The 72,089-nt window shown below is 46.2% G+C and overlaps 1 long non-coding RNA gene across 1 annotated transcript; it reads right to left on the minus strand.

Moving 5' to 3' along the window:
- Nucleotides 1-13,543: 13,543 nt before the first annotated feature.
- LOC145792461 (uncharacterized) lies at nt 13,544-49,454 on the minus strand. Its single transcript, XR_014331860.1, has 3 exons — nt 49,178-49,454; nt 48,997-49,080; nt 13,544-13,695 (listed from the first exon to the last, which is right to left on the minus strand). It is a non-coding gene; the product is annotated as an uncharacterized LOC145792461 (long non-coding RNA).
- Nucleotides 49,455-72,089: the final 22,635 nt, after the last annotated feature.

Here is a 72,089-nt window from a genome sequence, read left to right on the forward strand (position 1 = left end):
GTCGGCCATCCGTAGCTTCCGAGGACACCTGCAATGCTCTTTCACATCTTCGAGAAGTTGAGAGTAAGTGAATTCCCATGATATTTCTGCTTCGCTTCCCAGCTGGTTTACACTTTCCAAGATGACTTCGTTGTTGCCCAACTGGTTGTCAATTATTCCACTGCAGCGAAAATTTATAAGACATTGCATGAATTTTTCGTAATCATTAATACGTCTAGGAACATGAACAGGAAATTGCTTCTCGTATGCCATTAGGTTTCGAAGCAGATGCAGTTTTTGTCTGAAAGCCGAAGACGCGGGATTTGTAATACACCCTTTTGAAACTTTATCTCAAAGTTCTTTTCTCCCTCAATGTTGTTGAACTTAACCCCAACTTCTTGAAGTTCTGATGCGTAATCTATGAACTCCAATTCTGTTACCTTTGTCACATTTGGAGAACACCATGACTTAGGGTCGAAGAAAGTTTGGTACACCAGTTCAAGCAGATGCTGGATGTTATCACATGATGTAATTCCCCCATATGGACCAACCATATTACGGAAAAAATTCTGAGTCAAATCACCAAAGTTTCTCGCCTCGATACTTACCTTGATTCCGAGCCGTATTGAAAAATTTATCAAGGACATGGAATGGAAATTGATTTCCAATTCCAATTAAATCGTGCTGCAAGCTATTTTTGATGTTTCGATTATTATAGGTTGTAAGGCCATTCATGCGCATTTTATTATGGTTGTGAAATAACTCGATGAAGCATAATTTCCACAAAATATCCGAGCTCCGCATATGTTGGGTGTTCATAACATGTTAGTACATCTTCTACTATTTCTTCCATGGCCCTTACATAGACTTCTAAACTCGTCTCTCCATTTGTTCCTACGGCAAGTGAATTTAGGTAACTACATTTGTGCTCATACATGGTGTCATACCAAAGCATACCGTGATTAAGACCAATTCTGACTCTTTCTGGTACGTAATCTTAAGAACGTGCACGGTCTATACCAATTACTATAACATCGCCATCTGCACCCTCTTCATCTGCTGCATGCTGCTCAGACTCCGATGATATTTTAGAAAATATGTCATAAATCTTTTGTTGAATCATTTGATCTGAGGCTTCAGACTTTTTTTTATCTTTATCTTCTCGACCGACGACCTAGTACAATGCCCTCTAACAACACAAATTTTGCCCAAAAAAAAAAAAAAAAAAGAAAAAGAAAGAAAAGGTGATCACTGTGTTTGGTTTGAGTTTTTTGGATTAAGTTTTTTGAAAATTGATTTTTTTGATTTTTGTGTTTTTTTGTTTTTAGTGAATATTTTTTAAATTTTAAACATTTTTTTTTACTTTTTTAGATGCACCTTGCTTAGATGTATCTAAAAAATAAAAAATTTGTGAAAAATGTATTTTTTCACAAAAAATGTACTGAATTCTTATATTTTTTTATATTTTTGATATTTAGTGAATTTTTAAAAGATTTTTTTTTACAATTTTTTTACTTTTTAGGTGTATTTATATTAGGTGTGTCTAAAAAGTAAAAAAATTGCTTAAAATATTAAAAAAAAAATCAGTAAAAACAAAAAAACACGAAAAATAAGAAAGTAGAATTTTCTGAAAAGTGTTTTGGGAAACTGGAAACCAAGCAAGGTGAATGAATTTGGGAAGATAGGTTTGGGTTTTTTTTTTTTTTTTTTTTTTGGCTAAAATAGCTCAAAAAAAAAAAAAGGCTTTGTAGCTTAATAAGTCAAAACATCACATCTAATTCATAATTATTATATTATTTCTCTCACAAAAATAAAAAAAAAAAACTAAACAATTCATCCCAAACGAGACTTTTTAGCCCCAAGATAAAATATCAAAATGGTCAAAAAGCCAACCCACTTTCCAAACAAACCCTTAGAACGAAAAAGTAGATACAAATGATGATCATGCCCCGAGCACGGTATGATGAAGATTCTTAGACTTCGTTTGGCAACATCACTTTTTAGTTAAAAAGTCAAAAAATCAATAACTTCTACCAAAAAGTCAAAAATTTTACTTTCTCTTTATTTTTTACACATTTTTTCGTAAAAAATTAAAAAGTCATTACAAGCATACTAATTTTTTTTACACCATATTTTAGCCAAAAAATTAAAAATTACTAAAAAAATCTACTCTCAAACAAGACCTTGTATTGTAATATGGCACGGAAGCTCACTACAAAAGAAAAGAAAAATAAAATGAGTAATACTAGAGACCCCAAATATTCTACCAAAAGGTTTACCAAATGTCTCACATGGGTATGGGACCCACACATGTGGGTCCCATGTGGGTCCCACACCCATGTGAGACATTTGATAAAACTTTTGGTAGAATTTTTGGAGCCTCTAGCATTTTTGAAATAAAAAAGTAATGCTAGAGACCCCAAATATTCTACCAAAAGGTTTACCAAATGTCTCACATGGGTGTGGGACCCACACAATGTGGGTCCCATGTGGGTCCCACATCCATGTGAGACATTTGGTAAAACTTTTGGTATACTACTATAGTATATTGTGTCTCTTTTGGAAAGATGAAAACAAATCAATTTATTGACTTATTTAAATCACACCACCTCTTTATTTTTTCCGCGTCTTTTGTAAAAGTCAAAATTAGCTGATTTAGCACTTCACAAAACAAGCCAAAGGTGCAATTTGGGCAGCTGAACTGGAGGGAAGTCAGATTTTTTTTTTTTTTTTTTTTTTTTTGGGAGCTTAGACGGCACATTTTCAAATTCGGTACAAATTGAGCAGAAATTTAAAAACTCAAATTAATTTTAGATTGGGCTTTGACAAAAACATCAAATAACTCAAAAAATCTAAACTCCAAATTGAATATATACAAATATAAAAATATTAAATAAACAAATATATTATTCATTGTTAGATAATGTTAAAATAATATGGAATTGAATCAACTAGGCTTAGGCAAAAATACCGAATAACTCGAGTAACTTGAAATCTAAATTAAATATATACAAATTTAAAAATATTAAAGTACACAAATATATTATTCATTGTTGAATGATATTAAAATAATGTGGAATTGAATCAACTAGGTGAAAGTGCACACTCTCCTTCTTCTTTCTTTTTTTGTCAAGAATGTAAATTCATAAAAACTTGTCTTTTTTATAAAATTTAAGACAGATTAGTGTAATTTTTGTAATGTTGTGTTTGGTTAGGAGATTTGTGCAGGAATTTAGAAAAGGAAAGGAAAAAAGTGTGTGAAACTTGGTGAAATGTATGAATATTTTATTTACATTTTACCTACATTTTATATTTTTCTTTTTAAATCTCTTCTCAAATCCCCCAATCAAACACAACCTAACTAAATTACCCAAGTGAATATGGCAGCAAATTTATTATTTATTTGCCGTAATATCAATCTTCCTCGCCAAATTCTAAAATTTCCAAAAGAATTATGGTCGTGGGACGTTAAGCTCGTTTCATATTGTTTTTTGTTTTCAAAAATATTAAAACAGAAGTTGATATAAAAAATTGGTCTGGCAAATAATTTTCTAAAGTTTTCTAAAAACACTCAATTTTAGGAAATATTTTTCAAAATTTCGAAACTGTTTTCACACACACACACAAAAAGGTAAATTGTAAATACACTTCTTAAAGTTTGTTTAAAATACATATTGCCTCTTGTGGTTTAAAAAATTACAAATATCCAATTATTAGAATTTTTTATTTAATAGAATTAACTAAAAAATAAAATTCATAATTACTCTCCTATACAATAATAATATTACCTAAATTATTAATTGAAACATATTTCTAATATCATTAAAAACTTTTAATTGACTTGATGATTTATTAATAAAATGGACAATTTGTTATGAAATTAAAAACTTCTAGGGGTGTAATGTAATTTTTAGAACTATAGGGAGCTATTCGTATTTTAATCAAATTTCAGGAGTGTATTTGTAATTTATCCCAAAAAAAAAAAAAAAAGAGAAAGAAAAGAAAGAACATGACAAGTGCTTCAAAACTTTTCATTCTTGTTGTTCCTAGAGACAAAATACGAAGCAAAAATTTTGAAAACATTATCAAACAGGGTTAAATTAGAATAATTTTATGTAGGGTGAATTACAAATACACCCCCTGAGTTTTAATTAAAATACGAATCACCCTTTATAGTTTTGAAAATTACATTCCATCTCCTGAGATTTCTAATTTCATAACAAATCGCTCCTTTTATTAATAAATCATCAAGTCAATTAACAGTTTTTAATGATGTTAGAAATATGTTTCAATTAATAATTTGGGTAATTTTATTATTATATAAGAGACTAATTATGAATTTTATTTTTTTAGTTAATTCTGTTAAATAAAAAATTCTAACAAGGAGTTTTTGTAATTTTTCAAACCACAGCGAACAATCTGTATTTCAAACAAACCTCAAGGGGGTGTATTTGTAATTTATCCTTTTATGTATGTATACTAATAACATTGTTGTATATATGTATAAATTTCACACTTGTATGTAAACTTTTGAATTTTTCGTTTCTTTCATTTAATTAAAGGCAAATTATACCGGTAGTCTCTATATTTTACTCATGATGTCATTTTAATTCTTGTTATTTCAATTAATTCTATTTTGACCTCAATTTTATTTTGGAAACATGATTAAAAGCAGTTTTTTGACTTTTTTGAGTCACATCTCCTTTTTACTTTTTTGCACGTTAAAAAAAAAAAAAACTTTTAACCTACTTCTCAAAATAAGCCTTGCGTTAATTTGATTAAATTGATAACGCCGATTAGTAGTTTTTAGGTTTATAATTTTCACTATAAAACATGACATATGTAACTCGTGCACATTTGTTATCAAAAAATACTAACAATTGTAATTAATTGAAATAATAAATTTAAAGTTAAAATTGTGTTAATTAAAATTACAGAAATTAAAATAACATAAAAACCAAAGAATATAGACTACTAGTACAATTTGCCCTTTAATTAAATTAGAATCAAATTAATTTCGTTATGCAATTATTATCGTTCTTATTGGAGTAAAAAACACTTTTACCCCCTAAACTATCACCAATTTATTTATGTAGTCCTTAAACTATTAATTTTGCCTTGTTGGTCCCTAAACTATCACATTTTGATTTTGTTTTGTCCAATTGGTAGATGGCATCCAAATTGTTCACGACAAAGGTAAAAACGTGGTCAACACGTGAGATTCAAAACTGGTAAAAAGGTAAAACAAACTTTTCACCTATATATTAACATTAAAAAAAAATCCAATACATAAAAGTTCCCGCCAATTTCATAGTTAGATATATACATGTAGAGTAGCTTGTCTTCAGAGAAATTCTAATATACATTCTTTTAAAAAGGGTGTATCATATGCATCATTAATTATATATATATATATATATATAGTTATATCTCATGTTGTATTTAGTTATGTACGGGGAGGAAATATTCGTCGTTGTCCGTACTCCTTGCGTCCAAGCTCTGTTTCTATCCGATTGACCTGCAAATACAACGGTGGTGAGCTACCCAGCGGTGTGTTGCCGGAAAACCCCTCCGACGATCAAGTTAGCACACACTCAAAGAGAGAGGGGGAGAGAGGAGCAGGTTGAGCGCTAGAATTTCTCTCACCAATTGATTTTCCATGCCCAGCATGGAGGGCGCAGTCATGCTTATATACTTTCTGTGCTCACCTCTGGATCCATTCGCTTATTGACACGTGGAGCTGCTCTCCTATCTATCAGCACAAATTCAGCTAAACACCACCTAATCAAACCGCCACTCGGCATTGGCTGGAATGGGCTGCCCAGCGGAATCATCCCGGCCTCCTTCGACGCCAAGGAGGGCACAATGCGGACTTACAGGGATCTTGCACTTCCCCTTGTTCGCCTCTTCAATACCTTCCACATCAAGCATATTCCTCGGGCGGAGAACTCTAAGGCAGATGAGATGGTCCAGTTGGCTTCCGCAGACCAGTCCGCCCTCAGCAGTGGTGTCCGCCTCGAATACCTATCCCACTCCGCCATTTCCCCCGACCAGCATGAAGTACAATTCCTCCAAAATGAGCCCATCCCTTGGGCGTCGGACATCTTTCGATTTCTGACAGCGGGGGAACTTCCAGATGACCACAAGCAAGCCGCCAAAGTCAGGGCACGATCGTCCAATTACATCCTTGTCGACGGCATCTTGTACAAACATGGTTTCTCACGCCCCTATCTGCGGTGCCTCAATCCGACTCAAGCAACTTATGTGATGCAATAAATTCATGAGGGGATCTCCGGCAATCACTCGGGCGACAAGTCCCTGGCCCACAAGATACTCTGTACTGGTCATTTCTAGCCCACTCTTAATCGTGATGCGACCAATTTCGTGCTCAAATGTGATAAGTGTCAACGTTTTGCCAACATCCGCCATGCACCCCCCACAGAGTTGATCACACTTTGCAGCCCTTATCCGTTCACCAAATGGGGGGATCGACTTGGTCGGTCCACTCCCTATTGGCTGAGGCCAGACCAAGTTCGCGATCGTCGCCATTGATTACTTCACCAAGTGGGTAGAGGCAGAACCCCTTGCCACCATCACCGAACGGAACACAACCAAGTTCATCTGGCAGTCGATCGTTTACAGGTTTGACATTCCTCAGGCCATCACCTCCGACAACGGTAAACAATTTGACAACGCCAAGTACAGGAAGTTCTATGCCGACCTCTAGATTCAACCTTGTTTCTCATCTCTTGGCCATCTCTAGGCCAATGGCCAAGTTGAGGTCACCAACCGCTCTCTCCTGAAGATCATCAAAACTAAGCTAGAAGCTGCTAAGGGACTTTGGGCTGAGGAGCTACCGAATGTACTCTGGGCTTATCGAACTACAGCTCGGACTCCCACTGCGGAAACCCCTTTCTGCTTAACATACGGCGCTGAGGCGGTTATCCCAGTAGAAGTCGGTTTGCCTACTCCCAGGGTTTCACATCCGAATCCAGCACTAACTGAAGAACTCCGTCGGGCTGACCTCGACCTAATTGAAGAACTCAGAGAGACCACCGCTGTCCGACTGGCCTCATACCAACAGAAAATGAGAACACATTACAACCGCAAGGTTCGACCGAGGGAGTTCGCTGTAGGGGATCTTGTCTTGAGAGAAGCAACTCTTGCTACCAAAAATCCAACTGAGGGTAAGGGACCTTACATTGTGAAAGCCTGACCCCGACTAGGTACTTACCGACTTCAGGACATGGAAGGTCGAGACCTCCCCCACCCATGGAACGCTGAACACCTTAAACGTTACTTTCAATAAGCTCCTATTTTTGTATTGCTCAGTTATTGTATTTTCTTTTCGGGAAATTCACACATTCTTGATACTCCCCCACGCAATGTAACTTCTTGATTATATATCTAAACTATCTATGTGTTGTCTCAATAACATTCTTATTTGCAGCATTAAAAGCCTCAGCCAGACTGAGCACTAAAAGCCTCAGCCAGACTGAGCACTACAAGCCTCAGCCAGACTGAGCACTAAAAGCCTCAGCCAGACTGAGCACTTAAAACCTCAGCCAGACTGAGCACTTAAAGACTCACCCAGACTAAGCGCTACAAGCCTTAGCCAGACTGAGCACTAAAAGCCTCAGCCAGACTGAGCACTGCAAGCCTCAGCTAGACTGAGCACTAAAAGCCTCAGCCAGACTGAGCACTGCAAGCCTCAGCCAGACTGAGCATGAGCCGCCTCAGGCAGTCCAACCGTTAACACCCTCAGCCAGACCGAGCGCTGAAAGCCCCATCCGGACTGAGCGTGAAGCACTCGGCCAGACCTAACATGTAGGGCTCGGTCAAAACCACCCATGCAAAACTTCATACTTGTGGAATTAATAGACACACTCACAATTCCAGGTCCAAGTCTTCACACCACTCTTTGCTTAGTCAAATTCCAAAGACGTTCTTTTCATTTTATTACATTTTAAATTTCACAAGCTTATCATTTTATTACATTTTAAATTTCACAGGCTTATCATTTTATTACATTCTAAATTTCACAGCCTTATCATTTTAAATCTCACTTTGCATTGTGGAGTTCTTAACTTTACTCTGCATTGAGTCTTTATTACAAGCTTAAATTTCACTCTTATTAACAAGGAGTTCTACACACACTTCGCCCACGCCTCATTCATCTCAGATCCACAAGCAGAAACAATCAAATGACAAATGACAAGCACAACTGAAATTTTATTCATTAGCAATTCATGTACAAAACGTTCATTACAGCAATTCAAAAAAAAAAAAAAAAACAACAACAACAACAACCGCAACAAAGTATCTCTTTCTCCTTCCTCCTCAGTTACACCTCCTCACTAGAGAGGAGGTCTTCTTCTTCAATGTCCTTATCCAAGGGGGTTTGGGCCACATCGTCTTCGCCAATCGTTACACTACTAAGGTCTAAGTCTGGGAACAGCTCTTCAGCTCTACGTTTGAACATTTTCCATCCACTGTCCCAGTACTCAGCCATTTCGTGCTTATAAAAGTCTGACTGCTGGAAGCTCTCAATAACTTCTACGTCAGTTCTGCCTCTAGCGGTCGTCCTCGATAGGCCTGCCCCCCCCAGATTCTTGCCCAGCCAGGCTACTTGCGACCGCGGCATCAATCGCCGTCTAAAATTCGGCAGACCCTTTGAATTGCTCCACTGCTGCGACGCATAGATCGGGATAAGCCGCCTTTTCAGAGGCTTCCTTCGCCCTCTCTTCGTCCAGCTCTTTCTGCAAGGCCGCCCTTTCTAACGCAGCCTTTGCCCTTTCCGCCTCCAATTCCTTCTTCAGGCTCTCCTTCTCCGCCGTCACCTGCACTCTCTCTGCTTCCAACTCCCTCTGAAGCCTCCCTTTCTCCTCCACCGTCTTGGCGCGCTCGCCCTCCAGTTCCCTCTAGAGATCGCCCATTTTGCCATCCGCCTCATCATTTTGCCTAACCAGCTCTTCATTACTGCTCATAGCCTCTTCATGTTGCTCGACCGCGACGGCGCAGGCTCTTTGGGCCTCCTCCAACTTCTTCTGCTTGCTAGAAAGTTGGAACTCGAGCGACACAACCTGGCGGCGTGTGTCCTCCAGCTCTGCCTTAACCGATTGCAGCTCAGTGTGGGCACTCTCCCAACCTACACTCTTCTTCTTTAACTTTGCAAGCTGAGCCTTGGCCTTATCTGCCTTGAGTTTGGCAGCCCCCGCCTTCCTCAGTAGGGCCCCTGCTAAGGTGGTTACCTCTATTTGAGCAGAGTATAACCCCCTTAGCAGTTCAGCCTTGTTGAATCTGGAGGCCGAGCGCAAGGCTGCCTCTTCTACAATCCCTACCAGGTGGTCTGCCCCTACCCTGGCTGGGCCTTCTTCTCCCTCCAGCCGCCCCGCCACCGCACGAGCATGGTAGATCGCCGTGGTCAGACTGACTCCCCCTTCTTGAGGTACAAGACCCCTTGGGGCTGTTCCTCCCTCCAGGGCCAGCTGCGTCATCCTCCACTTGCCTTTCGGTGGCGACCTTTGTGACCCCTACGGTGATCGCCGCCACCACTGGCACCACCTCCATGCCCTCTGAGGCAGCATCCACCACTTCTGGGACACCTACCCTTCCTGGAGCCCCCTCCACTTCTCCCCTCTCAGCCCCCTTGGCAGCACTGGTTTCCTTCACACTCGTCTCCCTCATCCTCTTCTGGGCAGGCACTTCCTCACTCTGACTCACTCTCTTCTTCTTCTTCTCCACGCCCAACGCCTCCATCTCCTTCAAGGACCTTTCCTTCAAAGGGTCTGTTGGGGGCGGCTGTGGCACAAAATCGCCCAAGTTTTTCTCTTCCAAGGGCTTGGGGCGAGGTTGAATCCTCTCCCTCGCAACCGGTTTTGGTGGTCGGTCGGCCTGAGACTCTTTGAATTGTTGGGCTTTAGCAAGAATGGCCTAATCCTCCGCCTCCTGAGCCCTTCTCCTCGCCTCCAACTCCACTCGGTCGAGGTCCCCACTACTTGGCTTTGGCCCCAACCCCGCCTCAAACAATGCCGATGGCTAAACGAGCTCGTCCCATTTGGCCTTTTCTCTCTCCCTCCACTCCTTCACCCTCTTCACCCTTCCCTCCGCAGCTGTCCCCAGTTTCGGCTCCACCGACCTGATGGGTACTTTCCAAACGGTGCGCACTCCAAGCCCCCTATTGGCAGACACGTAGAACCATCGTGGTCGCCACCCCTTGATCGACGACGGTAGCCCCACCACCAACCCTCTCCCCACTGCTGCCTGCAGAGTGACCCACGTCTCCTGCTGCCTCGAGGCCTTATAATATGCAAAGAATTCGTCTACTGTCATGGCCTCCCATCCATTCGCTTTCGGCCACGCACTTGCGCAGGCCTGCAGGATCTTCCATGCGTTGGGCATTAGTTGCCCCGGTGCTACCTCCAGACGGTTGAGCACATCCACCACCACTTGCAGCAGTGGTAACCTCAGTCCACCCTTAAGAGCTTCTTCATAGAGAGAAAACTCTCCTGGCCTGGCGTCAGACGGCCTTTCCGTTGATGTCGGCAACAATAGCTCCACTTCCCCAGGGATCTGGTATTTTTTGCGGATAGCCTCCAACTCCGCCCCAGTAATCGTGGATTTGTCAGCCTTCGTATGCAAATGATCTAGTTCCGCCTGGCTGATTGGCCTTGGAGCTGCTATCATAGTGGAACCGTGGGGTCGTACCACCGACTCCCCCACCCTCTCTGTCCTATACTGCGCCGCTAGCTCCACAGCATCGTCATCTCCAAGCGGGTCCACCCTAACAATCGCACTCCCTTCTTCGGCCATTTCTGTTGTATGTTTGCGAATTGCTTCGGCGGCAGGAACAAGGAAATTGAAAAAGTGTTGCAGAGGTGTATTGTGAGCAACAAAGGAATTCACACTTGGAATGTTTTGATTTTTCGTAAACAGGTAGGTAAATCGAATAATGCCAAAAGCCCACGGTTTGCCCGTATTCCAAGGATCCCAATTAATTTCCGCCAGTTTGAAAACTTTTCAAAATCATCCGCCAAAACTGTCTCTTCAACACCTACAATGACCTACCGTTTCATTTCTGATCCAACGCCTAATCTCTCCCCCCTACGGGATGTTGCCACGTGTACGTCCACGATCCACTATCCCCTCTCCTTACCTTGTCTTTTCCACTTCAACTCACCACGTAACCCGCCGCGTCTCGAGCCCCACGCCCCTCCACCTCACCCTTCACGGTCGGCCCTCCTCGCGGTCGACCCTCCCGCTCCATCAAACGCCGCGGTCGGCCCTCCCCGCGGTCAGCCCTCCCAATCGGCCAAACGCCGCGGTCGGCCCTCCCAGTCGGCCCACATCGCGATCGGCCCTCCTCGTGGTCAGCCCTCCCACTCGGCCAACACCGCGGTCGGCCCTCCCACTCGGCCAACACCGCGGTCGGCCTTCCTCGTGATCAGCCCTCCCGCTCGGCCAAACGCCGCGGTCGCCCCTCCTCGTGGTCAGCCCTCCCACTCGGCCAACACCGCGGTCGGCCCTCCTTGCGGTCGGCCCTCCCGTTCAGCCAACCACCGCGGTCGGCCCCCCCTCGATCACCCCTTCCGATCGACCTCCATCCTGCCAATCCCTAACACACTCATCTATGTCACTAATATTTCCTTCGTTGGACTAAAGCTGCACTCGGGAATGAGGGACTACTGCCATGTATAAGCCTATAAAGGCCATGAATCACCTATGGCCCATCACTTGAAGCCCAGTGCATAACCCAGCTGACGAGGTCCGGGACAGCTGGAGTCCAACATGGCATAAAGAACCAATGACATTCAGACACACGGCAAGAGAAGGACGAACCACATCAGCAGACAAAGATCTGCAAAGTTATTGCCACTGCACATCACCATTAATGCAGCCCATCACAGCATTTATTACGACAACACCTCTCCGCCGGAACAGGACCCCCTTACCCTGAGCAAGGTAAGCTACAGCATAGACTTTCGGCAAGGAGAGCAGGTCGGAAGGGACAGCGAAATGATTGCCAAAGGATATAAGCGAACGTTGTAGACAAGAAAAAGGTTAAACTTTCTCTCTCTAATCTTCTCCTATAAACTCTACTTCTTTTCCTAACTTGATCGTCGGAGGGTTCACTGGGGGACTACCCCGTTCCCCGTTGAACTTGTTTGCAGGGTATCCGGTGGGCTCGATCATTTGGGCTTGGGCTTGGGGAGCTTGGACAAGTTCGCTCCATTCACCGGGGATAAACTGTATCAACAAATTCAAAGTACTCAGACAACCATTAAAAATGCAAAAAAAAAAAAAAAATCATTGGGGATAAACTATATCAACAAATTCAAAGTACTCAGACAACCATTAAAAATGCAAAAAAAAAAAAAAAAAAAAAATCAGAAAAGTATATTTACATGATGGGATTTCTTCATCTGAAATCAAACCCAATAAACACCAACAATGGTGCATATCCATTAAATAATGAATTTACACCTACCTAGGTAAAAATTGCTTCAAAAAATAAATTTAAAGTACTCAGACAACCATTAAAAACACAAAAAGAAAAAAAAATATTCAGAAAAGTATATTTACAAGATGGAATTTTCACCTTGTGCGTGTTTGTCTTCTCGGTGTTGATTCATCTAAAATCAAACTCAATAAACACCAATAATAATGCAAAATCCTTCCAGTGTTGTTGATTATTTTATCCTTAACCAGTTTTGAATCTCATGTGCAGGGCATGTTTTTGCTTTTGCCATTAATAATTTGGATGCCAGCTATCATTTGAACCGAATAAAACCAAAATGTGATAGTTTAGGGACTACATAAACAAATTAGTGATAGTTTAGGGGGTAAAAGTATTTTTAACTACTCTTATTGCACTACAAAAAATTCACTTTTTTGCGACGGTAAAATACCGTCGCCAATACCAAAGAAGCCGTCTCAAAAGCTTTTTGGCGACGGTAAATAGCTTTTAGCGACGGTAAAAGGGGGGTCGCAAAAAAAGGGGTTGCTAAAGGTCTTCAGCGACGGTAAATGCCGTCGTAAAATATTGGCGACGGCAAAAATGCCTTTTAGCGACGGTAAAATACTGTCGCAATTAATGTGTAAAAATCTGCAGACTTTGAGACGGCACTAAAATACCGTCGCTAATATGGTTATTTGCGACGGGAAAATACCGTCGCAAAAGGGTTATGTGAGACGGTAAAATACCGTCGCCAAAAATAGTTATTTGCGACGGGTTTAATACCGTCGTTAATACTGTTATTTGCGACAGAGAAGTGTGCCGTCTTTAAAAATATTATTTGCGACGGTGAAAGTACCGTCGCTAAAGGCCTTTTGTTCATATTGCCAATATCATTGGCGACGGCTACGCTACCGTCGCAAAAACCTGGTTCTAACAAAAAATGCAGCAATAAAATTATTAAAAATATGCAAATTACCTGTATTAAATAAAAATAGCTAAAAAAAAATCGATAACTATATAATAATATAAAAATTCCTGTATATAAATAAAATTTCATCCATAATTAAAGTACTCTTCCATTCATAACAACACATCATCAAAATTATCCAACCACATAATTTTGCATAATACATACATAATGTTGTTCACAAATCTAAATAACGTAAATAAAAAATAAAGGTTTTCTTCATAAACAAAAGTTTGTCGCAATCTTCACACGGCTGCATTCCACAAGAAGCAAACTGCTACTCAGGAAATATCTGAAAATAAAAAATAAAAATAATTAATGACAATATAATTATGTATTAATATTTTAACTACAAAAAACCATAAAAAATTAATTACTATATAATTACAAAGATAGTTAAGTAAATAATTTTGGCTAGATAGAAATCCGACCCTAACTCCCAAACCGGAAACCCGATTCGAGTTTCGTCTTCTCCCACAGGTCTCTCGTGCCTAGGCGATCATGTGTGCCAAGTTTCGTGATAAACCGACCCCTTTTGGTGATTTTGGAGCGTCAACACCTCGAATTCAAGTTTCTTAAGGAACTAGTTCGCCTAGACCGAAATATGGCTCAAACTCCCAAACCGGGAAACCGATTAGAGTCCCGTCTTCTCCCACAAGTCTCTCGTGCCTAGGCGGTCGTGTGTGCCCAAGTTTCGTGCCAATCCGACCCCATTTGGTGATTTTGGGGTGTGAACACCTCGAATTTAAGTTTCTTAAGGAACTAGTTTGCCTAAACCGAAATATGGCTCTAACTCCCAAACCGGGAAACCGATTGGAGTCCCGTCTTCTCCCACAAGTCTCTCGTGCCAAGGCGGTCGTGTGTGCCAAGTTTCGTGCCAATCCGACCCCATTTGGTGATTTTGGGGTGTCAACACCTCGAATTTAAGTTTCTTAAGGAACTAGTTTGCCTAAACCGAAATAAGGCTCTAACTCCCAAACCGGGAAACCGATTGGAGTCCCGTCTTCTCCCACAAGTCTCTCGTGCCTAGGCGGTGGTGTGTGCCAAGTTTCGTGCCAATCCGACCCCATCTGGTGATTTTGGGGTGTTAACACCTCGAATTTAAGTTTCTTAAGGAACTAGTTTGCCTAAACCGAAATAAGGCTCTAACACCCAAACCGGGAAACCGATTGGAGTCCCGTCTTCTCCCAAAAGTCTCTCGTGCCTAGGTGGTCGTGTGTCCCAAGTTTCGTGCCAATCCGACCCCATTTGGTGATTTTGGGGGTCAACGAATTCAAGTTTTTTAAGGAACCAGTTTGCCTAAACCGAAATATGGCTCTAACTCCCAAACCAAGAAACCGATTGGATTCCCGTCTTCTCCCACAAGTCTCTCGTGCCTAGGCGGTCGTGTGTGCCAAGTTTCGTGCCAATCCGACCCCATTTGGTGATTTTGGGGTGTCAACACCTCGAATTTAAGTTTCTTAAGGAACAAGTTTGCCTAAACCGAAATATGGATCTAACTCCTAAACCGGGAAACCGATTGGAGTCCCGTCTTCTCCCACAAGTCTCTCGTCCCTAGGTGGTCGTGTGTGCCAAGTTTCGTGCCAATCCGACCCCATTTGGTGATTTTGTTTAGTGTTAACACCTCGAATTTAAGTTTCTTAAGGAACTAGTTTGCCTAAACCGAAATATGGCTCTAACGCCCAAACCGGGAAACCGATTGGAGTCCCGTCTTCTCTTACAAGTCTCTCGTGCCTAGGCGGTCGTGTGTGCCAAGTTTCGTGCCAATCAGACCCCATTTGGTGACTTTGGGGTGTCAACACCTCGAATTTAAGTTTCTTAAGGAACTACTTTGCCAAAACTGAAATATGACACTAACTCACAAACCGGGAAACCGATTGGAGTCCCGCCTTCTCCCACAAGTCTCTCGTGCCTAGGAGGTCGTGTGTGCCAAGTTTCGTGCCAATCCGACCCCGTTGGGTGATTTTGGGACGTCAACACCTCAAATTCAAGTTTTTTAAGGAACTAGTTTGCCTAAACCGAAATATAGCTCTAACTCCCAAACCGGGAAACCGATTGCAGTCCCGTCTTCTCCCACAAGTCTCTCGTGCCTAGGCGGTTGTGTGTGCCAAGTTTCGTGCCAATCCGACCCCATTTGGTGATTTTGGGGTGTCAACACCTCGAATTTAAGTTTCTTAAGGAACTAGTTTGCCAAAACCGAAATACGGCTCTAACTTCCAAACCGGGAAACCGATTGGAGTCCCGTACTCTCCCACAAGTCTCTCGTGCCTAGGCGGTCGTGTGTGCCAAGTTTCGTGCCAATCCGACCCCATCTGGTGATTTTGGGGTGTTAACACCTCGAATTTAAGTTTCTTAAGGAACTAGTTTGCCTAAACCGAAATATGGCTCTAACGCCCAAACCGGGAAACCGATTGGAGTCCCGTCTTCTCCCACAAGTCTCTCGTGCCTAGGTGGTCGTGTGTGCCAAGTTTCGTGCCAATAAGACCCCATTTGGGGATTTGGGTAGTCAACACCTCGAATTTAAGTTTCTTAAGGAACTAGTTTACCTAAACCGAAATATGGCTCTAACTCCCAAACTGGGAAACCGATTGGAGTCCCGTCTTCTCCCACAAGTCTCTCGTGCCTAGGCGGTCGTGTGTGCCAAGTTTCGTGCCAATCCGACCCCATTTGGTGATTTTGGGGTGTCAAAACCTCGAATTTAAGTTTCTTAAGGAACTAGTTTGCCTAAACCGAAATATGGCTCTAACTCCTAAACCGGGAAACCGATTGGAGTCCCGTCTTCTCCTACAAGTCTCTCGTGCCTAGGTGGTCGTGTGTGCCAAGTTTCGTGCCAATCAGACCCCATTTGGTGATTTGGGTAGTCAACACCTCAAATTTAAGTTTCTTAAGGAACTAGTTTGCCTAAACCGAAATATGGCTCTAACTCCCAAACCGGGAAACCGATTGGAGTCCCGTCTTCTCCCACAAGTCTCTCGTGCCAAGGTGGTCGTGAGTGACACGTTTCGTGCCAATCCGACCCTATTTGGTGATTTTGGGGTGTTAACACCTCGAATTTATGTTTCTTAAGGAACTAGTTTGCCTAAACCGAAATATGGCTCAAACTCACAAACTGGGAAACCGATTGGAGTCCCGTCTTCTCCCACAAGTCTCTCGTGCCTAGGCGGTCGTGTGTGCCAAGTTTCGTCTCAATCCGACCTCGTTGGGTAATTTTGGGGCGCCAACACCTCGCATTCAAGTTTTTTAAGGAACTAGTTTGCCTAAACCGAAATATGGCTCTAACTCCCAAACCGAGAAACCGATTGGAGTCCCGTCTTCTCCCACAAGTCTCTCGTGCCAAGGCGGTCGTGTGTACCAAGTTTCGTGCCAATCCGACCACATTTGGTGATTTTGGGGTGTCAACACCTCGAATTTAAGTTTCTTAAGGAACTAGTTTGCCTAAACCGAAATATGGCTCTAACTCCCAAACCGGGAAACCGATTGGAGTCCCGTCTTCCCCCACAAGTCTCTCGTGCTTAGGCGGTCGTGTGAGCCAAGTTTCGTGCCAATCAGACCCCATTTGGTGATTTTGGGGTGTCAACACCTCGAATTTAAGTTTCTTAAGGAACTAGTTTGCCTAAACCGAAATATGGCTCTAACTCCCAAACCGGGAAACCGATTGGAGTCCCGTCTTCTCCCACAAGTCTCTCGTGCCTAGGCGGTCGTGTGTGCCAAGTTTCGTGTCAATCCGACCCCGTTGAGTAATTTTGGGGCGCCAACACCTCGAATTTAAGTTTCTTAAGGAACTAGTTTGCCTGAACCGAAATATGGCTCTAACTCCCAAACCGGGAAGCCGATTGGAGTCCCGTCTTCTCCCACAAGTCTCTCGTGCCTAGGCGGTCGCGTGTGCCAAGTTTCGTGCCAATCCGACCCCATTTGGTGATTTTGGGGTGTCAACACCTCGACTTTAAGTTTCTTAAGGAACTAGTTTGCCTAAACCGAAATATGGCTCTAACTCCCAAACTGGGAAACCGATTGGAGTCCCGTCTTCTCCCACAAGTCTCTCGTGCCTAGGCGGTTGTGTGTGCCAAGTTTCGTGTCTATCCGACCCCGTTGGGTGATTTTGGGGTGCCAACACCTCGCACTCAAATTTTTTGAGGAACTAGTTTGCCTAAACCGAAATATGGCTCTAACTCCCAAACCGAGAAACCGATTGGAGTCCTGTCTTCTCCCACAAGTCTCACGTGCATAGACGGTCGTGTGTACCAAGTTTCATGCCAATCCGACCCCATTTGGTGATTTTGGGGTGTCAACACCTCGAATTTAAGTTTCTTAAGGAACTAGTTTGCCTAAACCGAAATATGGCTCTAACTCCCAAACCGGGAAACCGATTGGAGTCCCGTCTTCTCCCATAAGTCTCTCGTGCCTAGGCGGTCGTGTGTGCCAAGTTTTGTGCCAATCCAACCCCATTTGGTGATTTTGGGGTGTCAACACCTCGAATTTAAGTTTCTTAAGGAACTAGTTTGCCTAAACCAAAATATGGCTCTAACTTTCAAACCGGGAAACCGATTGGAGTCCCGTACTCTCCCACAACTCTCTCGTGCCTAGGCGGTCGTGTGTGCCATGTTTCGTGTCAATCCGACCCCGTTGGGTGATTTTGGCGTGCCAACACCTCGCATTGAAGTTTTTTAAGGAACTAGTTTGTCTAAACCGAAATATGGCTCTAACTCCCAAACCGGGTAACCGATTGGAGTCCCGTCTTCTCCCACAAGTCTCTCGTGCCTAGGCGGTCGTGTGTGCCAAGTTTCGTGTCCATCCGACCCTGTTGGGTAATTTTGGGGCGCCAACACCTCGCATTCAAGTTTTTTAAGGAACTAGTTTGCCTAAACCGAAATATAGCTCTAACTCCCAAACCGAGAAACCGATTGGAGTCCCGTCTTCTCCCACAAGTCTCTCGTGCCTAGGCGGTCGTGTGTGCCAAGTTTCGTGCCCATCCGACCCTGTTGGGTAATTTTGGGGCGCCAACACCTCGCATTCAAGTTTTTTAAGGAACTAGTTTGCCTAAACCGAAATATGGCTCTAACTCCCAAACCGGGAAACCGATTGGAGTCCCGTCTTCTCCCACATGTCTCTCGTGCCTAGGCGGTCGTGTGAGCCAAGTTTCGTGCCAATCCGACCCCATTTGGTGATTTTGGGGTGTCAACACCTCGAATTTAAGTTTCTTAAGGAACTAGTTTGCCTAAACCGAAATATGGCTCTAACTCCCAAACCGGGAAACCGATTGGAGTCCCGTCTTCTCCCACAAGTCTCTCGTGCCTAGGCGGTCGTGTGTGCCAAGTTTCGTGTCAATCCGACCCCGTTGAGTAATTTTGGGGCGCCAACACCTCGAATCTAAGTTTCTTAAGGAACTAGTTTGCCTAAACCGAAATATGGCTCTAACTCCCAAACCGGGAAACCGATTGGAGTCCCGTCTTCTCCCACAAGTCTCTCGTGCCTAGGCGGTCGTGTGTGCCAAGTTTCGTGTCAATCCGACCCCGTTGAGTAATTTTGGGGCGCCGACACCTCGAATTTAAGTTTCTTAAGGAACTAGTTTGCCTGAGCCGAAATATGGCTCTAACTCCCAAACCGGGAAACCGATTGGAGTCCCGTCATCCCCCACAAGTCTCTCGTGCGTAGGCGGCCGTGTGTGCAAAGTTTCGTGCCAATCCGACCCCATTTGGTGATTTTGGGGTGTCAACACCTCGAATTTAAGTTTCTTAAGGAACTAGTTTGCCTAAACCGAAATATGGTTGTAACTCCCAAACCGGGAAACCGATTGGAGTCCCGTCTTCTCCCACACGTCTCTCGTGCCTAGGCGGTCGTGTGTGCCAAGTTTCGTGCCTATCCGACCCCATTTGGAGATTTTGGGGTGTCAACACCTCGAATTTAAGTTTCTTAAGGAACTAGTTTGCCTAAACCGAAATATGGCTCTAACTCCCAAACCGGGAAACCGATTGGAGTCCCGCATTCTCCCACAAGTCTGTCGTGCCTAGGCGGTCGTGTGTGCCAAGTTTCGTGCCAATCCGACCCCATTTGCGGATTTTGGGGTGTCAACACCTCGAATTTAAGTTTCTTAAGGAACTAGTTTGCCTGAACCGAAATATGGCTCTAACTCCCAAACCGGGAAACCGATTGGAGTCCCGTCTTCTCCCACAAGTCTCTCGTGCCTAGGCGGTCGTGTGTGCCAAGTTTCGTGCCTATCCGACCCCATCTGGGGATTTTGGGGTGTCAACACCTCGAATTTAAGTTTCTTAAGGAACTAGTTTGCCTAAACAGAAATATGGCTCTAACTCCCAAACCGGGAAACCGATTAGAGTCCCGCCTTCTCCCACAAGTCTGTCGTGCCTAGGCGGTCGTGTGTGCCAAGTTTCGTGCCAATCCGACCCCATTTGGTGATTTTGGGGTGTCAACACCTCGAATTTAAGTTTCTTAAGGAACTAGTTTGCCTGAACCGAAATATGGCTCTAACTCCCAAACCGGGAAACCGATTGGAGTCCCGTCTTCTCCCACAAGTCTCTCGTGTCTAGGCGGTCGTGTGTGTCAAGTTTCGTGCCAATCCGACCCCATTTGGTGATTTTGGGGTGTCAACACCTCGAATGTAAGTTTCTTAAGGAACTAGTTTGCGTAAACCGAAATATGGCTCTAACTCCCAAACCGGGAAACCGATTGGAGTCCCGTCATCTCCCACAAGTCTCTCGTGCCAAGGCGGCCGTGTGTGCAAAGTTTCGTGCCAATCCGACCCCATTTTGTGATTTTGGGGTGTCAACACCTCGAATTTAAGTTTCTTAAGGAACTAGTTTGCCTAAACCGAAATATGGTTCTAACTCCCAAACCGGGAAACCGATTGGAGTCCCGTCTTCTCCCACAAGTCTCTCGTGCCTAGGCGGTCGTGTGTGCCAAGTTTCGTGCCTATCCGACCCCATTTGGGGATTTTGGGGTGTCAAGACCTCGAATTTAAGTTTCTTAAGGAACTAGTTTGCCTAAACCGAAATATGGCTCTAACTCCCAAACCGGGAAACCGATTGGAGTCCCGCCTTCTCCCACAAGTCTGTCGTGCCTAGGCGGTCGTGTGTGCCAAGTTTCGTGCCAATCCGATCCCATTTGGTGATTTTGGGGTGTCAACACCTCGAATTTAAGTTTCTTAAGGAACTAGTTTGCCTGAACCGAAATATGGCTCTAACTCCCAAACCGGGAAACCGATTGGAGTCCCGTCTTCTCCCAAAAGTCTCTCGTGCCTAGGCGGTCGTGTGTGTCAAGTTTCGTGCCAATCCGACCCCATTTGGTGATTTTGGGGTGTCAACACCTCGAATTTAAGTTTCTTAAGGAACTAGTTTGCGTAAACCGAAATATGGCTCTAACTCCCAAACCGGGAAACCGATTGGAGTCCCGTGTTCTCCCACAAGTCTCTCGTGCCTAGGCGGTCGTGTGTGCCAAGTTTCATCTCAATCCGACCTCGTTGGGTAATTTTGGGGCGCCAACACCTCGCATTCAAGTTTTTTAAGGAACTAGTTTGCCTAAACCGAAATATGGCTCTAACTCCCAAACCGACAAACCGATTGGAGTCCCGTCTTCTCCCACAAGTCTCTCGTGCCTAGGCGGTCGTGTGTGCCATGTTTCGTGTCAATCCGACCCCGTTGAGTAATTTTGGGGCGCCAACACCTCGAATTTAAGTTTCTTAAGGAACTAGTTTGCCTGAACCGAAATATGGCTCTAACTCCCAAACCGGGAAACCGATTGGAGTCCCGTCTTCTCCCACAAGTCTCTTGTGCCTAGCCGGTCGTGTGTGCCAAGTTTCGTGCCAATCTGACCACATTTGGTGATTTTGGGGTGTCAACACCTCGAATTTAAGTTTCTTAAGGAACTAGTTTGCCTAAACCGAAATATGGCTCTAACTCCCAAACCGGGAAACCGATTGGAGTCCCGTCTTCTCCCAAAAGTCTCTCGTGCCTAGGCGGTCGTGTGTGCCAAGTTTTGTGTCAATCCAACCCCGTTGAGTGATTTTGGGGCGCCAACACCTCGCATTCCAGTTTCTTAAGGAACTAGTTTGCCTAAACCGAAATGTGGCTGTAACTCCCAAACCGGGAAACCGATTGGAGTCCCATCTCCTCACACCAGTCTCTCTTGCCTAGGCGGTCAAGTGTGCCAAGTTTCGTGCCAATCCGAACCCATTTGGTGATTTTGGGGTTTCAACACCTCGAATTTAAGTTTCTTAAGGAACGAGTTTGCCTAAACTGAAATATGGCTCTAACTCCCAAACCGGGAAACCGATTGGAGTCCCGTCTTCTCCCACAAGTCTCTCGTGCCTAGGCAGTCGTGTGTGCCAAGTTTCGTGCCAATCTGACCCCATTTGGTGATTTTGGGGTGTCAACACCTCGAATTTAAGTTTCTTAAGGAACTAGTGTGCCTAAACCGAAATATGGCTCTAAGTCCCAAACCGGGAAACCGATTGGAGTCCCGTCTTCTCCCACAAGTCTCTCGTGCCTAGGCGGTCGTGTGTGCCAAGTTTCGTGTCTATCCGACCCCGTTGGATGATTTTGGGACGTCAACACCTCAAATTCAAGTCTTTTAAGGAACTAGTTTGCCTAAACCGAAATATAGCCCTAACTCCTAAACCGGGAAACCGATTGGAGTCCCGTCTTCTCCCACAAGTCTCTCGTGCCTAGGCGGTCGGGTGTGCCAAGTTTCGTGCCAATTCGACCCCATTTGGTGATTTTGGGGTGTCAACACCTCGAATTTAAGTTTCTTAAGGAACTAGTTTGCCTAAACCGAAATATGGCTCTAACCCCCAAACCCGGAAACCGATTGAAGTCCCGTCTTCTCCCACAACTCTCTCATGCCTAGGCGGTCGTGTGTGCCGAGTTTCGTGCCAATCCGACCCCATTTGGTGATTTTGGGGTGTCAACACCTCGAATTTAAGTTTCTTGAGGAACTAGTTTCCCTATACCGAAATATGGCTCTAACTCCCAAACCAGGAAACCGATTGGAGTTCCGTCTTCTTCCACAAGTCTCTCGTGCCCAGGCGGTCGTGTCAGCCAAGTTTCGTGCCAATCCGACCCCGTTTGGTGATTTTGGGGTGTCAACACCTCGAATTTAAGTTTCTTAAGGAACTAGTTTGCCTAAACCGAAATATGGCTCTAACTCCCAAACCGGGAAACCGATTGGAGTCCCGTCTTCTTCCACAAGTCTCTCGTGCCTAGGCGGTCATGTGTGCCAAGTTTCGTGTCAATCCGACCCCGTTGGGTAATTTTGGGGCGCCAACACCTCGCATTCAAGTTTTTTAAGGAACTAGTTTGCCGAAACCGAAAAAAGGCTCTAACTCCCAAACCGAGAAACCGATTGGAGTCCCATCTTCTCCCACAAGTCTCTCGTGCCTAGGCGGTCGTGTGTGCCAAGTTTCGCGCCAATCCGACCACATTTGGTGATTTTGGGGTGTCAACACCTCGAATTTAAGTTTCTTAAGGAATTAGTTTGCCTAAACCGAAATATGGCTCTAACTCCCAAACCGGGAAACCGATTGGAGTCCCGTCTTCTCCCACAAGTCTCTCGTGCCTAAGCGGTCGTGTGAGCCAAGTTTCGTGCCAATCCGACCCCATTTGGTGATTTTGGGGTGTCAACACCTCGAATTTAAGTTTCTTAAGGAACTAGTTTGCCTGAACCAAAATATGGCTCTAACTCCCAAACCGGGAAACCGATTGGAGTCCCGTCTTCTCCCACAAGTCACTCATGCCTAGGCGGTCGTGTGTGCCAAGTTTCGTGCCATTCCGATCCCATTTGGTGATTTTGGGGTGTCAACACCTCGAATTTAAATTTCTTAAGGAACTAGTTTGCCTAAAACGAAATATGGCTCTAACTCCCAAACCGGGAAACTGATTGGAGTCCCGTCTTCTCCCACAAGTCTCTCATGCCTAGGCGGTCGTGTGTGCCAAGTTTCGTGCCAATCCGACCCCATTTGGTGATTTTGGGGTGTCAACACCTCGAATTTAAGTTTCTTAAGGAACTAGTTTGCCTAAACCGAAATATGGCTCTAACTCCCAAACCGGGAAACCGATTGGAGTCTCGTCTTCTCCCACAAGTCTCTCGTGCCTAGGCGGTCGTGTGTGCCAAGTTTCGTGTCAATCCGACCCCGTTGGGTGATTTTCGGGCGCCAACACCTCGCATTCAAGTTTTTTAAGGAACTAGTTTGCCTAAACCGAAATATGGCTCTAACTCCCAAACCGAGAAACCGATTGGAGTCCGTCTTCTCCCACAAGTCTCTCGTGGCTAGGCGGTCGGGTGTGCGAAGTTTCGTGCCAATCCGACCCCATTTGGTGATTTTGGGGTGTCAACACCTTGAATTTAAGTTTCTTAAGGAACTAGTTTGCCTAAACCAAAATGTGGCTCTAACTCCCAAACCGGGAAACCGATTGGAGTCCCGTCTTCTCACACCAGTCTCTCTTGCCTAGGCGGTCGAGTGTGCCAAGTTTCGTGCCAATCCGACCCCATTTGGTGATTTTGGGGTGTCAACACCTCGAATATAAGTTTCTTAAGGAACTAGTTTGCCTAAACCGAAATATGGCTCTAACTCCCAAACCGGGAAACCGATTGGAGTCCCGTCTTCTCCAACAAGTCTCTCGTGCCTAGGCGGTCATGTGTGCCAAGTTTCGTGCGAATCTGACCCCATTTGGTGATTTTGGGGTGTCAACACCTCGAATTTAAGTTTCTTAAGGAACTAGTGTGCCTAAACCGAAATATGGCTCTAACTCCTAAACCGGGAAACCGATTGGAGTCCCGTCTTCTCCCACAAGTCTCTCGTGCCAAAGTGGTCGTGTGTGCCAAGTTTCGTGCCAATCCGACCCCATTTGGTGATTTTGGGGCGTCAACGAATTCAAGTTTTTTAAGGAACTAGTTTGCCTAAACCGAAATATGGCTCTGACTCCCAAACCGAGAAACCGACTGGAGTCCCGTCTTCTCCCACAAGTCTCTCGTGCCTAGGCGGTCGTGTGTGCCAAGTTTTGTGCCAATCAGACCCCATTCGGTGATTTTGGGGTGTCAACACCTCGAATTAAAGTTTCTTAAGGAACTAGTTTGCCTAAACCGAAATATGGCTCTAACTCCCAAACCGGGAATCCGATTGGAGTCCTGTCTTCTCCCACAAGTCTCTCGTGCCTAGGCGGTCGTGTGAGCCAAGTTTCGTGCCAATCCGACCCCATTTGGTGATTTTGGGGTGTCAACACCTCGAATTTAAGATTCTTCAGGAACTAGTTTGCCTAAATTGAAATATGGCTCTAACTCCCAAACCGGGAAACCGATTGGAGTCCCGTCTTCTCCCACAAGTCTCTCGTGCCTAGGCGGTCGTGTGTGCCAAGTTTCGTGCAATTCCGACCCCATTTGGTGATTTTGCGATGTCAACACCTCGGATTCAAGTTTCTTAAGGAACTAGTTTGCCTAAACTGAAATATGGCTCTAACTCCCAAACCGGGAAACCGATTGGAGTCCCGTCTTCTCCCACAAGTATCTCGTGCCTAGGCGGTCGTGTGTGCCAAGTTTCGTGCCAATCCGACCCCATTTGGTGATTTTGGGGTGTCAACACCTCGAATTTAAGTTTCTTAAGGAACTAGTTGGCCTAAACCGAAATATGGCTCTAACTCCCAAACCGGGAAACCGATTGGAGTCCCGTCTTCTCCCACAAGTCTCTCGTGGCTAGGCGGCCGTGTGTGCCAAGTTTCGTGTCAATCCGACCCTGTTGGGTGATTTTGGGGCGCCAACACCTCGCATTCAGGTTTTTTAAGTAACTAGTATGCCTAAACCGAAATATGGCTCTAACTCGCAAACCGAGAAACCGATTGGAGTCCCGTCTTCTCCCACAAGTCTCTCGTGCCTAGGCGGTCGTGTGTGCCAAGTTTCGTGCCAATCCGACCCCATTTGGTGATTTTGGGGTGTCAACACCTTGAATTTAAGTTTCTTAAGGAACTAGTTTGCCTAAACCGAAATGTGGCTCTAACTCCCAAACCGGGAAACCGAATGGAGTCCTGTCTTCTCACACCAGTCTCTCTTGCCTAGGCGGTCGAGTGTGCCAAGTTTCGTGCCAATCCGACCCCATTTGGTGATTTTGGAGTGTCAACACCTCGGATTTAAGTTTTTTAAGGAACTAGTTTGCCTAAACCGAAATATGGCTCTAACTCCCAAACCGGGAAACCGATAGGAGTCCCGTCTTCTCCCACAAGTCTCTCGTGCCTAGGCGGTCGTGTGTGCCAAGTTTCGTGCCAATCTGACCCCATTTGGCGATTTTGAGGTGTCAACACCTCGAATTTAAGTTTCTTAAGGTACTAGTGTGCCTAAACCGAAATATCGCTCTAACTCCTAAACCAGGAAACCGATTGGAGTCCCGTGTTCTCCCACAAGTCTGTCGTGCCAAGGTGGTCGTGTTTGCCAAGTTTCGTACCAATCAGACCCCATTTGGTGATTTTGGGGCATCAATGAATTCAAGTTTTTTAACGAACTCGTTTGCCTAAACCGAAATATGGCTCTAACTCCCAAACCGAGAAACCGATTGGAGTCCCGTCTTCTCCCACAAGTCGCTCGTGCCTAGGCGGTCGTGTGTGCCAAGTTTCGTGCCAATCCGACCCCGTTTGGTGATTTTGGGGTGTTAACACCTCGAATTTAAGTTTCTTAAGGAACTTGTTTGCCAAAACCGAAATATGGCTCTAACTCCCAAACCGGGAAACCGATTGGAGTCCCGTCTTCTCCCACAAGTCTCTCGTGCCTAGGCGGTCGTGTGTGCCAAGTTTCGTGCCAATCAGACCCCATTTGGTGATTTGGGTAGTCAACACCTCGAATTTAAGTTTCTTAAGGAACTAGTTTGCCTAAACCGAAATATGGCTCTAGCTCCCAAACTGGGAAACCGATTGGAGTCCCGTCTTCTCCCACAAGTCTTTCGTGCCTAGGCGATCGTGTGTGCCAAGTTTCGTGCCAATGCGACCCCGTTGGGGTGATTTTGGGCCGTCAACACCTCGAATTCAAGTTTTTTAAGGAACTAGTTTGCCTAAACCGAAATATGGCTCTAACTCCCAAATCGGGAAACCGATTGGAGTCCCGTCTTCTCGCACAAGTCTCTCGTGCATAGACGGTCGTGTGTGCCAAGTTTCGTGCCAATCCGACCCCATTTGGTGATTTTGGGGTGTCAACACCTCGAATTTAAGTTTCTTAAGGAACTAGTTTGCCTAAACCGAAATATGGCTCTAACCCCCAAACCGGGAAACCGATTGAAGTCCCGTCTTCTCCCATAAGTCTCTCGTGCCTAGGCAGTCGTGTGTGCCGAGTTTCGTGCCAATCCGACCCCGTTGGGTGATTTTGGGACGTCAACACCTCTAATTCAAGTTTTTTAAGGAACTAGTTTGCCTAAATCGAAATATGGCTCTAACTCCCAAACCGGGAAACCGATTGGAGTCCCGTATTCTCCCATAAGTCTCTCGTGCCTAGGCGGTCGTGTGTGCCATGTTTCGTGCCAATCCGACCCCATTTGGTGATTTTGGGGTGTCAACACCTCGAATTTAAGTTTCTAAGGAACTAGTTTGCCTAAACCGAAATATGGCTCTAACTCACAAACCGGGAAACCGATTGGAGTCCCGTCTTCACCCACAAGTCTCTCGTGCCTAGGCGGTCATGTGAGCCAAGTTTCGTGCCAATCCGACCCCATTTGGTGATTTTGGGGTGTCAACACCTCGAACTTAAGTTTCTAAGGAACTAGTTTGCCTAAACCGAAATATGGCTCTAACTCGCAAACCGAGAAACCGATTGGAGTCCCGTCTTCTCCCACAAGTCTCTCGTGCCTAGGCGGTCATGTGAGCCAAGTTTCGTGCCAATCCGACCCCATTTGGTGATTTTGGGGTGTCAACACCTCGAATTTAAGTTTCTAAGGAACTAGTTTGCCTAAACCGAAATATGGCTCTAACTCGCAAACCGAGAAACCGATTGGAGTCCCGTCTTCTCCCACAAGTCTCTCGTGCCTAGGCGGTCATGTGAGCCAAGTTTCGTGCCAATCCGACCCCATTTGGTGATTTTGGGGTGTCAACACCTCGAACTTAAGTTTCTTAAGGAACTAGTTTGCCTAAACCGAAATATGGCTCTAACTCCCAAACCGGGAAACCGATTGGAGTCCCGTCTTCTCCCACATGTCTCTCGTGCCTAGGCGGTCGTGTGTGCCAAGTTTCGTGCCAATTCGACCCCATTTGGTGATTTTGGGGTGTCAACACCTCGAATTTAAGTTTCTTAAGGAACTAGTTTGTCTAAACCGAAATATGGCTCTAACTCCCAAACCGGGAAACCGATTGGAGTCCCGTCTTCTCCCACAAGTCTCTCGTGCCGAGGCGGTCGTGTGTGCCAAGTTTCGTGCCAATCCGAGCCCATTTGTTGATTTTGGGGTGTCAACACCTCGAATTTAAGTTTCTTAAGGACTAGTTTGCCTAAACCGAAATATGCCTCTAACTCCCAAACCGGGAAACCGATTGGACTCCCGCCATCTCCCACAAGTCTCTCGTTCCTAGGCGGTCGTGTGTGCCAAGTTTCGTGCCAATCCGACCCCATTTGGTGATTTTGGGGTGTCAACACCTCGAATTTAAGTTTCTTAAGGAACTAGTTTGCCTAAACCGAAATATGGCTCTAACTCACAAACCGGGAAACCGATTGGAGACCCGTCTTCTCCCACAAGTCTCTCGTGCCTAGGCGGTCATGTGAGCCAAGTTTCGTGCCAATCCGACCCCATTTGGTGATTTTGGGGTGTCAACACCTCGAACTTAAGTTTCTTAAGGAACTAGTTTGCCTAAACCGAAATATGGCTCTAACTCCCAAACCGGGAAACCGATTGGAGTCCCGTCTTCTCCCACATGTCTCTCGTGCCTAGGCGGTCGTGTGTGCCAAGTTTCGTGCCAATCCGACCCCATTTGGTGATTTTGGGGTGTCAACACCTCCAATTTAAGTTTCTTAAGGAACTAGTTTGTCTAAACCGAAATATGGTTCTAACTCCCAAACCGGGAAACCGATTGGAGTCCCGTCTTCTCCCACAAGTCTCTCGTGCCTAGGCGGTCGTGTGTGCCAAGTTTCGTGCCAATCAGACCCCATTTGGTGATTTTGGGGTGTCAACACCTCGAATTTAAGTTTCTTAAGGAACTAGTTTGCCTAAACCGAAATATGGCTCTAACTCCCAAACCGGGAAACCGATTGGAGTCCCGTCTTCTCCCACAAGTCTCCCGTGCCTAGGCGGTCGTGTGTGCCAAGTTTCGTGTCAATCCGACCCCGTTGATTAATTTTGGGGCGCCAACACCTCGCATTCAAGTTTTTTAAAGAACTAGTTTGCCTAAACCGAAATATGGCTCTAACTCCCAAACCGAGAAACCAATTGGAGTCCCGTCTTCTCCAACAAGTCTCTCGGGCCTAGGCGGTCGTGTGTGCCAAGTTTCGTGCCAATCCGACCACATTTGGTGATTTTGGGGTGTCAACACCTCGAATTTAAGTTTCTTAAGGAACTAGTTTGCCTAAACCGAAATATGGCTCTAACTCCCAAACCGGGAAACCGATTGGAGTCCCGTCTTCTCCCAAAAGTCTCTCGTGCCTAGGCGGTCGTGTGCGCCAAGTTTCGTGTCAATCCAAACCCGTTGAGTGATTTTGGGGCGCCAACACCTCGCATTCCAGTTTCTTAAGGAACTAGTTTGCCTAAACCGAAATGTGGCTCTAACTCCCAAACCGGGAAACCGATTGGAGTCCCATCTCCTCACACCAGTCTCTCTTGCCTAGGCGGTCGAGTGTGCCAAGTTTCATGCCAATCCGACCCCATTTGGTGATTTTGGGGTGTCAACACCTCGAATTTAAGTTTCTTAAGGAACTAGTTTGCCTAAACTGAAATATGGCTCTAACTCCCAAACCGGGAAACCGATTGGAGTCCCGTCTTCTCCCACAAGTCTCTCGTGCCTAGGCGGTCGTGTGTGCCAACTTTCGTGCCAATCCGACCCCATTTGTTGATTTTGGGGTGTCAACACCTCGAATTTAAGTTTTTAAGGAACTAGTTTGCCTAAATCGAAATATGGCTCTAACTCCCAAACCGGGAAATCGATTGGACTCCCGCCTTCTCCCACAAGTCTCTCGTGCCTAGACGGTCGTGTGTGCCAACTTTCGTGCCAATCCGACCCCATTTGGTGATTTTGGGGTGTCAACACCTCGAATTTAAGTTTCTTAAGGAACTAGTTTGTCTAAACCGAAATATGGCTCTAACTCCCAAACCGGGAAACCGATTGGAGTCCCGTCTTCTCCCACAAATCTCTCGTGCCTAGGCGGTCGTGTGTGCCAAGTTTCGTGCCAATCCGACCCCATTTGTTGATTTTGGGGCGTCAACACCTCGAATTTAAGTTTCTTAAGGAACTAGTTTGCCTAAACCGAAATATGGCTCTAACTCCCAAACCGGGAAACCGATTGGAGTCCCGTCTTTTCCCACATGTCTCTCGTGCCTAGGCGGTCGTGTGTGCCAAGTTTCGTGCCAATCCGACCCCATTTGGTGATTTTGGGGTGTCAACACCTCGAATTTAAGTTTCTTAAGGAACTAGTTTGTCTAAACCGAAATATGGCACTAACTCCCAAACCGGGAAACCGATTGGAGTCCCGTCTTCTCCCACAAGTCTCTCGTGCCTAGGCGGTCGTGTGTGCCAAGTTTCGTGCCAATCCGACCCCATTTGTTGATTTTGGGGTGTCAACACCTCGAATTTAAGTTTCTTAAGGAACTAGTTTGCCTAAACCGAAATATGGCTCTAACTCCCAAACCGGGAAACCGATTGGACTCCCGCCTTCTCCCACAAGTCTCTCGTGCCTAGGCGGTCGTGTGTGCCAAGTTTCGTGCCAATCCGAGCCCATTTGGTGATTTTGGGGTGTCAACACCTCGAATTTAAGTTTCTTAAGGAACTAGTTTGCCTAAACCGAAATATGGCTCTAACTCACAAACCGGGAAACCGATTGGAGTCCCGTCTTCTCCCACAAGTCTCTCGTGCCTAGACGGTCATGTGAGCCAAGTTTCGTGCCAATCCGACCCCATTTGGTGATTTTGGGGTGTTAACACCTCGAACTTAAGTTTCTTAAGGAACTAGTTTGCCTAAACCGAAATATGGCTCTAACTCCCAAACCGGGAAACCGATTGGAGTCCCGTCTTCTCCCACATGTCTCTCGTGCCTAGGCGGTCGTGTGTGCCAAGTTTCGTGCCAATCCGACCCCATTGGGTGATTTTGGGGTGTCAACACCTCGAATTTAAGTTTCTTATGGAACTACTTTGTCTAAACCGAAATATGGTTCTAACTCCCAAACCGGGAAACCGATTGGAGTCCCGTCTTCTCCCACAAGTCTCTCGTGCCTAGGCGGTCGTGTGTGCCAAGTTTCGTGCCAATCAGACACCATTTGGTGATTTTGGTGTGTCAACACCTCGAATTTAAGTTTCTTAAGGAACTAGTTTGCCTAAACCGAAATATGGCTCTAACTCCCAAACCGGGAAACCGATTGGAGTCCCGTCTTCTCCCACAAGTCTCCCGTGCCTAGGCGGTCGTGTGTGCCAAGTTTCGTGTCAATCCGACCCCGTTGATTAATTTTGGGGCGCCAACACCTCGCATTCAAGTTTTTTAAGGAACTAGTTTGCCTAAACCGAAATATGGCTCTAACTCACAAACCGAGAAACCAATTGGAGTCCCGTCTTCTCCCACAAGTCTCTCGGGCCTAGGCGGTCGTGTGTGCCAAGTTTCGTGCCAATCCGACCACATTTGGTGATTTTGGGGTGTCAACACCTCGAATTTAAGTTTCTTAAGGAACTAGTTTGCCTAAACCGAAATATGGCTCTAACTCCCAAACCGGGAAACCGATTGGAGTCCTGTCTTCTCCCAAAAGTCTCTCGTGCCTAGGCGGTCGTGTGTGCCAAGTTTCGTGTCAATCCAACCCCGTTGAGTGATTTTGGGGCGCCAACACCTCGCATTCCAGTTTCTTAAGGAACTAGTTTGCCTAAACCGAAATGTGGCTCTAACTCCCAAACCGGGAAACCGATTGGAGTCCCATCTCCTCACACCAGTCTCTCTTGCCTAGGCGGTCGAGTGTGCCAAGTTTCATGCCAATCCGACCCCATTTGGTGATTTTGGTGTGTCAACACCTCGAATTTAAGTTTCTTAAGGAACTAGTTTGCCTAAACTGAAATATGGCTCTAACTCCCAAACCGGGAAACCGATTGGAGTCCCGTCTTCTCCCACAAGTCTCTCGTGCCTAGGCGGTCGTGTGTGCCAAGTTTCGTGCCAATCCGACCCCATTTGTTGATTTTGGGGTGTCAACACCTCGAATTTAAGTTTCTTAAGGAACTAGTTTGCCTAAACCGAAATATGGCTCTAACTCCCACACCGGGAAACCGATTGGACTCCCGCCTTCCCCCACAAGTCTCTCGTGCCTAGGCGGTCGTGTGTGCCAACTTTCGTGCCAATCCGACCCCATTTGGTGATTTTGGGGTGTCAACACCTCGAATTTAAGTTTCTTAAGGAATTAGTTTGTCTAAACCGTAATATGGCTCTAACTCCCAAACCGGGAAACCGATTGGAGTCCCGTCTTCTCCCACAAGTCTCTCGTGCCTAGGCGGTCGTGTGTGCCAAGTTTCGTGCCAATCCAACCCCATTTGTTGATTTTGGGGTGTCAACACCTCGAATTTAAGTTTCTTAAGGAACTAGTTTGCCTAAACCGAAATGTGGCTCTAACTCCCAAACCGGGAAACCGATTGGATTCCCCCTTTCTCCCACAAGTCTCTCGTGCCTAGGCGGTCGTGTGTGCCAATTTTCGTGCCAATCCGACCCCATTTGGTGATTTTGGGGTGTCAACACCTCGAATTTAAGTTTCTTAAGAAACTAGTTTGCCTAAACCGAAATATGGCTCTGACGCCCAAACCGGGAAACCGATTGGAGTCCGGTCTTCTCCCACAAGTCTCTCGTGCCTAGGTGGTCGTGTGTGCCAAGTTTCGTGCCAATCCGACCCCATTTGGTGATTTTGGGGTGTCAACACCTCGAATTTAAGTTTCTTAAGGAACTAGTTTGCCTAAACCGAAATATGGCTCTAACTCCCAAACCGGGAAACCGATTGGAGTCCCGTCTTCACCCACAAGTCTCTCGTGCCCAGGCGGTCGTGTGTGCCAAGTTTCCTGTCAATCCGACCCCGTTGGGTGATTTTGGGGCGCCAACACCTCGCATTCAAGTTTTTTAAGGAATTAGTTTGCCTAAACCGAAATATGGCTCTAACTCCCAAACCGCGAAACCGATTGGAGTCCCGTCTTCTCCCCCAAGTCTCTCGTGCCTAGGCGGTCGAGTGTGCCAAGTTTCGTGCCAATCCGACCCCATTTGGTGATTTTGGGGTGTCGACACCTCGAAATTATGTTTCTTAAGGAACTAGTTTGCCTAAACCGAAATATGGCTCTAACTCCCAAACCGGAAAACCGATTGGAGTCCCGTCTTCTCCCACAAGTCTCTCGTGCCTAGGCGGTCGTGTGTGCCAAGTTTCGTGCCAATCCGACCCCATTTGGTGATTTTGGGGTGTCAACATCTCGAATTTAAGTTTCTGAAGGAACTAGTTTGCCTAAACCGAAATATGGCTCTAACTCCCAAACCGGGAAACCGATTGGAGTCCCGTCTTCTCCCACAAGTCTCTCGTGCCTAGGCGGTCGTGTGTGCCAAGTTTCGTGCCAATCCGATCCCATTTGGTGATTTTGGGGTGTCAACACCTCGAATTTAAGTTTTTTAAGGAACTAGATTGCCTAAACCAAAATATGGCTCTAACTCCCAAACCGGGTAACCGATTGGAGTCCCGCCTTCTCCCACAAGTCTCTCGTGCCTAGTCGGTCGTGTGTGCCAGGTTTCGTGCCAATCCGACCCCATTTTGTGATTTTGGGGTGTCAACACCTCGAATTTAAGTTTCTTAACGAACTAGTTTGTCTAAACCGAAATATGGATCTAACTCCCAAACCGGGAAACCGATTGGAGTCCCGTCTTCTCCCACAAGTCTCTCGTGCCTAGCCGGTCGTGTGTACCAAGTTTCGTGTCAATCGGACCCCGTTGGGTGATTTTGGGGCGCCAACACCTCGCATTCAAGTTTTTTAAGGAACTAGTTTGCCTAAACCGAAATATGGCTCTATCTCCCAAACCGAGAAACCAATTGGAGTCCCGTCTTATCCCACAAGTCTCTCGTGCCTAGGCGGTCGTGTGTGCCAAGTTTCGTGCCAATCCGACCCCATTTGGTGATTTTGGGGTGTCAACACATCGAATTTAAGTTTGTTAAGGAACTAGTTTGCCTAAATCGAAATATGGGTCTAACTCCTAAACCGGGAAACCGATTGGAGTCCCGTCTGCTCGCACAAGTCTCTCGTGCCTAGGTGGTCGTGTGTGCCAAGTTTCGTGCCAATCCGACCCCCTTTGGTGATTTTGGGGTGTTAAAACCTCGAATTTAAGTTTCTTAAGAAACTAGTTTGCCTAAACCGAAATATGGCTCTAACGCCCGAACCGGGAAACCGATTGGAGTCCCGTCTTCTCCCACAAGTCTCTCGTGCCTAGGCGGTCGGGTGTGCCAAGTTTCGTGCCAATGCGACCCCGTTGGGGTGATTTTGGGCTGTCAACACCTCAAATTCAAGATTTTTAAGGAACTGGTTTGCCTAAACCGAAATATGGCTCTAACTCCCAAACCGGGAAAACGATTGGAGTCCCGTCTTCTCCCACCAGTCTCTCTTGCCTAGGCGGTCGTGTGTGCCAAGTTTCGTGCCAATCGGACCCCATTTGGTGATTTTGGGGTGTCAACACCTCGAATTTAAGTTTCTTATGGAACTAGTTTGCCTAAACCGAAATATGGCTCTAACTCCTAAACCGGGAAACCGATTGGAGTCCCGTCTTCTCCCATAAGTCTCTCGTGCCTGGACGGTCGTGTGTGCCAAGTTTTGTGCCAATCCGACCCCATTTGGTGATTTTGGGGTGTCAACACCTCGAATTTAAGTTTCTTAAGGAACTAGTTTGCCTAAACCGAAATATGGCTCTAACTCCTAAACCGGGAAACCGATTGAAGTCCTGTCTTCTCCCACAAGTTTCTCGTGCCCTGGTGGTCGTGTGTGCCAAGTTTCGTGCCAATCCGGCCCCATTTGGTGATTTTGGGGCGTCAACGAATTCAAGTTTTTTAAGGAACCAGTTTGCCTAAACCGAAATATGTCTCTAACTCCCAAACCGAGAAACCGATTCGAGTCCCGTCTTCTCGCACAAGTCTCTCTTGCCGAGGCGGTCGTGTGTACCAAGTTTCGTGCCAATCCGACCCCATTTGGTTATTTTGGGGTGTCAACACCTCGAATTTAAGTTTCTTATGGAACTAGTTTGCCTAAACCGAAATATGGCTCTAACTCCTAAACCGGGAAACCGATTGGAGTCCCGTCTGCTCCCACAAGTCTCTTGTGCCTAGGTGGTCGTGTGTGCAAAGTTTCGTGCCAATCCGACCCCCTTTGGTGATTTTGGGGTGTTAACACCTCGAATTTAAGTTTCTTGAGGAACTAGTTTGCCTAAACCGAAATATGGCACTAACGCCCAAACCAGGAAACCGATTGGAGTCCCGTCTTCTCCCACAAGTCTCTCATGCCTAGGCGGTCGTGTATGCCATGTTTCGTGCCAATCAGACCCTATTTGGCGATTTTGGCGTGTCAACACCTCGAATTTAAGTTTCTTAAGGAACTAGTTTGCCTAAACCGAAATATGGCTCTAGCTCCCAAACCGGGAAACCGATTGGAGTCCCGTCTTCTCCCACAAGTCTCTCGTGCCTAGGCGGTCGTGTGTGCCAAGTTTCGTGCCAATGCGACCCCGTTGGGGTGATTTTGGGCCGTCAACAACTCGAATTCAAGATTTTTAAGGAACTAGTTTGCCTAAACCGAAATATGGCTCTAACTCCCAAACCAGGAAAACGATTGGAGTCCCGTCTTCTCCCACCAGTCTCTCTTGCCTAGGCGGTCGTGTGTGCCAAGTTTCGTGCCAATCCGACCCCATTTGGTGATTTTGGGGTGTCAACACCTCGAATTTAAGTTTCTTATGGAACTAGTTTGCCTAGACCGAAATATGGCTCTAACTCACAAACCGGGAAACCGATTGGAGTCCCGTCTTCTCCCACAAGTCTCTCGTGCCTAGGCGGTCGTGTGAGCCAAGTTTCGTGCCAATCCGATCCCATTTGGTGAGTTTGGGGTGTCAACACCTCGAACTTAAGTTTCTTAAGGAACAAGTTTGCCTAAACCGAAATATGGCTCTAACTCACAAACCGGGAAACCGATTGGAGTCCCGTCTTCTCCCACAAGTCTCTCGTGCCTAGGCGGTCGTGTGAGCCAAGTTTCGTGCAATCGGACCCCATTTGGTGATTTTCGGGTGTCAACACCTCGAATTTAAGTTTCTTATGGAACTAGTTTGCCTAAACCGATATATGGCTCTAACTCCTAAACCGGGAAACCGATTGGAGTCCCGTCTTCTCCCACAAGTCTCTCGTGCCTGGGCGGTCGTGTGTGCCAAGTTTCGTGCCAATCCGACCCCATTTGGTGATTTTGGGGTGTGAACACCTCGAATTTAAGTTTCTTAAGGAACTAGTTTGCCTAAACCGAAATATGGCTCTAACTCCTAAACCGGGAAACCGATTGAAGTCCCGTCTTCTCCCACAAGTCTCTCGTGCCTTGGTGGTCGTGTGGGCCAAGTTTCGTGCCAATCTGACCCCATTTGGTGATTTTGGGGCGTCAACGAATTCAAGTTTTTTAAGGAACCAGTTTGCCTAAACCGAAATATGGCTCTAACGCCCAAATCGGGAAACCGATTGGAGTCCCGTCTTCTCCCACAAGTCTCTCATGCCTAGGCGGTCGTGTGTGCCAAGTTTCGTGCCAATCAGACCCCATTTGGTGATTTTGGCGTGTCAACACCTCGAATTTAAGTTTCTTAAGGAACTAGTTTGCCTAAACCGAAATATGGCTCTAACTCCCAAACCGGGAAACCGATTGGAGTCCTGTCTTCTCCCACAAGTCTCTCGTGCCTAGGCGGTCGTGTGTGCCAAGTTTCGTGCCAATGCGACCCCGTTGGGGTGATTTTGGGCCGTCAACAACTCGAATTCAAGATTTTTAAGGAACTAGTTTGCCTAAACCGAAATATGGCTCTAACTCCCAAACCGGGAAAACGATTGGAGTCCCGTCTTCTCCCACCAGTCTCTCTTGTCTAGGCGGTCGTGTGTGCCAAGTTTCGTGCGAATCCGACCCCATTTGGTGATTTTGGGGTGTCAACACCTCGACTTTAAGTTTCTTATGGAACTAGTTTCCCTAAACCGAAATATGGCTCTAACTCACAAACCGGGAAACCGATTGCAGTCCTGTCTTCTACCACAAGTCTCTCGTGCCTAGGCGGTCGTGTGAGCCAAGTTTCGTGCCAATCCGACCCCATTTGGTGATTTTGGAGTGTCAACACCTCGAACTTAAGTTTCTTAAGGAACTAGTTTGCCTAAACCGAAATATGGCTCTAACTCACAAACCGGGAAACCGATTGGAGTCCCGTCTTCTCCCACAAGTCTCTCGTGCCTAGGCGGTCGTGTGAGCCAAGTTTCGTGCCAATTCGACCCCATTTGGAGATTTTGGGGTGTCAACACCTCGAACTTAAGTTTCTTAAGGAACTAGTTTGCCTAAAACGAAATATGGCTCTAACTCCCAAACCGAGAAACCGATTGGAGTCCCGTCCCGTCTTCTCCCACAAGTCTCTCTTGCCTAGCCGGTCGTGTGTGCCAAGTTTCGTGCCAATCCGACAACATTTGGTGATTTTGGGGTGTCAACACCTCGAATTTAAGTTTCTTAAGGAACTAGTTTCCCTAAACCAAAATATGGCTCTAACTCCCAAACCGGGAAACCGATTGGAGTCCCGTCTTCTCCCACAAGTCTCGCGTGCCTAGTCGGTCGTGTGTGCCAAGTTTCGTGCCAATCCGACCCCATTTGGTGATTTTGGGGTGTCAACACCTCGAATTTAAGTTTCTAAAGGAAGTAGTTTGCCTAAACCGAAATATGGCTCTAACTCCCAAACTGAGAAACCGATTGGAGGCCCGTCTTCTCCCACAAGTCTCTCGTGCCTAGGCGGTCGTGTGTGCAAAGTTTCGTGCCAATCCGACCCCATTTGGTGATTTTGGGGTGTCAACACCTCAAATTTAAGTTTCTTAAGGAACTAGTTTGCCTAAACCGAAATATGGCTCTAACTCCCAAACCGGGAAACCGATTGGAGTCCCGTCTTCTCACACAAGTCTCTCGTGCCTAGGCGGTCGTGTGTGCCATGTTTCGTGCCAATCCGACCCCATTTGGTGATTTTGGGGTGTCAACACCTCGAATTTAAGTTTCTTAAGGAACTAGTTTCCCTAAACTTAAATATGGCTCTAACTCCCAAACCGGGAAACCGATTGGAGTCCCGTCTTCTCACACAAGTCTCTCGTGCCTCGGCGGTCGTGTGTGCCAAGTTTCGTGCAAATCCGACCCCATTTGGTGATTTTGGGGTGTCAACACCTCGAATTTAAGTTTCTTAAGGAACTAGTTTGCCTAAACCGAAATTTGGCTCTAACTCCTAAATCGGGAAACCGATTGGAGTCCCGTCTTCTCCCACAAGTCTCTCGTGCCTAGGTGGTCGTGTGTGCCAAGTTTCGTGCCAATCCGACCCCATTTGGTGATTTTGGGGTGTTAACACCTCGAATTTAAGTTTCTTAAGGAACTAGTTTGCCTAAACCGAAATATGGCTCTAACTCCCAAACCGGGAAACCGATTGGAGTCCCGTCTTCTCCCACAAGTCTCTCGTGCCTAGGCGGTCGTGTGTGCCAAGTTTCGTGTCAATCCGACCCCGTTGGGTGATTTTGGGGCGCCAACACCTCGCATTCAAGTTTTTTAAGGAACTAGTTTGCCTAAACCGAAATATGGCTCTAACTCCCAAACCGAGAAACCGATTGGAGTCCCGTCTTCTCCCACAAGTCTCTCTTGCCTAGGCGGTCGTGTGTGCCACGTTTCGTGCCAACCCGACCCCATTTGGTGATTCTGGGGTGTCAACACCTCGAATTTAAGTTTCTTAAGGAACTAGTTTCCCTAAACCGAAATATGGCTCTAACTCCCAAACCGAGAAACCGATTGGAGTCCCGTCTTCTCCCACAAGTCTCTCGTGCCTAGGTGGTCATGTGTGCCAAGTTTCGTGCCAATCCGACCCCATTTGGTGATTTTGGGGTGTCAACATCCCGAATTTAAGTTTCTTAAGGAACTAGTTTGCCTAAACCGAAATATGGCTCTAACTCCCAAACCGGGAAACCGATTGGAGTCCCGTCTTCTCCCACAAGTCTCTCGTGCCTAGGCGGTCATGTGTGCCAAGTTTCGTGCCAATCCGACCCCATTTGGTGATTTTGGGGTGTCAACATCTCGAATTTAAGTTTCTTAAGGAACTAGTCTGCCTAAACCGAAATATGGCTCTAACTCCCAAACCGGGAAACCGATTGGAGTCCCGCCTTCTCCCACTAGTCTCTCGTGCCTAGGCGGTCGTGTGTGCCAAGTTTCGTGCTAATCCGACCCCATTTGGTGATTTTGGGGTGTCAACACCTCGAATTTAAGTTTCTTAAGGAAGTGGTTTGCCTAAACCGAAATATGGCTCTAACTCCCAAACCTGGAAACCGATTGGAGTCCCGTCTTCTCCCACAAGTCTCTCGTGCCTAGGCGGTCGTGTGTGCCAAGTTTCGTGTCAATCCGACCCCGTTGGGTGATTTTGGGGCGCCAACACCTCGCATTCAAGTTTTTTAAGGAACTAGTTTGCCTAAACCGAAATATGGCTCTAACTCCCAAACCGAGAAACCGATGGGAGTCCCGTCTTCTCCCACAAGTCTCTCGTGCCTAGGCGGTCGTGTGTGCCAAGTTTCCTGCCAATCCGACCCCCGTTGGTTGATTTTGGGGTGTCAACACCTCAAATTTAAGTTTCTTAAGGAACTAGTTTGCCTAAACCGAAATATGGCTCTAACTCCCAAACCGGGAAACCGATTGGAGTCCCGTCTTCTCCCACAAGTCTCTCTTGCCTAGGCGGTCGTGTGTGCCAAGTTTCGTGCCAATTCGACCCCATTTGTTGATTTTGGGGTGTCAACACCTCGAATTTAAGTTTCTTAAGGAACTAGTTTCCCTAAACCGAAATATGGCTCTAACTCCCAAACCGAGAAACCGATTGGAGTCCCGTCTTCTCCCAGAAGTCTCTCGTGCCTAGGCGGTCGTGTGTGCCAAGTTTCGTGCCAATCCGACCCCATTTGGTGATTTTGGGGTGTCAACATCTCGAATTAATTTTCTTAAGGAACTAGTCTGCCTAAACCGAAATATGGCTCTAACTCCCAAACCGGGAAACCGATTGGAGTCCCGCCTTCTCCCACAAGTCTCTCGTGCCTAGGCGGTCGTGTGTGCCATGTTTCGTGCTAATCCGACCCCATTTGGTGATTTTGGGGTGTCAACACCTCGAATTTAAGTTTCTTAAGGAAGTGGTTTGCCTAAACCGAAATATGGCTCTAACTCCCAAACATGGAAACCGATTGCAGTCCCGTCTTCTCCCACAAGTCTCTCGTGCCTAGGCGGTCGTGTGTGCCAAGTTTCGTGTCAATCCGACCCCGTTGGGTGATTTTGGGGCGCCAACACCTCGCATTCAAGTTTTTTAAGGAACTAGTTTGCCTAAACCGAAATATGGCTCTAACTCCCAAACCGAGAAACCGATGGGAGTCCCGTCTTCTCCCACAAGTCTCTCGTGCCTAGGCGGTCGTGTGTGCCAAGTTTCCTGCCAATCCGACCACCGTTGGTTGATTTTGGGGTGTCAACACCTCAAATTTAAGTTTCTTAAGGAACTAGTTTGCCTAAACCGAAATATGGCTCTAACTCCCAAACCGGGAAACCGATTGGAGTCCCGTCTTCTCACACAAGTCTCTCGTGCCTAGGCGGTCGTGTGTGCCAAGTTTCGTGCCAATCCGACCCCATTTGGTGATTTTGGGGTGTCAACACCTCGAATTTAAGTTTCTTAAGGAACTAGTTTCCCTAAACTGAAATATGGCTCTAACTCCCAAACCGGGAAACCGATTGGAGTCCCGTCGTCTCACACAAGTCTCTCGTGCCTCGGCGGTCGTGTGTGCCAAGTTTCGTGCCAATCCGACCCCATTTGGTGATTTTGGGGTGTCAACACCTCGAATTTAAGTTTCTTAAGGAACTAGTTTGCCTAAACCGAAATATGGCTCTAACTCCCAAACCGGGAAACCGATTGGAATCCCGTCTTCTCACACAAGTCTCTCGTGCCTAGGCGGTCGTGTGAGCCAAGTTTCGTGCCAATCCGACCCCATTTGGTGATTTTGGGGTGTCAACACCTCGAATTTAAGTTTCTTAAGGAACTAGTTTCCCTAAACTGAAATATGGCTCTAACTCCCAAACCGGGAAACCGATTGGAGTCCCGTCTTCTCACACAAGTCTCTCGTGCCTCGGCGGTCGTGTGTGCCAAGTTTCGTGCCAATCCGACCCCATTTGGTGATTTTGGGGTGTCAACACCTCGAATTTAAGTTTCTTAAGGAACTAGTTTGCCTAAACCGAAATATGGCTCTAACTCCGAAATCGGGAAACTGATTGGAGTCCCGTCTTCTCCCACAAGTCTCTCGTGCCTAGGTGGTCGTGTGTGCCAAGTTTCGTGCCAATCCGACCCCATTTGGTGATTTTGGGGTGGTAACACCTCGAATTTAAGTTTCTTAAGGAACTAGTTTGCCTAAACCGAAATATGGCTCTAACTCCCAAACCGGGAAACCGATTGGAGTCCCGTCTTCTCCAACAAGTCTCTCGTGCCTAGGCGGTCGTGTGTGCCAAGTTTCGTGCCAATCCGACCCCATTTGGTGATTTTGGGGTGTCAACACCTCGAATTTAAGTTTCTTAAGGAACTAGTTTGCCAAAACCGAAATATGGCTCTAACTCCCAAACCGGGAAACCAATTGGAGTCCCGTCTTCTCACACCAGTCTCTCTTGCCTAGGCGGTCGTGTGTGCCAAGTTTCGTGCCAATCCGACCCCATTTGGTGATTTTGGGGTGTCAACACCTCGAATTTAAGTTTCTTGAGGAACTAGTTTGCCTAAACCGAAATATGGCTCTAACTCCCAAACCGGGAAACCGATTGGAGTCCCGTCTTCTCCCACAAGTCTCTCGTGCCTAGGCGGTCGTGTGTGCCAAGTTTCGTGTCAATCCGACCCCGTTGGGTGATTTTGGGGCGCCAACACCTCACATTCAAGTTTTTTAAGGAACTAGTTTGCCTAAACCGAAATATGGCTCTAACACCCAAACCGAGAAATCGATTGGAGTCCCGTCTTCTCCCACAAGTCTCTCTTGCCTAGGCGGTCGTGTGTGCCAAGTTTCGTGCCAATTCGACCCCATTTGTTGATTTTGGGGTGTCAACACCTCGAATTTAAGTTTCTTAAGGAACTAGTTTCCCTAAACCGAAATATGGCTCTAACTCCCAAACCGAGAAACCGATTGGAGTCCCGTCTTCTCCCAGAAGTCTCTCGTGCCTAGGCGGTCGTGTGTGCCAAGTTTCGTGCCAATCCGACCCCATTTGGTGATTTTGGGGTGTCAACATCTCGAATTTAAGTTTCTTAAGGAACTAGTCTGCCTAAACCGAAATATGGCTCTAACTCCCAAACCGGGAAACCGATTGGAGTCCCGCCTTCTCCCACAAGTCTCCTGTGCCTAGGCGGTCGTGTGTGCCAAGTTTCGTGCTAATCCGACCCCATTTGGTGATTTTGGGGTGTCAACACCTCGAATTTAAGTTTCTTAAGGAAGTGGTTTGCCTAAACCGAAATATGGCTCTAACTCCCAAACCTGGAAACCGATTGGAGTCCCGTCTTCTCCCACAAGTCTCTCGTGCCTAGGCGGTCGTGTGTGCCAAGTTTCGTGTCAATCCGACCCCGTTAGGTGATTTTGGGGCGCCAACACCTCGCATTCAAGTTTTTTAAGGAACTAGTTTGCCTAAACCGAAATATGGCTCTAACTCCCAAACCGAGAAACCGATGGGAGTCCCGTCTTCTCCCACAAGTCTCTCGTGCCTAGGCGGTCGTGTGTGCCAAGTTTCCTGCCAATCCGACCCCCGTTGGTTGATTTTGGGGTGTCAACACCTCAAATTTAAGTTTCTTAAGGAACTAGTTTGCCTAAACCGAAATATGGCTCTAACTCCCAAACCGGGAAACCGATTGGAGTCCCGTCTTCTCACACAAGTCTCTCGTGCCTAGGCGGTCGTGTGTGCCAAGTTTCGTGCCAATCCGACCCCATTTGGTGATTTTGGGGTGTCAACACCTCGAATTTAAGTTTCTTAAGGAACTAGTTTCCCTAAACTGAAATATGGCTCTAACTCCAAAACCGGGAAACCGATTGGAGTCCCGTCGTCTCACACAAGTCTCTCGTGCCTCGGCGGTCGTGTGTGCCAAGTTTCGTGCCAATCCGACCCCATTTGGTGATTTTGGGGTGTCAACACCTCGAATTTAAGTTTCTTAAGGAACTAGTTTGCCTAAACCGAAATATGGCTCTAACTCCCAAACCGGGAAACCGATTGGAGTCCCGTCTTCTCACACAAGTCTCTCGTGCCTAGGCGGTCGTGTGAGCCAAGTTTCGTGCCAATCCGACCCCATTTGGTGATTTTGGGGTGTCAACACCTCGAATTTAAGTTTCTTAAGGAACTAGTTTCCCTAAACTGAAATACGGCTCTAACTCCCAAACCGGGAAACCGATTGGAGTCCCGTCTTCTCACACAAGTCTCTCGTGCCACGGCGGTCGTGTGTGCCAAGTTTCGTGCCAATCCGACCCCATTTGGTGATTTTGGGGTGTCAACACCTCGAATTTAAGTTTCTTAAGGAACTAGTTTGCCTAAACTGAAATATGGCTCTAACTCCGAAATCGGGAAACTGATTGGAGTCCCGTCTTCTCCCACAAGTCTCTCGTGCCTAGGTGGTCGTGTGTGCCAAGTTTCGTGCCAATCCGACCCCATTTGGTGATTTTGGGGTGTTAACACCTCGAATTTAAGTTTCTTAAGGAACTAGTTTGCCAAAACCGAAATATGGCTCTAACTCCCAAACCGGGAAACCGATTGGAGTCCCGTCTTCTCCCACAAGTCTCTCGTGCCTAGGCGGTCATGTGTGCCAAGTTTCGTGCCAATCCGACCCCATTTGGTGATTTTGGGGTGTCAACACCTCGAATTTAAGTTTCTTAAGGAACTAGTTTGCCTAAACCGAAATGTGGCTCTAACTCCCAAACCGGGAAACCGATTGGAGTCCCGTCTTCTCCCACAAGTCTCTCGTGCCTAGGCGGTCTTGTGTACCATGTTTTTTGTCAATAAGACCCCGTTGGGTGATATTGGGGCGCCAACACCTCGCATTCAAATTTTTTAAGGAACTAGTTTGCCTAAACCGAAATATGGCTCTAACTCCCAAACCGAGAAACCGATTGGAGTCCCGTCTTCTCCAACAAGTCTCTCGTGCCTAGGCGGTCGTGTGTGCCAAGTTTCGTGCCAATCCGACCCCATTTGGTGATTTTGTGGTGTCAACACCTCGAATTTAAGTTTCTTAAGGAACTAGTTTGCCAAAACCGAAATATGGCTCTAACTCCCAAACCGGGAAACTAATTGGAGTCCCGCCTTCTCACACCAGTCTCTCTTGCCTAGGCGGTCGTGTGTGCCAAGTTTCGTGCCAATCCGACCCCATTTGGTGATTTTGGGGTGTCAACACCTCGAATTTAAGTTTCTTGAGGAACTAGTTTCCCTAAACCGAAATATGGCTCTAACTCCCAAACCGGGAAACCGATTGGAGTCCCGTCTTCTCCCACAAGTCTCTCGCGCCTAGGCGGTCGTGTGTGCCAAGTTTCGTGCCAATCCGTCCCCGTTGGGTGATTTTGGGGCGCCAACACCTCGAATTTAAGTTTCTTAAGGAACTAGTTTGCCTAAACCGATATATGGCTCTAACTCCCAAACCGGGAAACCGATTGGAGTCCCATCTTCTCCCACAAGTCTCTCGTGCCTAGGCGGTCGTGTGTGCCAAGTTTCGTGTCAATCCGACCCCATTGGGTGATTTTGGGGCGCCAACACCTCGCATTCAAGTTTTTTAAGGAACTAGTTTGCCTAAACCTAAATATGGCTCTAACTCCCAAACTGAGAAACCGATTGGAGTCCCGTCTTCTCCCACAAGTCTCTCTTGCCTAGGCGGTCATGTGTACCAAGTTTCGTACCAATCCGACCCCATTTGGTGATTTTGGGGTGTCAACACCTCGAATTTAAGTTTCTTAAGGAACTAGTTTCCCTAAACCGAAATATGGATCTAACTCCCAAACCGAGAAACCGATTGGAGTCCCGTCTTCTCCCACAAGTCCCTCGTGCCTAGGCGGTCGTGTGTGCCAAGTTTCGTGCCAATCCGACCGCATTTGGTAATTTTGGGGTGTCAACACCTCGAATTTAAGTTTCTTAAGGAACTAGTTTGCCTAAACCGAAATATGGCTCTAACTCCCAGACCGGGAAACTGATTGGAGTCCCGTCTTCTCCCACAAGTCCCTCGTGCCTAGGCGGTCGTGTGTACCTTGTTTTGTGTCAATCCGACCCCGTTGGGTGATTTTGGGGCGCCAACACCTCGCATTCAAGTTTTTTAAGGAACTAGTTTGCCTAAACCGAAATATGGCTCTAACTCCCAAACCAAGAAACCGATTGAAGTTCTGTCTTCTCCAACAAGTCTGCCGTACCTAGCCGGTCGTGTGTGCCAAGTTTCGTGCCAATCCGACCCCATTTGGTGATTTTGGTGTGTCAACACCTCGAATTTAAGTTTCTTAAGGAACTAGTTTGCCAAAACCGAAATATGGCTCTAACTCCCAAACCGGGAAACCAATTGGAGTCCCGTCTTCTCACACCAGTCTCTCTTGCCTAGACGGTCGTGTGTGCCAAGTTTCGTGCCAATCCGACCCCATTTGGTGATTTTGGGGTGTCAACACCTCGAATTTAAGTTTCTTGAGGAACTAGTTTGCCTAAACCGAAATATGGCTCTAACTCCCAAACCGGGAAACCGATTGGAGTCCCGTCTTCTCCCACAAGTCTCTCGTTCCTAGGCAGTCGTGTGTGCCAAGTTTCGTGTCAATCCGACCCCGTTGGGTGATTTTGGGGCGCCAACACCTCGCATTCAAGTTTTTTAAGGAACTAGATTGCCTAAACCGAAATATGGCTCTAACTCCCAAACCGAGAAACCGATTGGAGTCCCGTCTTCTCCCACAAGTCTCTCTTGCCTAGGCGGTCGTGTGTGCCAAGTTTCGTGCCAATCCGACCCCATTTGGTGATTTTGGGGGGTCAACACCTCGAATTTAAGTTTCTTAAGGAACTAGTTTCCCTAAACCGAAATATGGCTCTAACTCCCAAACCAGGAAACCGATTGGAGTCCCGTCTTCTCCGACAAGTCTCTCATGCCTAGGCGGTCGTGTGTGCCAAGTTTCGTGCCAATCCGACCCCATTTGGTGATTTTGGGGTGTCAACACCTCGAATTTAAGTTTCTTAAGAAACTAGTTTCCCTAAACCGAAATATGGCTCTAACTCCCAAACCAGGAAACCGATTGGAGTCCCGTCTTCTCCGACAAGTCTCTCATGCCTAGGCGGTCGTGTGTGCCAAATTTCGTGCCAATCCGACCCCATTTGGTGATTTTGGGGTGTCAACATCTCGAATTTAAGTTTCTTAAGGAACTAGTTTGCCTAAATCGAAATATGGCTCTAACTCCCAAACCGAGAAACCGATTGGAGTCCCGTCTTCTCCCACAAGTCTCTCGTGCCTAGGCGGTCGTGTGTGGCAAGTTTCGTGCCAATCCGACCCCATTTGGTGATTTTGGGGTGTCAACACCTCGAATTTAAGTTTCTTAAGGAACTAGTTTGCCTAAACCGAAATACGGCTCTAACTCCCAAACCGGGAAACCGATTGGAGTCCCGTCTTCTCCCACAAGTCTCTCGTGCCTAGGCGGTCGTGTGTGCCAAGTTTCGTGCCAATCCGACCCCATTTGGTGATTTTGGGGTGTCCACACCTCGAATTTAAGTTTCTTAAGGAAGTAGTTTCCCTAAACCGAAATATGACTCTAACTCCCAAACCGGGAAACCGATTGGACTCCTGTCTTCTCCCACAAGTCTCTCGTGCCTACGCGGTCGTGTGTGCCAAGTTTCGTGTCAATCCGACCCCGTTGGCTGATTTTGGGGCGCCAACACCTCGCATTCAAGTTTTTTAAGGAACTAGTTTGCCTAAACCGAAATATGGCTCTAACTCCCAAACCGAGAAACCGATTGGAGTCCCGTCTTCTCCCACAAGTCTCTCGTGCCTAGGCGGTCGTGTATGCCAAGTTTCGTGCCAATCCGACCCCCGTTGGGTGATTTTGGGGTGTCAACACCACGAATTTAAGTTTCTTAAGGAACTAGTTTGCCTAAACCGAGATATGGCTCTAACTCTCAAACCGGCAAACCGATTGGAGTCCCGTCTTCTGACACAAGTCTCTCGTGCCTCGGCGGTCGTGTGTGCCAAGTTTCGTGACAATCCGACCCCATTTGGTGATTTTGGGGTGTCAACACCTCGAATTTAAGTTTCTTAAGGAACTAGTTTGCCTAAACCGAAATATGGCTCTAACTCCCAAATCGGGAAACCGATTGGAGTCCCGTCTTCTCCCACCAGTCTCTCGTACCTAGGCGGTCGTGTGTGCCAAGTTTCGTGCCAATCCGACCCCATTTGGTGATTTTGGGGTGTCAACACCTCGAAATTAAGTTTCTTAAGGAACTAGTTTGCCTAAACCGAAATATGGCTCTAACTCCTAAACCGGGAAACCGATTGGAGTCTCGTCTTCTCCCACAAGTCTCTCGTGCCTAGGTGGTCGTGTGTGCCAAGTTTCGTGCCAATCCGACCCCATTTGGTGATTTTGGGGTGTTAACACCTCAAATTTAAGTTTCTTAAGGAACTAGTTTGCCTAAACCGAAATATGGCTCTAACTCCCAAACCGGGAAACCGATTGGAGTCCCGTCTTCTCCCACAAGTCTCTCGTGCCTAGGCGGTCGTGTGTGCCAAGTTTCGTGCCAATCCGACCCCATTTGGTGATTTTGGGGTGTCAACATCTCGAATTTAAGTTTCTTAAGGAACTAGTTTGCCTAAACCGAAATAAGGCTCTAACTCCGAAACCGGGAAACCGATTGGAGTCCCGTCTTCTCCAACAAATCTCTCGTGCCTAGGCGGTCGTGTGTGCCAAGTTTCGTGCCAATCCGACCCCATTTGGTGATTTTGGGGTGTCAACACCTCGAATTTAAGTTTCTTAAGGAACTAGTTTGCCAAAACCGAAATATGGCTCTAACTCCCAAACTGGGAAACCAATTGGAGTCCCGTCTTCTCACACCAGTCTCTCTTGCCTAGGCGGTCGTGTGTGCCAAGTTTCGTGCCAATCCGACCCCATTTGGTGATTTTGGGGTGTCAACACCTCGAATTTAAGTTTCTTAAGGAACTAGTTTGCCTAAACCGAAATATGGCTCTAACTCCCAAACCGGGAAACCGATTGGAGTCTCGTCTTCTCCCTCAAGTCTCTCGTGCCTAGGTGGTCGTGTGTGCCAAGTTTCGTGCCAATCCGACCCCATTTGGTGATTTTGGGGGGTCAACACCTCGAATTTAAGTTTCTTAAGGGACTGGTTTGCCTAAACCGAAATATAGCTCTAACTCCCAAACCGGGAAACCGATTGGAGTCCCGTCTTCTCACACAAGTCTCTCGTGCCTTGGCGGTCGTGTGTGCCAAGTTTCGTGCCAATCCGACCCCATTTGGTGATTTTGGGGTGTCAACACCTCGAATTTAAGTTTCTTAAGGGACTGGTTTGCCTAAACCGAAATATGGCTCTAACTCCCAAACCGGGAAACCGATTGGAGTCCCGTCTTCTCCCACAAGTCTCTCGTGCCTAGGCGGTCGTGTGTGCCAAGTTTCGTGCCAATCCGACCCCGTTTGATATTTTGGGCCGTCAACACCTCGAATTCAAGTTTTTTAAGGAACTAGTTTGCCTAAACCGAAATATGGCTCTAACTCCCAAACCGGGAAACCGATTGGAGTCCCGTCTTCTCCCACAAGTCTCTCGTGCCTAGGCGGTCGTGTGTGCCAAGTTTCGTGCCAATCCGACCCCGTTTGATATTTTGGGCCGTCAACACCTCGAATTCAAGTTTTTTAAGGAACTAGTTTGCCTAAACCGAAATATGGCTCTAACTCCCAAACCGGGAAACCGATTGGAGTCCCATCTTCTCTCACAAGTCTCTCGTGCCTAGGCGGTCGTGTGTGCCAAGTTTCGTGCCAAACTGACCCCTTTTGGTGATTTTGGGACGTTAACACCTCGAAGTCAATTTTTTTAAAGAAATAGTTTGCCTAAAGTGAAATCCATCTCTAACTCCTAATCCGGGAACCCAATTTGAGTCCCGTCTTCTCTCACATCTCTATTAGCTTAGAATTCAAAGAATGCAAATATACATCTTAGCTTAGAATGTAAAGTTACATTTTATACCTGATCTTCTGGTGGTGGTGTATATGGATTCTCGTCTTCTGCAGATTCCCTAAATGCCCGGTGGCCACTCGATGCATCAGGAGCCTATGATAGTCAACGCATAATGTTTTAATCATATTCGAATTTTATACATAATGTTGTGTGACAATTTAACTATCAAACAATTTAATTTATATCGAACCTGTCTGTTAGGATCCACACTTGCCCCCTGTGACACAAAGGCCATCATCTCAGCTCTCAGCTGCTGTAAATGTGTAGAGAACTCTGCTCTCATCTCCTCCCTCAGCTCCTCCCTCAACTCATCCCTTAGCTCCGCACAAACCTGCTGGGTGATCTAAACAATAGTCGATGGCTGGGGTGCTGACTGTGATGGCCCTGCACCATCTTTATACACTGCTCTCCGAGGCACAGTTCTCCCGTATGTGTGACAATATCCATGATTGTCATGACCTATCAACTCATGGAAAATGGCATTCCTAGCCTCCAAAGTTCGACAATCCTCAGGTAGCATAGAGAGTTGGCCATTAAACTCATCCTATATTGAATAAGAAATACAAGTATATGCCAAATTAAGATATTTAACACAAATAATAAAAAATAAACTTTAAATACAATCAAAGGTCTTTGGAAACTACCAAGGTGTGGATAACCTCTGGGTCATCTGCTCTACGTGTCATAAGCCAAACATTCATCTTATCAGTAGACTCCCCCTTATTAGTCATCTACATTTTTTTAGAAATATGAAAATTAGAATCCAAATAATTTGTAAATATACAATGTTTATTTATATACAAAAATAAAACAGTAAAATATAAACCTCATGCTGTATCTGAGCGAAAGTAGTACGCCCTGTGGTATGAGCTATGCCGTGAGCTCGCCGATTTTTAGCGTTCCTAGTTGCGATTTTCTATAATAGGTTCAACAAATGTAAGTATATAAATATGATTTGTACGTTTACATATCATACATATAACTTATTTGTATACCTCAGCATCGGAAGTACGCCAATACTCCACAAGTTCTTCCCACTGGCTTGGCACAATGTGCAAAGGAACATCATCCTTAAGATTAGGGTCTTCACTTCTAGGCTTGAAATACTTACACTTAATCTTATTCTTGTGATCCTTCCATATGCTGTTACAGTTTTTCATGCAGATTGGCTTGTACTCCTCTTGACATATATTCAAATTGTCCTATAAAACACAATTTCAAGGTTTAAATAATAATAACACAATTTTGGAATTTAAATTTTTGGAGAAAAATATACTTTTACCTTCACATCCTTCCAGATAGCATCAAGAATATCATCAAGCACAGTGTTCCAGTTAAGAAAAGTAAGAGGAACAATGTTAGACACGTTAATGCCAAGTTGAGTAGTTAACTTAGACACGTTATCCCCTATTGGACAGTAATTTTCATCAAATTGTATTGTAGACGCGCCTGCGTGGGGCCCTCGCTACAGTTCGGACTCGATTTGTGTCACGGTTCTAAATCTGAACCAAAGAGTCCAAATCTGGCAAATCGTTTTGAGAAAACAGATTTTAGGAAAGAAGTGCCAAACATGGATTGCTTTGCCAGATACAGAGTCGCCACCTAAATATTTTTTATGGGGGAATTTAGGAAACCCTGACTCGGTGCCGAAGGCCACATGTCCATCATCACCGGAGTTGTCTCGGCTCAGGAGCTAGGGTACGATTGGGGAAGGTCAGCTATGAGCACCCCCTCTCGCCCGATCCGAAGATCGGCCTCTACTAACCGTGATATCCATTTTTGAAAACATTATATGTTCTTATTCCATTCATTAGCATAGTGTTACTATGTTATGCGCGCAGCAAACAAATATAGACTAGATTGTCTAATTTGGAAATAAGCATTGCATATCCGTTTGTTTTGAAAAGCGCTTTGGAATTTGCTACTCGCAAGTAGGCTAAAAATACGGATTTCAACGAGTTTTTCCAACTCAAACAATCCAACCTCCACCCACGGGCATTCAAACAGTTTATCTCATATAAGCACTTAGCCACATGGTAAGCATACTGTCATGATAGCATTCACACGTATGCGATGATGCTAAAGCATAGATACTTACATCGTACTCCAAGCCAAAACAAAGAACTTGTTAGCAGACATGCATGATCCAAGTTCATGTTAAGTGCCTAATGCATCGCATACAACATGTTACTAGAATAGGCTTGGCTAACCTAAACATGGCATGTGAAATGCAACCAATTGATGCACGTATTCAATTTGGAATTGAAGTACAAATGCAGTTAGCATGATGTACCGAGCCTGGTGCATGCAATAATGATGAATGCTGCACGCATGGATAGCATAAGGTATGCTAAATTAAACATGGCCTATTACTAACCATCATAAGCAGGTAAGTAAAAGGGAGAAAGAAGTGGGGGTTGGAAGACATACACACACTCACCCACACTTATTACAGATTCGCCCTCACTCGGAGGGACCAAATAAATAATACAAATTAATTAACTACGCAAGCTAATTAAATATTACAAATTGCCTAATTAATTAACAAATTAACTAAGCTAAGAAAAACAGTAAACCGCCTCGGGGGGAGGGCCAAATGCAGCGCATGCTCGGATCTTGCTCGGAATCGCACCGCCATGCATAGTCTGCCTCTGTTTTCCTGCTCTGTCCTCTGGAGGCTACCAAAACCTCAGGGATGCCTCTCTGTATGGTGGGGTTCACCACCGGCTGAATCAAATTACCACCGGCAGTGGTATGCGGTCACCGGCACGAAATGAAGCTATCGGTAGAAGAAAAATTGCCGGTCGGCAATGTACACTGCCGGTCGGCAATGTACACTGCCGGTCGGCAAAGAATGCCTGCAGAACCTGCAACTCACAGTAGCAGAGGACAGAACTTGCATGGCAATACAATTTTAAGCAATGTATGCACTAATCATGCTCCCTATCATGTTTGTAACTCAAAGGGGCATGTGTCTCGATTCTCGGACCACCAATCACGCATTTCCATGCATGATGGCCCAAAGGACCAAGTGTGCAACTTTCATGTCAGATGAAATGCAAACCAAACAAACAAACCAAGGCCCAATTCCTATCACCATGTCAAGGAATAAAGCATGCATGCAAGATGCAATGCAACCTAGGCATACAAGCTAAGGATGCAACATGGCATGTCAAGACACTTATGCAAGCATACAAGCAAACATGAGGCAATGCAAATTGATGGAAAGGTGGACTTACACATGATTTAGGCATCTCTAAATAGGCCTAAAACAATGGCCAAAATGACCAAAATAAGGGACCAAACACATACACACATGCACATGTTGAAGGCCTAAATGCTTAAGCATCACAAGACTACTTCTAAGCACACTTAGGAGGGAATGATCATGGATAAATGACATGCATTATAAGCCTTGAAAACATGTTAAAACATGGTGCCAAACCAAGCAACAAGTCAAGCTAAGCATGCAACAAATGGCCCAAGTGCTTGAAGCAAGTCAAAGGGGCTTGAACCATGGCTAAGCCAACCAAGCCTCACAAGGCTAAGAGGACTTAAAATAGGTTCAAGACAGTCCTAAACCATGCAAAAGGGACTCTTAGATGGCATCTAAGTGGCTCAAATTTAAAGGCATGCACAATGGCCAAAACATGGAACATGCTGCACAAGCTTTCAAAGCATTAAGGAAACATCCAAGGCAAACATACAAGCATGCTATAAGGTCTGAAATAACATGGTGGATAGTCCCAAACCACTAAATCAATGCAAGAATGCCATGCTACACATTCATACACTTAAGGCCAACAAGCCAAAATGCAAAGGGGCTATACTAAGCATGCCAAATCCGACCCAAACAACTATGGACAGACCTCTAGCATGGCAAAATAAGCGCACAAGCTTCACAAGACTAAGCCTAAAACATGCTCGAATGAAGGCTAACAACCTAAGGCATATTAAGGCAATAACATGGCATTACATGGTAGGTATGCTAAGCATGCATGGTGTACCAAAACCAACATACAACAAGGTTATACCATGGCATAATAAGCATGGAAAACAACCAAGATATGATCAATACACATTCTAACATGATGCTCTCTCAAGAGGCCAAAAAGGGTCCATTTCAAGGACAACAAAGAGAGGGGGGTGGCCCTCCCCTTTTGGAGACTTCAAGGCACCATCTCCACCACTGAAATCCCTCAAGATTTCAGTGGTGAAGAGGCCCAAACATCAAAGTCTCGAAACTCACTCGAAATGGCTTAAAAATGTGGCCTTTCAAGGCCTAAGAGGGGTCAAACACCTCCAAACCAAAAAACACTCTTAATAAACAATCAAGAGGGCTAAAAAACAGAACTTTTTTGTATTATACACCAAGCTCAAAAACGATTTTAAGATAGGTAGAAATACAATGCAAGATTGGGGAATAAAGGGGCTAGTTTCTTACCCTTAAAGACCCCTTCACAAATGGTGCTCCAACAGCCCTCCTTGGCTTGAAAACAGCTCCAAAACTTCAAAACCAACCTCTTAGAACCTCAGTAGCTAAGTGAAGGTGAAACACTATGTGTTTGTGTGCAATAGTATGGACTAAAACACCTAGAACACATAGAGAGTAAAAGAGAGATGGAATGTGTATCTAACCCTAACCCTAAAACCAGAGCTTCTCTCTGTGTTTTTTGTTTCTAAAATGTATAGAGTCTCTAACCCTAAAGCCAAGAGACAAGGCTCTCTCTTATAGAGCTTTTGTCTTGTAAAGCTTACAAGACAAGCTTCGAAAGAGAGAGATCCCTCCATACACGTGTATGGAGGGGAGCCAAAAGCAGGACAGCTGTGATAAAATATCTGGAAAAGCAGATGCACAGTAGACGGCCGGCCAAAAATGCCATTTTGGCAAAAAAAAGTGCCGACCGGCAACAAAAGGTGCCGACCGACAAAATACATTGCCGATGGCATGAAAAACCATCCGGTGGTCTCTAGCCACTGCCGGTGGTGTGTGGGGATGCCTCACAAAGCATTCCCTGCCCCTCCAAGGCAAAACACAAGTGTTTGGTGCAAAACCAGACACTAAACAGTCAAGTTCGGAGATCCTGAGGCAAGGCGCGCGAGCCGAGACCTCCGGGAACTCCAAACGAACACAAACATGGATGATCACCGAGTGTTCAAATGGTGACGTCCAAGTCTTGAGGACGGTAAAAAATGGGGTGTCTACAGTTGCCCCTCTTTGACAGAACTCGAAAGTCATAACAATGACGGGAGTGAATGTCAAAGCCCAGAGACGACCCATTTTTGACAAGGCCGAAGACTCAGACAAACATGCAAGACAGACAAGGTATGCGCCCGAAGGCAGGGGCAAAATGCAAGACAATGCACGAAGCCGAGCATAACTTATGATCATACAAAGAAAGCTGTAACGAAGCATAACATGCGACAGTTTTAAGCTAGCATACACCAAACTACACTACAATGCAGAAAAGATGTAAGAGAGTTATGTAATTCTCAATACGTCTCACTCGGAGGATACAATACCTGTGCGGCTCGTCTGGTTGCACCAGCCTCAAATGAACCGTACATACAATATCGTGCCTGCAAAGAAAACAAACTTAACAGGTACAATATTGTTAGCAGCATACATGATAATGCAAGAATGGATGCAAAATGATATGCAATATATACAAAACAGTATATATAATAAAAAAATGAAGATGCAATGCAATTGAAACAATGCAAACTATATGCAAAGCAATCGAATCACGATCCAATCACGAGTGGTTCGAGACCACACAAATGTCAAATAGATTGATGGAGGTAACAAGTCTTTCTACCATAGAACGGTCAACTGAACTATGAGCATTGTAGACAGACACAGGAACAAGTATTGGGGGGGGGATTGACATAAGTGGGGACACGACCCGCTGGAGAAAGGACAATGATCCTAATGCTGGATGCAAAAATTACACTACAATGTAATATATATATATATATATATATATATATGGATATACTGGGGAGATAGCAATGGATATGGCACGCGGGCCAAACCAAATCTTGCCTAGGTAGGGCATGTACGCATACAAGCCACGTCTAACATAGAACGGTCCACTGAACTATGCTTTGACACGAGAAGTATGGGCACATACCAGACCAAGCTCAACATGGAAGGGCGCGAGCCATAGATGGAAGATGATGCAATGAATGCATGCAATCTAAAATGCAATGGAAATGGATATTTACAATGGATATGGCACGCAAGCCAAACCAAATCTTGCCTAGGAAAGGCATGTACGCATACGAGCCACGTCTAACATAGAAAAGGTGCCGCAACCCTCAAACCAACATACCAGCGTGGAATAGGCGCGTACACATGCAGAACTGTGTTTTAACGTGAAAAGTAAGGGCACATACCAGACCAAGCTCAACATGGAAAGGTGCAAGCCATAGGTGGAAGGTGATGCAATGAATGCATGCAAAGTACAATGCAATGGATATGGCACGCGGGCCAAACCAAATCTTGCCTAGGAAAGGCATGTACGCGTACGAGTCATGTCTAACACAGAAAAGGTGCCGCAACCCTCAAACCAACATACCAGCGTGGAATAGGCGCGTACACATGCAGAACTATGTTTTAACGTGAAAAGTAAGGGCACATACCAGACCAAGCTCAACATGGAAAGGCGTAAGCCATAGGTGGAAGGTGATGCAATGAATGCATGCAAATTACAATGCAATATCTACAAATATGCAATGGAATGGATATTTACAAAATGCATGACAATGCAGTATGATGCGATCTACTGGGGAAAATGCAATGAATGCATGCAAGCTACAATGGAAATGCATGACAATGCACTATGATGCAACGACTATGATTGCGACTTTCCCTATCTTACCAACAGGGCGATATACTAGGTTGGTTCAGTATCCAGAACTGAGGCGTAGACATGCCGCCTCAATCTATGGGGCTTCTATACAGATTTCAAGCCGAGGATACACCCCTGGGTATTTAAACCAGACTTTAGTCTCGGAACTCCCGAACCTTTGCGTTCTAGGCATAAGCCGTTCGAACTCTAGTTTCCACCGTCCCAGTTGGCCTTCTAGGAACTCACCGCAAACATAGGCAGGTGGCTTTACCAGACCACCGAATGTCGTTCGGGCACGACAAATACCAAAGGAATTGCACCTTCAGAGGATTTAGGGTCTCCTAGACCGTGCGTGTTTAAGGTCTCGCCAGACCAACGAAAGTCGTTCGGGCACGAAAAACATCAAAGGAATTGCAACTTTAGAGGATTTAAGGTCTCCTAGACCGTGCGTGTTTAAGGTCTCGCTAGACCAACGAAAGTCGTTCGGGCACGAAAAACATCAAAGGAATTGCAACTTTAGAGGATTTAAGGTCTCCTAGACCGCGTGTGTTTAAGGTCTCGCCAGACCAATGAAAGTCATTCGGGGACGACAAACATCAAAGGAATTGCACCTTTAGAGGATTTAAGGTCTCCTAGACCGCGCGTGTTTAAGGTCTCGCCAGACCAACGAAAGTCGTTCGGGCACGACAAACATCAAAGGAATTGCACCTTTAGAGGATTTAAGGTCTCCTAGACCGCGCGTGTTTAAGGTCTCGCCAGACCAACGAAACATGCATAACAATGCAAGAATGAGGCACGCATGCTAATGCTAATGACGGCACACATGCCAACAAAAATGTGACACGCATGCCAATGAAAATGAGACATGATGCAAGATGATACAAATGAGACACGCATGCCTCATAAGGTGCAAAATGATGCAAGTGTGACACGTATGCCACACGGAATGCAAAATGAAACAAATGAGACACGCGTGCCTCATAAGATGCAAAATGATGCAAGTGTGACACGTATGCCACACGGAATGCAAAATGAAACAAATGAGACACGCGTGCCTCATAAGATGCAAAATGATGCAAGTGTGACACGTATGCCACACGGAATGCAAAATTGAAACAAATGAGACACGCGTGCCTCATAAGATGCAAAATGATGCAAGTGTGACACGCATGCCACACGGAATGCAAAATGAAACAAATGAGACACGCGTGGCTCATAAGATGCAAAATGATGCAAGTGTGACACGTATGCCACACGGAATGCAAAATTGAAACAAATGAGACACGCGTGCCTCATAAGATGCAAAATGATGCAAGTGTGACACGTATGCCACACGGAATGCAAAATGAAACAAATGAGACACGCGTGGCTCATAAGATGCAAAATGATGCAAGTGTGACACGTATGCCACACGGAATGCAAAATCTTGAAAATTGGACTTATACGCTACGCGAAGCTGGTTTATATTCAAAACAACGCAATGTACTAACAAGTACACGTGAGGTGCGCAGGAGAGCGCGATAGGATACCTGCAAGATGCAAGTAAGGTGCACAAAACAGTGCGATGCGGTGCGCAAAATAGCGCGAGTGATTTGAAATGCACAAGACAGTGCGATTGATTTGAAATTCACAAGACAGTGCGATGCGTAAAACAGCGCGATCGATTTTGAAATGCACAAAACAGTGCGATGCGCTAAACAGCGCGAGTGATTTTGAAATGCACAAAACAGTGCGATGCGCTAAACAGCGCGATTGAAATGCAATGCACAAAACAGTGCGATGCGCTAAACAGCGCGATTGAAATGCAATGCACAAAACAGTGCGATTGACTTGAAATGCACAAAACAGTGCGATGCGCTAAACAGCGCGAGTGGTTTTGAAATGCACAAAACAGTGCAATTGACTTGAAATGCACAAAACAGTGCGATGCGCTAAACAGCGCGAGTGGTTTTGAAATGCAAAAAATAGTGCGATTGACTTGAAATGCACAAAACAGTGCGATGCGCTAAACAGCGCGAGTGGTTTTGAAATGCACAAAACAGTGCGATTGACTTGAAATGCACAAAACAGTGCGATGATATGCGATACACATGGGGCAACTTTTGAGCTTTTGTAAAAAGCTAGAAGGATATAAAAAGGATACACCTTGCATGAATTTGAGTACCACGCATGGAAGACACGATCCGAGGTCACAACGGAGGCCGGTTGAGCGTCGGGGATGCACTTTCTTGAGCTATGAAGACCAAAAACTACTCATAAGGCCTAAACAAGGCTGTGGGAACACCACCGGCCGGGAGGGGAATCCACCGGCTGTCCATCGGCTGAAAAAGAATCCCATCGGCACAATATTCTGCCGGCCGGCACAGAATCTTGCCGACCGGCAAACAGTTCTTGAGTCGGGGCAGTTTCGACAATTCACCACGGGTGTTTTAAAATAGGGTTACTAAACCCTATTCTTCACTTCCTCTTCCGCCGAAAACCTATACTCTCTCTCTCTCTAGAGCGTTTTCCCTTCCTTTTTCTTCCGTTTCTTCGCGTTCTACGCCCGTTTCATCGTCGGATTCGCGATTTCCTTCGCGTTTCGGACATTTTCAACCGAACAAAACTTTGTTTCGGTGCCTCGTTTGCCGTTCCCACCTTTTTGGGGTTTGTTTCCCTCACTTTCCTCTTGATTTCCGTGCCCTTTCACATCCCGGCCTTTTCGGTCATTTTCGGCCTTCCCGGGAGTTGACTTTTCGGTTGACTTTCTGTATTCTAGCCCGGTTTTCCTTCCTCCGGCTATTTTCTCATCATTCTTGATATGGCGGATGACATCCCACGCGGCGGGACTCCCCCGGATCACGAGATGGATCCCGGGGTCGAGCTCCTACCCTTGAGCGAGCGCCCGTTCGACCCGGCGACCTACCGGCCGGCGATCCATGTTCTGCCCCCTGACGGACTGCGCCAGTTCAGGAGTTTCGAGAGGTACGCGCGTCCCGAGCTACTGCTGCGTGAGCCTACCTCCCACTTGTCCTTCGACACTTCCGAGGTAATTCTCTGTTCTCTGCTTTACTTTCTGCAATGTAGGATACAAAACTGTCAACTGCTAGTTGTACTCTTTAATTGCTTTAACCCAGATACCCTGCATACTGTAGTTGATTGCAAATGCACTGGCAACTGATTATCTGTTTAAGACTCACACATGCACACACACTGCACTAGCCTTGAACCACTCAATACACGGCGCACACCGTATTCCACTGCAAACACCGACACCCGATATCTGCTTGAGTCTGAACGTATGCACACATGCTATACTGTACTGAACCATCCGAACACGTTGACGCATCACACGTTGTAGTTCACTGTAGGCACACCGGCACCCGGTATTTGTTTGAATCTGTTAAACTTGCACGCATGCTATATTGTACTGAAGCACCCAAACACGCTGATGCATCACACGTTGTAGTTCACTGCAAGCACACCGGCACCCGGTATTTATTTAAATCTGTTAAACTTGCACACATGCTATATCTATATGCTCCTTAGAACTGCATTTTGAAAATTGCCTCGCAATTGTTGTTTTCTGCTTACAGGGAGACTCTCATACCATTCGTGGGTATGGGAACACCGGCGCTCGAGAGTGGTACGCCGAGCTTCCCGATGCGGTCCGTCGCATAGTGGACCAGGCGGGTTTCGGCGCCTTCTGCAGAGAACTTTCCAGGCTCACCACGTGCAGACCTCTACTCGCCGCTCTAGTGGAGAGGTGGTAGGACACCACCGATTCGTTCCATTTCTCCACGGCAGGGGACATGACGATGACCCCTTACGATTTCTCGATGCTCACAGGTATCGGGGTAGGGGGTGATCCGATCCCCTTTGATATTGACATGGACGAGTGGACTGCCGCTCAGGTCCATCTACTCGGTGAGGTGCCACCCCTCGCTCGTCCAGGCTATGTCCGATACTCATGGTTCGAGGTGCAGTTTCGGGTCCAGCCCACCCTCGTTGACGCAGCCCCGATGACTCCGAAGGCCGTGGAGAGGTACGCTCGCGGCTTCCTCATGTTCTTATTCGGGACGACCATCTTCGCCGACCGGGCAAACACCGTGTCACTCTGCCTGCTCAGCGCACTGGTGGACGTCAGGCGGATCTTGCATTACGATTGGGGTGGCGCCGCTCTGGCCACTCTCTATGGGTACATGAGCTCGGCTTCCCGCGGCAGCGGGCAGTTGCTCAGAGGCTACTGGCGGGCTTGAGAGGTACATTTCTTCTCCGCTTTTCATTTCTGTTCTATATTTTCTGTACTCTGTACACTGCACACACTGTAGTCTGTTTTATACTTGTTGTATACTGTACACACGGCACACACATACACTCTGCTTTACACTGACTGTACACTGCTCACACTATACACTCTGCACAATACACTGCACAACACACGGCTCTGCCATTTCTGCTTTATTCTGTATTTGGCTTTATCTGATAGCCATATTGATGTTTTCTCTGCAGTTGTGGGTTTACGCCTACTTTCCTAGGCTCGCACCCGTGCCAGTCACGGAGACCCCTCTGGTCGTCCCCTTTTCACGCCGCTTTGACGGGAGATGCACCCGGAGGCCGCGAGGGACTTTCAGCTTCTTCCGCCGATACTTCGACACCATCACCCCCGCGGAGGTATGTTCTACTTGCAGTTCATTTAAGCTTCGCCTTTCCACTGCACATTTCAATAACAGTAGATAACAAACTGTATTGCATTTTTAGATCACCTGGCAGCCTTGGGCTCCTTTGCCAGCCGTGACGCAAGATCGGTTCACCGGTGCTGATGAGACCTCGCGTTTCTGGATCTTGTTGGAGGGCCCGGTCTGTCGGGCTTGGTACCTAGGTGAGCGTTTCTTGCGCCAGACCCTAGGATTACCTGAGCAGATAGTCCTGGTTCACCCTCCTGAGGACATGAGGGAGACCGAGAGGCTCACCACTGAGCAGATGGACGATTACACCATCGGTTGGGAGGCGACCCGCTTCAGAGGTATCGGCGACTACCGAGAGTACGTGCAGACGTACCTTATGCGGCCTCTGAGCGGCGGCCGTCGAGTTGAGGGAGCTAGGCTTGCGGTGCCGGCGGTGAGGGCAGGAGCGAGAGCTGGAGCTGGAGCTTCGAGGAGGGCCCGAGTCCGGGGCAGGGGCGGAGTTCAGGAGGGACGGGGGACCGGTTAGCCTGTTCTGACCGCTTCATTGACCTTCCGAGGGCAGGGCGGGGCGACCTATCAGATCCCCTTCGCCCCTCCGCCTGCTGATCACGAGTTTGTCGGTGTCCCCGACTTACCTCCGGTATGTATTACTGCGTTTCTATACAGCCATTTCATTTCAGTTTATTTGATATTCCACAGAATATTGATGCATCTGATATTTTTGCAGGCTTCTTCTGCGTACACCCGGCAGTCATTGGAGATGAATGCCTCCATGATGGGGATGCTCCAGCGGACCTTTGATCTCCTGGCCCTCTAGAGCATTCCGGTATGTTTTTCTGGTCACGGCCTCAAATCACTCACAAGCTGATTCACGTAATCTGATGCACGGCACAACACCTGATATACTGATCTCACAGCATCTGATACACTGCATACACTGCATTCTGCACTGTACTCTGCACTGATAAACTGCTCACGGCATTCATACACTGTACTCATACACTGCATTCTGCACTGATAAACTGCTCACGGCATTCACACACTGTTCTCATACACTGCATTCTGCACTGATAAACTGTTCACGGCGTTCACACACTGCATTCTGCACTGTACTCTGCACTGATAAGCTGTTCACGGCGTTCACACTGTATTCTGCACTGTACTCTGCACTGATAAGCTGTTCACAGCGTTCACACTACATTCTGCACTGTACTCTGCACTGATAAGCTGCTCACGGCATTCACACTGTATTCTGCACTGATAAACTGCTCACGGCATTCACACTGTATACTGCATTGATACACTGCTCACATTATTCTAATGTATTTGCCCTTTGTGATTTTTCAGCCTCCCTTCCAGATTCCCGGGGTAGGAGGTGCTCCGGCTAGACCTTCCGTCCCCGCCCGAGGGAGAGATGAGGAGGGCAGAGTATTCCCCCGCACTAGGGCGGGGCGCACTTATGCTGGGAGTAGTTCGCGGGCTCCCGTCCCTGACGACGACGATGATGAGGATGACGAGTCAGAGGCGGAGGCAGAGTCAGAGGCGGGGTCATCAGAGGAGGAGACTGGAGGCGGCACTAGCTCGGGCTCTGACGATGATGCTGATGATGCTCGTGGACCCTCGTCCAGGAAGAGGACCAGGACAGATTGACAGCCCTCAGAGTCGCTGGACACATACATATTTTGTTGTTTTTCTTCTTTCTTGTACTTTTCCCTTTTTGTTGGTAGTTAGATTACCTTGTACTGCCGCAGGCAGATTTTTTTGTTTCCAAAACTTTGTACTTAAAAGATTATGAAATGAACAAACTTTTTTGCGTAAAAAGTGTTACATTTACATATCTCATGTATTGCATCGCACCATGTTACACCTCAATGTAAATGAAATATGATTTGTTGTCTGAATGTTGAACACTTGCACTGCAATAATCAGATAACTAAACAGCCAACAGCAAAATAAACCCAAGCAGCCCACTGCCTGATTCTGGACACACAGCCCTTACTCTATTGGGGATTAATCTGCATACAGCCCATAACACAGCATTCGGTTCATTCTGCACACAGCAAACTATAAACAAAACAGCCCAATCTGACAAGACGGCCTACGGGGGTGAAACCAGCTAGAGTTGAAGCACGCTCAAATATAGAGAATGGCACAGCATTCTGAGCATAAGTGATTTTTGAAATTGAATAAGGGTTTTTCAAATCGGGGTATCGAGACTACAACTGAACATAGCGGGGAAAAACAAAAAGGCACACGACCTAAACATAACGAGACACGCTCGGAAAAGACCTAAAACAAAGGTTGAGGTAAACAAAACAAAAGACACGACATACAGACGCGTTGACGAGGACGGGGGACCTCAGATCACGAGGAGCCAGTTTCTCTGGGCATCGTTTCCCACCCTTTTCTCATTTGTGATTCTCACATTACTCAACTCAGGCTCGGATTTTCTCTCAAAACCCTTTTCCTCACTTTTCTCCCAACTCACACCTCTCTATTCTTCATTCTCTCATTTTCCGTCCCTCCCCAAGGTGATCAATGAATGAATAGGAAGTTGCGGGTTCATGCCCAATGCCGTTGGCTCACGACAATTTCTTCTGGTGGGTAGAGTGCCCTTCTGGCAAGTATGTTGACGACAGGGGGGGGAGACAGAGCGCCTGGCTCAACTGCGCCCTTAGTTCATTACTTTGACCATTTTTTCGTTTTTGCTTTCTACTAAAATGGTTTTGATCAAAATGAGAGTCGGATTAACATACTTGTTTGATTTTTTATTTGAAAACCATGCAAGTCAGGCTGTAAGCACTGAAAATTTTCCCTTTTCGGGTCCAAGAAAATGGTCCAGCTTTGGAAAATGGGATAGTTTTCGAGAAAATAGTCAACCTCAGTAAAAATTTTCAAAAACTATTTTGCAAACAGTCAATGCTCAACGAGCATGGAACTTACTCTTTGAGATGCGCAACCTCGGATCAGAGGCAATGGAAAATTGCCCCTAGCTTAAAGAGGGTGGATGGCAACGGAAAGTTGCCCCTGGTTTGAATGGCGTCTCGCGACGGCTCATGGCAACGGAAAGTTGCCCCTTGTTTGGATGATGCCGCAGCAGTCCGCAAACAGTCTTCATTGGCGGTGGTCGAGCTCTTGGACACAGAGATGACGAAGACGGTCACAACAGATATATGGACACAGTCACCTTGGAGGGTGTTGGCGACTGGACCTTGGGATGAAATCGGAACCATTGCATGGACTGAGACGCTATGAAAGCGTTGGGGGCTGGACTTCATGATGAAGTTGCCTACGTATCCCAAACATGGGAATCAAGCCTTACGTAGTTCCGGCTAAGGTACACTCGGGTATTTTAACCTTCACTTTTCAGGCTCTAACTTTTGCCAAGGCGCCCGATGCGGGTTTTCGACCTTGCGAACTTCTTTTCATTTTCTTTTTTCACTTCTTTTTCTTTTTCTTTTCGCATTCTTTTTATTTTCTTTTTTGTTTCTTTTTTGCTTTCTGCTTTTTGTTTGTATTTTTCTCTTGCTCTAACTTTTGCCTGGGTCGCCCTTCCGGGTTTTCGGCCCAGCGAGCCTCTCAAGGGTAAAAGTGTAACAAGTCCATGCCAAATGGTTTTTGAAGTTGAAGCCTCTCTGTATTCAGGAGAACGGTTGTTGCACTAATTTGCAGAAGACTCCGTCATGGCTACTCCACAAACTCCTTCTGGTGAGATCTAATCCTTTGATTCAACTTCGGTGCGTCTTGATCGAGGGCTGCTTCTGATCTAGCCATACAGACCTTGCATAACGTTTGACCGTTTGAACTTTATGAACGGGTTCAAGGTTTGAAAACGAACGGGTTGAATCTTGAGGCTGAGAGCGATCCTAGGCTGCACAATCTCAAGAGCGATTCCACACAAGTCTTCACAGGGCCGTGTAAAACTTTTTTTTTGAAAGTTTTTTTAAGAAAGCGATGAATTGCTCACGCCGAAGATAGTGTGGAACCAATCTGGATCAAGCCAGGATCCTTCTCAGTACTCACGCCGACAAGCATGATTTTATTCATTAAAAGGCTTAGCATGCCTCTCTTTCTCTGAATTTGATCAAAGTGTTGCAAATCCCGAGGAATTCCTTCCTCTTCGTTTTTATCACCGCAGTGTTCGAAAGAGGTTTTTGAAAAACAGAGGTCAATGCAATGAGTTTGGCGCGCAGGAGAGCAGGCGAGATGTACTGTCGACCCGATCAAATTCTCTGGCACTCAAATCGAAAGCAAGCATGAAAGTGAGATAGCAACAGCTGTTTCATTCAGATTTGTTGGTGTAACTGGCCCCTCGACAGAAACAAACTCAAAACAAAAACAGGTAATTACAAGACAAAACGGTGTTCGAGGCAACAACCCCAGAATCACCTGGTATTCTATACAAAGGGGACTGACTCGCTACAACAAGACAAACCCTTAAGCAAAAAGACTGACTCAAGACAAAGAGACAGACTCAAAACAAAAGACTAACTCGATACCCAAGCTAGGATTTACACAGCTAGTGTTCACAGATGCTCAAAAATGCGTGCCAGACGCCACATTCAAAATATACCGGATGCCGCCCGCAGGTGGTTCACTTTCTGATTACATACTTGCAGTATCTGTGTCCTCAAAATCCAATAACTGGGTAGTAACGGACTTGGCTGAGGTGGGCGGGAGGATAACCTCGTTGTCAATCAAATCTTCCACCTCATGACGGAGGCGGAAGCAATTGTCGGTTGCATGGCCTGTCTGCTGGTGGTACGCGCAGTACTGAGCAGCATCATGCGTAGCAGGGAGATTCTTCGGGAGAGGCCGAGGCTCCAAGGGTTTAAGGTGCCCCCTCTCGGCAAGGATCTGAAGTGCCTTGGACAAAGGCATGTAGAGAGCATGAAAGGTCCTGCGCCCCCGGGGCAGGTACTTTGGAGTCTGAGCGCTCTTACTAGCCGCACAAGCGAAGGGGTCGGCAGGCGCCACTTTAGCTTTCTGATCTTTTCCGGGTGCAGGGGCGGGAATAGGAGGAATTGTCTTGGCATGACGGGGCCTATCCCGATTTTCTGACTGACTCGAACTCCCCTCAGTTGGAGTGGGGAAAGCATCCTCCACAGTTTTTGCCACAACTGCGGATATCTGTTGCTTGTTCATCCCCCTGGCTTTCAAAGCCTCAACTGCCCACAGCAGTTGTTCAATGGGATCGGCATCTGCCTTCATTTTGTCTTTTCCTCTGGCCTCAGCCTGATCGAGGGTTTGAGTTGATGTTGATATGTCATTGCCATAGTTGGAGGCCATCTCCGGTTGGCTAAGTTCGATCACAATTCGTCCCAACAGCGGGGGCTCTTGGGGTACGAAACTCCCGGCATATGGTGCGGCTGGAGGTCAAGCTAACATTCCATAGGCGAGATCCGCCACAAACCTCTGGAGATCACCTATCATCCCCATTAGTTCAAATGTAGTAGGCTCGCGAGACTGGTATAGCTGGGGGGGCCCAAACCGGGTGCGCAACAGGCGACCTGGGTGGATGTGACACATTAGTGTTGGCCTCACTTTGCAGAGTGATCCCCTGCTCTAATGCAGCCGTCATAACTACGATCTCTTCTGAATTCTGCATCATCATAAGCCCTGCCTCGGCGAGGGAGAGCACTAGCTATTCTGTACCAGCTGTCTGAACTGAAAGAGACAACAAACAGCATTTCAGCCCAAACAGATCAAATACGGGTGTAGTTGAACAACTGTACTCTACTGCTGATCACTGTTCCCAGAAATCACTGTCCCCAAAAACTGAACCCGATACCCGCAGATAACTGATTCTCATAACTGACACTGATACTGGTGTCCTCAGATCTGATACTCAAACTTGCAAACTGATATATACTTTCCCTGTGGAAATACATTCTAAAAGCACATAGCAAGTAAAGAGAACCAAAACACCCCTATGTTGGGGTAGGGTCTCCCTGTCCTATTTTGTCAGGAGCTAGGGTTCCACTATGCACGCAGCAGTTTTCAAACAACCTAACATCGGGTAAGCAGCCTGTCCTAACTTGGAATGGTCACTATGGATCCGAATATGCACTAGGTCGAATGGTCGAAAAAGGTGCCCCGGTAAAAACCGGGGTTTGTGTTCCCATACTGTCAGAGCCCATAACCGGTCAGCCTTATGGTCATGTCTTGACAAGACAAGCCTCCAGCAAACCGTTCAGGAATGGCAGATGGCAAACACTGTGTTCCTAGGCGCACCAATGCACATGCAATGCAAAGAGACACATAAACAAAATCAAAGCAGGATATCACGAGTTCGAGTCAAGCTCTCTAAATCCCCAGCAGAGTTGCCAGAAACTGTAGACGCGCCCGCGTGGGGCCCTCGCTACAGTTCAGACTCGATTTGTGTCACGGTTCTAAATCTGAACCAAAGAGTCCAAATCTGGCAAATCTTTTTGAGAAAACAGATTTTAGGAAAGAAGTGCCAAACATGGACTGCTTTGCCAGATACAGAGTCGCCACCTAAATAATTTTTATGGGGGAATTTAGGAAACCCTGACTCGGTGCCGAAGGCCACATGTCCGTCATCACCGGAGTTGTTTCGGCTCGGGAGCTAGGGTACGATTGGGGAAGGTCAGCTATGAGCACCCCCTCTCGCCCGATCCGAAGATCGGCCTCTACTAACCGTGATATCCGTTTTTGAAAACATTATATGTTCTTATTTCATTCATTAGCCTAGTGTTACTATGTTATGCGCGCAGCAAACAAATATAGACTAGATTGTCTAATTTGGAAATAAGCATTGCATATCCGTTTGTTTTGAAAAGCGCTTTGGAATTTGCTACTCGCAAGTAGGCTAAAAATACGGATTTCAACGAGTTTTTCCAACTCAAACAATCCAACCTCCACCCACGGGCATTCAAACAGTTTATCTCATATAAGCACTTAGCCACATGGTAAGCATACTGTCATGATAGCATTCACACGCATGCGATGATGCTAAAGCATAGATACTTACATCGTACTCTAAGCCAAAACAAAGAACTTGTTAGCAGACATGCATGATCCAAGTTCATGTTAAGTGCCTAATGCATCGCATACAACATGTTACTAGAATAGGCTCGGCTAACCTAAACATGGCATGTGAAATGCAACCAATTGATGCACGTATTCAATTTGGAATTGAAGTACAAATGCAGTTAGCATGATGTACCGAGCCCGGTGCATGCAATACTGATGAATGATGCACGCATGCATAACATAAGGTATGCTAAATTAAACATGGCCTATTACTAACCATCATAAGCAGGTAAGTAAAAGGGAGAAAGAAGTGGGGGTTGGAAGACATACACACACTCACCCACACTTATTACAGATTCGCCCTCACTCGGAGGGACCAAATAAATAATACAAATTAATTAACTACGCAAGCTAATTAAATATTACAAATTGCCTAATTAATTAACAAATTAACTAAGCTAAGAAAAACAGTAAACCGCCTCGGGGGGAGGGCCACATGCAGCGCATGCTCGGATCTTGCTCGGAATCGCACCGCCATGCATAGTCTGCCTCTGTTTTCCTGCTCTGTCCTCTGGAGGCTACCAAAACCTCAGGGATGCCTCTCTGTATGGTGGGGTTCACCACCGGCTGAATCAAATTACCACCAGCAGTGGTATGCGGTCACCGGCACGAAATGAAGCTATCGGCAGAAGAAAAATTGCCGGTCGGTAATGTACACTGCCGGTCGACAAAGAATGCCTGCAGAACCTGCAACTCACAGCAGCAGAGAACAGAACTTGCATGGCAATACAATTTTAAGCAATGTATGCACTAATCATGCTCCCTATCATGTTTGTAACTCAAAGGGGCATGTGTCTCGATTCTCAGACCACCAATCACGCATTTCCATGCATGATGGCCCAAAGGACCAAGTGTGCAACTTTCATGTCAGATGAAATGCAAACCAAACAAACAAACCAAGGCCCAATTCCTATCACCAAGTCAAGGAATAAAGCATGCATGCAAGATGCAATGCAACCTAGGCATACAAGCTAAGGATGCAACATGGCATGTCAAGACACTTATGCAAGCATACAAGCAAACATGAGGCAATGCAAATTGATGGAAAGGTGGACTTACACATGATTTAGGCATCTCTAAATAGGCCTAAAACAATGGCCAAAATGACCAAAATAAGGGACCAAACACATACACACATGCACATGTTGAAGGCCTAAATGCTTAAGCATCACAAGACTACTTCTAAGCACACTAAGGAGGGAATGATCATGGATAAATGGCATGCATTATAAGCCTTGAAAACATGTTAAAACATGGTGCCAAACCAAGCAACAAGTCAAGCTAAGCATGCAACAAATGGCCCAAGTGCTTGAAGCAAGTCAAAGGGGCTTGAACCATGGCTAAGCCAACCAAGCCTCACAAGGCTAAGAGGACTTAAAATAGGTTCAAGACAGTCCTAAACCATGCAAAAGGGACTCTTAGATGGCATCTAAGTGGCTCAAATTTAAAGGCATGCACAATGGCCAAAACATGGAACATGCTGCACAAGCTTTCAAAGCATTAAGGAAACATCCAAGGCAAACATACAAGCATGCTATAAGGTCTGAAATAACATGGTGGATAGTCCCAAACCACTAAATCAATGCAAGAATGCCATGCTACACATTCATACACTTAAGGCCAACAAGCCAAAATGCAAAAGGGCTATACTAAGCATGCCAAATCCGACCCAAACAACTATGGACAGACCTCTAGCATGGCAAAATAAGCGCACAAGCTTCACAAGACTAAGCCTAAAACATGCTCGAACGAAGGCTAACAACCTAAGGCATATTAAGGCAATAACATGGCATTACATGGTAGGTATGCTAAGCATGCATGGTGTACCAAAACCAACATACAACAAGGTTATATCATGGCATAATAAGCATGGAAAACAACCAAGATATGATCAATACACATTCTAACATGATGCTCTCTCAAGAGGCCAAAAAGGGTCCATTTCAAGGACAACAAGGAGAGGGGGGTGGCCCTCCCCTTTTGGAGACTTCAAGGCACCATCTCCACCACTGAAATCCCTCAAGATTTCAGTGGTGAAGAGGCCCAAACACCAAAGTCTCGAAACTCACTCGAAATGGCTCAAAAATGGGGCCTTTCAAGGCCTAAGAGGGGTCAAACACCTCCAAACCAAAAAACACTATTAATAAACAATCAAGAGGGCTAAAAAACAGAACTTTTTTGTATTATACACCAAGCTCAAAAACGATTTTAAGATAGGTAGAAATACAATGCAAGATTGGGGAATAAAGGGGCTAGTTTCTTACCCTTAAAGACCCCTTCACAAATGGTGCTCCAACAGCCCTCCTTGGCTTGAAAACAGCTCCAAAACTTCAAAACCAACCTCTTAGAACCTCAGTAGCTAAGTGAAGGTGAAACACTATGTGTTTGTGTGCAATAGTATGGACTAAAACACCTAGAACACATAGAGAGTAAAAGAGAGATGGAATGTGTATCTAACCCTAACCCTAAAACCAGAGCTTCTCTCTGTGTTTTTTGTCTCTAAAATGTATAGAGTCTCTAACCCTAAAGCCAAGAGACAAGGCTCTCTCTTATAGAGCTTTTGTCTTGTAAAGCTTACAAGACAAGCTTCGAAAGAGAGAGATCCCTCCATACACGTGTATGGAGGGGAGCCAAAAGCAGGACAGCTGTGATAAAATATCTGGAAAAGCAGATGCACAGTAGACGGCCGGCCAAAAATGCCATTTTGGCAAAAAAAAGTGCCGACCGGCAACAAAAGGTGCCGACCGACAAAATACATTGCCGATGGCATGAAAAACCAGCCGGTGGTCTCTAGCCACTGCCGGTGGTGTGTGGGGATGCCTCACAAAGCATTCCCTACCCCTCCAAGGCAAAACACAAGTGTTTGGTGCAAAACCAGACACTAAACAGTCAAGTTCGGAGATCCTGAGGCAAGGCGCGCGAGCCGAGACCTCTGGGAACTCCAAACGAACACAAACATGGATGATCACCGAGTGTTCAAATGGTGACGTCCAAGTCTTGAGGACGGTAAAAAATGGGGTGTCTACAGTTGCCCCTCTTTGACAGAACTCGAAAGTCATAACAATGACGGGAGTGAATGTCAAAGCCCAGAGACGACCCATTTTTGACAAGGCCGAAGACTCAGACAAACATGCAAGACAGACAAGGTATGCGCCCGAAGGCAGGGGCAAAATGCAAGACAATGCACAAAGCCGAGCATAACTTATGATCATGCAAAGAAAGCTGTAACGAAGCATAACATGCGACAGTTTTAAGCTAGCATACACCAAACTACACTACAATGCAGAAAAGATGTAAGAGAGTTATGTAATTCTCAATACGTCTCACTCGGAGGATACAATACCTGTGCGGCTCGTCTGGTTGCACCAGCCTCAAATGAACCGTACATACAATATCGTGCCTGCAAAGAAAACAAACTTAACAGGTACAATATTGTTAGCAGCATACATGATAATGCAAGAATGGATGCAAAATGATATGCAATATATACAAAACAGTATATATAATAAAAAAATGAAGATGCAATGCAATTGAAACAATGCAAACTATATGCAAAGCAATCGAATCACGATCCAATCACGAGTGGTTCGAGACCACACAAATGTCAAATAGATTGATGGAGGTAACAAGTCTTTCTACCATAGAACGGTCAACTGAACTATGAGCATTGTAGACAGACACAAGAACAAGTATTGGGGGGGGGGGATTGACATAAGTGGGGACACGACCCGCTGGAGAAAGGACAATGATCCTAATGCTGGATGCAAAAATTACACTACAATGTAATATATATATATATATATATATATGGATATACTGGGGAGATAGCAATGGATATGGCACGCGGGCCAAACCAAATCTTGCCTAGGTAGGGCATGTACGCATACAAGCCACGTCTAACATAGAACGGTCCACTGAACTATGCTTTGACACGAGAAGTATGGGCACATACCAGACCAAGCTCAACATGGAAGGGCGCGAGCCATAGATGGAAGATGATGCAATGAATGCATGCAATCTAAAATGCAATGGAAATGGATATTTACAATGGATATGGCACGCAAGCCAAACCAAATCTTGCCTAAGAAAGGCATGTACGCATACGAGCCACGTCTAACATAGAAAAGGTGCCGCAACCCTCAAACCAACATACCAGCGTGGAATAGGCGCGTACACATGCAGAACTGTGTTTTAACGTGAAAAGTAAGGGCACATACCAGACCAAGCTCAACATGGAAAGGTGCAAGCCATAGGTGGAAGGTGATGCAATGAATGCATGCAAAGTACAATGCAATGGATATGGCACGCGGGCCAAACCAAATCTTGCCTAGGAAAGGCATGTACGCGTACGAGTCATGTCTAACACAGAAAAGGTGCCGCAACCCTCAAACCAACATACCAGCGTGGAATAGGCGCGTACACATGCAGAACTGTGTTTTAACGTGAAAAGTAAGGGCACATACCAGACCAAGCTCAACATGGAAAGGCGTAAGCCATAGGTGGAAGGTGATGCAATGAATGCATG

This window comes from Camellia sinensis, chromosome 6, assembly GCF_055761805.1.
Source record: "Camellia sinensis isolate YWXY chromosome 6, ASM5576180v1, whole genome shotgun sequence".
In the NCBI taxonomy this organism is placed as follows: Eukaryota; Viridiplantae; Streptophyta; class Magnoliopsida; order Ericales; family Theaceae; genus Camellia; species Camellia sinensis.